The following is a 71,227-nucleotide window of genomic DNA, read 5'->3' as shown; positions in this document are numbered from 1 at the left end:
TGCCTTGGCCCCTGCCACTGCAGCTTTGTCCGGAAGGACGTCCAGAAGACATCCGGTCTAATTATAATATTACCCTTTTATTAGTATAGATGATTAGTATAGATAACTGTAGATTCATAGGCAGTTGTAAGAAATAATGCATACAAGTATCAGGTACCCTGTACTCAGTTTTCTGAGTAAGAATGGTAACATCTTTCAAAACTATAGTACAATATCACAACCAGGATGTTAACATTGATATGGTCAATGATATAGAACATTTTCATCACAAGGATTCCTCTTGTTTCTCTTTAATAGCCATACTCACTTTCCACCTGCCTGCATGCCTTTCTTAACTGCTGACACCCACTAGTCTGTTCTCCATTTCTACAATTTTATGATTTCAAGGATGTTACATAAATGGAATTGTAAAATATGTAACCTTTGGGATTGAGTTTTTAAATTCAACATAATTCTCTGAAGATTGATCCAGGTTTTGTAATGTATCAATAGTTGATTGATTATTTTTATTGCTGAGTAGTATTCCATTGTATGAACGTACAATAGTTTGTTTAGCCATTCTCTCACTGAAGGACACCTGGTCACTTTCCATCTTTGGCTATTACAAATAAAGCTGCCATACACAGGTTTTTGTGTAAACATAAGTCTTTGTTTCTCTGGGATAAGTGCCCAAAAGTATAATTGCTGGGTCATATGTTAGTTTCATGTTTTGTTTTTAAAGAAACTTCCAAACTGTTTTTCAGTGGCCGTTTCAAATATTGAACTTGTCTTATATTTCTAGATAAACCATACTTAATCAGAGTATATAATTTTTTAATATACTGCTATATTCTATTTGATAATATTTTTAAGGATTTCTTTGCATGTATATTCAAGAGAAATATTGGACCCAAAATTTTTGCATACTCTCTTTTTCTGGTTTGGGATCAGGGTTATACTAGTTCCATAAAATGAATTGGGATGTATTCCTGTCTTCTGTTTTCTGAAAGAGATTGAGTAGAATTGGTATTCTTTTTTAAATTCTCCAGTGAAACCATAAGGTCAGCAGAACTAGCATCATCGTCGCCAGGGTTGATACCAGGCTGCCACACACACAGTTGTGCTGGCTGCTAAGGTAACCAAGTGCTCTGTAAAAGCTGCTGCCTTCAACCTCCAAGGACTCCCTTCTCCCCCTGCCACCTGTCCCTCCATGTCCTAATGATCCTGCAGCTGAAAGTTTAACACGAGGCCAAGATGGGGCCTGGCTGGTGTCAGATCTAATGCCCAAGCCCTCCTGTCTGTCAAATGCCTTGACTGCCACCTTTTAATCTTCCTCATGAGACGCTGAGGCTCCAAGAGCAAGTGACCTGCTCACGGTCTCCAACCCAGGATTTCAGGGTCCAAACACACGGATCTTCCCTGAGCCAATAAGTAGGACACAGAAGTATGGGCAGTGGGGCTGACAGAGGGCCCTCTGAGGCCTCCCCACATACCCTGCTGGTCTCTTCTGCCCTTGTCTGTGCCTGGACACCTGCTATTGCTCCAAATCACTCAGACACCCACCTGCAGAGCTTCTCCAGGAACCTCTGGCCCAGCTGATCTTCCCTGTCTAAACTTCCCCGCAACACACCTCCCCAGCCCCTCACTCACACGAGCTTTTTCTTTGAGTGGAGGGCTCTGTCATAAAGCATGCCTGTATGGTTCATGTGGCGCCTCTAAGAGCACATGCTCCTTGAGATGAAGGGCCTTCATATACTCCCAAACCACTTGGACTGCCATGTTGTGCACACAACGGGTTCTCTGAAGCCCACAGTGGTCTTGGCGGGATTGGCAGGTCGCTAGAGACTGCACGAATGGCCTACACAGGAAGATAGTCTCTCTGGTCTCTGCTCCTCTCTCCTTCCTGCTGGCTCCCCACCCATTAAGGCTTCTTCCATGGACACATCCAAGAGACAAGAGATGTCTGCCTCCATATCCGCTTCTCAGGTGCCCACAAACATGGAAGGAAAGGTTTCTTCGGGAAAGGTGTGTGATTGGTGCATGCTCACTTCCCGGACCATTTCTTAGGACATGAGTACTTCACAGCAATTTAAAAAATGACATAACCTTTGATGAGCTAGTTGGAAAGTGGAACTAAGTGCTGCTCTTTGACTCTGACCCGCTGAGATCACCTGGGTTGGCGAGCTGCTGGGAGAGTAACCAGGCCGGCTGCACAGTGTGGAAGGCTCTGGCTGTGCGGCCTCACGGCCCACGATGGCCTGTCTCAGCCGCCACAGCCGCTTCCAGAAAGTACTTCATGGCATGCTCTGAGAACACGGCAGCTCACCCGGTGGATGAGCCTGAGGTCGGTGAGGCCTGCCCCGCTAGGAGAACACTGACCGGTGGCCCTGGCTGGGCAGGTGTGTGAGGGGACAGTGTGGGGTGAAGAATTCCCTGGACCTGACTTGGGGTGTTCAGTCTCCCTGCTCCCTGCCCCTCCCGGGCCTCCTCCTGCTCTGTCCCACCGGCTGCTCCTTCAAGGGGCTTTGAAGTAAAACGTGTTTCCCCCATGCTCAGAATTTAGACGTTTCCTGTGAGTGGCCAGCTACGCACGTCGACATACAGTGTGCTTCTTTCTCGAGAGAGACACTGTGAGAAGGTGGAGAGGAAAGGGAGAGGATTAAACACGACAAGGAAAGAGAAAGGGGGAAGAGACTGTGAGACAAGGACAGGCCACGAGGAGCCCGGGCCACCCGCCAGCTCAGGCCGTGCCCGCCAGCTGTCCGTCAGCACAGGAGGGCCCCGGCCTGAGGAGGCACCACCGTGGGGACGGCAGACACTCTCTGTGAGGACAGGACACCTCGTGGGCCCGGAACCTCCTTGTTTGCTTTCCTACGACTTCCACAAGAAAACGGCCCAAAGCATAAAACTCACTCTTTGCTGCCGTCAAAGTGGAGACGTTGAGGTGCCCAAGGACACGTGTTCTGGCACGAGGGGCTGAGGACACCTGAGGGCCCCAGAGCCCAGGGCCCACTGACAAAGCCTCTCTCTCTCTCTCTCTCTCTCTCTCTCTCTCTCTCTCTCTCTCTCTCTGGCCTTTTCTCAGACAAGGCCATCCCCTCGGGCAACATGGGGCCCTGGTGCAGCTGGAGGTGTCAGCAGGCTGGGTTTTGTGTCCCTGAGTCCCTCAGGCCTGGGCCGGGCCTGCCCCCGCCCCTCTCTGCACTCTCCTTTGCTCTTTTCGCAGGGACGACAGTTGGGAGAATTTTATGTAACCGTGATGGCGGCTGGCTACCACGTGGAGAATGAAAAACCAAACCAAACAAAATCTCTTTACTTTTTTCCTTTTGTAAACATTTCATCCCCCACGGGCTGGGGAGCTCTAAGGAGAGCAGTGTTTCCAACGGTAATTACATCTTCCAGAGAACGGCAGCGCTGTGTCTGAGTCTGCAAGGCCCAGGGAGCTGTTGATTTTGTGCGAGCCACACCCACTGTGCAGTTCCCCGGCCTGGAGGACCAGTGTCCAGGACACCCCCTCCCCCACGCACCGCCACGCTCCCCCCACCCCCACGCCAGGCCCGCGCCTCCCTGCCCTGAGCGGGAGGCATGACAGGGCGCTGCCTGGGAGGGCTCCTGGACGGGGCACCCGCTCTGCTACCCACCCAGCCGTGGGCGGCCCAGGTGGGAAACAATACCTTCTTTCACAGGAGGCAGGTGGTTCCATTGCAACACAGAGTGAGAGGAGGCAGGCCTCGCGGTGAGAGGCTGTTCTGGAAAGGGGAGGAAATGCGTTTCCAGAGGGACAGGCCACCAGGTGCTGTCGATGCGCCCAGCCCTCACACCACTCCGGGGCTGGCAGCAGCTGGGACACTGCGGCATTGCTTAAGCGGTCGTTAAAATGCCAATGTGTCCTGGTTCTGGGTGACAAATAGCGGCTGTCCCAGCCTCGCCATGTCCCAGCCTCCTGGGCCTCCCATGGCGAGGTCACCGTTCGTTCCCATGGCCCGACTCCTAAGGATTCCTATCAGGGCCTGCAGGAATGTGCTCGCCCCCACCTGTCGGTGCTGTCAGCCTGATTGTCAAACCTCACCCACCCCCACGCCAATCAGAATTAATTGCCTTCCCGAGGAGGCGCACTCGCCGGGCATTCTCCACATTCTTTAGCATTATTTCTATGTTGTGCACTTAGGTGCATTCAGGTCTGTTTTCCCCTTCCCAGGAACCTCTCACCCAGGGTCCCGCGGTGCCTAGGATGGACTGGCTGCCACCACCTGCATGGTTGTGAAGTCCATCTCCATTAGGGTTGGCTTGGCAGTGGGGAGACAGGGTGAGACGAGGCCCATGTCTGTGTGGGCACGGGCTGGTAGGGCCTGAGGGGGCACTTCTGCCACCTCTGCTGATCTGAATGCAGAGAATGAAGATGGGTTTGGGTGGAGGGAGGGAAGCCACATGGCAGGACAGCCTGGCATCACAGTAGCCAGACTGGAACGGCAACAGGCCTCACCCAGGGCTCGGCTCTCCCATCAGGCTATTTGGCTCTGCTCACAACCGAGGATGCCTGTCGGCTGAATTAGCTTCTGTTCATGGAGGAGACCTGAGGGAAAGCAGTTCTAAGCACATGGTCAGGAGGTACCCCAAGGAGTGCTCTAAGGCAGCCTCTCTCCCCACAAACAAACAGGGCAATCTGGTGTTGGCCTCTCTTTCCGGAGCCTCCAGCCTGGCGATGCTGCCCGTGGAAACAGGACAGTGAAGAAACCAAGAGGATGGCAGTCCTGCCCGGGCGGGCCACGCCTGGGTGGAGCGCACCCAGTGGGGTGGCTGTGGGCCAGCAGCAGGATTTGGGCTCATGGAGTCAGAATCTTACACAATCTGGGGGACACTCTGTTAGAGAAATAACCCTAAATTCCAAGCACAAAACGAGGTACAGGGCCCTGGAAGAAGCCCACCCAAGGAAGGGGCCTGAATGCTACGCCCCATCAGCTTGGCAATGAATGCACCTCCGGTGCAGCATCGTAATAGGCAGGAGGAGGCGTGCATTCGTTTCCTGGGGCTGCGGTGACAAAGTACCATGAGCTGAGTGAGTTCAAGCAACAGAAATGTATTGTCTCAGTTCCGGAGGCTAGGCGTCTGAATCAAGGTGTTGGCAGGGCATGCTCCCTCCGAGGCCTGTCGAGGAATCCTTCCCTGCCTCCTCCTGGCTCTGCTGGATTGCCAGCTCTTCGGTGTTCCTTGGCTTGCACCACGTCACTCCCGCCTGTGCCTTGGTCTTCACATGGCACTTCCCCGTGTGTCTCTGTCTTCACATGACCTTCTTCTAAGGACACCAGTTATGTTAGATTAGGGCCCACCTACTCCAGTATGACCTCATCGTACCTGATTACATCTGTAATGACTCTATTTCCTAACAAGGTCACATTCTGAGTTCCGGAGGAGTGGGACTTTGATATGTCTTTCTGGATGGACACAGTTCAATCCATACCAAGTCGGGGAAGCAGGGGCAGGAGCAGTGGAAGCTATTCTGGAGGCTGAGGGTTGGGAGATCTGAAGTTGCTGCTCCACTGGACTCTCTGAGTGGAAAGGACGTTCTGTCCCCTTCCCAAGCCACCTGGAGCGGATGGCATCTCCCCAGACACCATGCTGGCCCAAGGCCCTGCTGCTTACCTCCGCTCTTGGTATCTTCACTCCATGGACTCACAGCATCACTTTGCTTGTCCCAGAGGAACTTGGCGGGTGTGGGTGGAGCATGTGCCACAAGCTCTGACACTCTGGTCCCTGATCCCTGAGAGTTCACAGCCTGGTGAAGCACCAGGGATGAACATTGGCTCACAGAACATCATGCTAATATGTCCACAGCCACAGGGCTACAAAGGTAACTCCCAGTGCTTGCCAGGCTCAGTGAAAGGGGTGGATGTCCAGGTGGTTAAAGCAGCAGGTAATTCAGGCTGGAATGCATCGTTGTTTATGCTTTTCTTTCCTCTACAGTGGTCAGCAAACTCATTAGTCAACAGAGCCAAATATCAACAGTACAACAATTGAAATTTCTTTTGAAAGTAAATTTTTTTAAAAAAAACTTAAACTTCTTCTAATGCCACTTCTTCAAAATAGACTCGCACAGGCCGTGGTATTTTATGGAAGAGCCACACTCAAGGGGCCAAAGAGCCGCATGTGGCTTGCGAGCCCCAGTTTGCCAACCATGGCTCTAAGAAATTTGCCCTCTTAATTCAGTTTTGCTTAATCTCTAAAGTTAATGTATGATTGCTAAGCACACGGCAAGGGGTAAGGGGAACTCCTTGTTTTTTTTTTGTGTGTTTTTTTTTTGTTTTTTTTTTTGGGGGGGGGGGGCAGGAAGATATTGAAGAAGCCAGGCAGATCATCACAAAATTGGTTTTACATATATACTCTGTAACCCCAGGCTTGCCCAGCAAGGTCAACCATGGGCAGGCCTCAGTCACTTTAGCATTCTAATTAACCAGATGCCAAAGAGGCCAGGCATTTTCGAAGCCATGGTCCAATGAAATGCACCCAGCATGAAAAAGATGCTCAGCATGGCTCATCCGTGCTGATTCAGTCAGCCTTGGAATCCTGCCAGCCTTTGGGGGTATCGTTTTGAATGTGACTTGTCCATGTTGGAGCTGTGCTTGTGAGCCATGTGGGCACTGGCTAGCCCGCGATGAGTATAGATGCTGCTCCTGATCACACAAATCAAGGGAAGAGAAAGAGTCTGGTCATAAGAGCTTGTGGTTGTTTGGATTCTAGATTAAGAAACAATATCTTAATGGCCCTTTGTCTGCATCTGAATCTGAGGCCATGGAACAGTTTCATTGATTGACCCATTGTGGTTAGAGCACGTTTGATCTTGTTGAGCAAGGAAAGGCAGGATCTGTGCTGACCCTGCCCTACACACCCACAAGAGGAGGGTAGCCCTTCTGCCCCTCAAATGCTGCCACTGAGACCCTTCTGTGATTCTTTTAAAAAACTATTTATCTTAAAACATATTTTTATTGCTTTCAAAGAGGAAGGGAAAGGGAGAGAAATAGAAACAGCCATGATGAGAGAGAATCCTTCATCAGCTGCCTTCTGTATGCCCCACATTGGGGATCGAACCTGCAACCGGGCATGTGCCCTGACAAAGAATCCAACAGTGACCTCCTGGTTCATAGGTCGACTCTCAACCACTGAGCAACACCGGCTGGGCCTTCTGTGATTCTTTGACTGGCCTTTGAACCATGTTGCTCATGAGCTTTCACCAAAGGAATCAAAACATCCACCCCTCTGCCTTTTAGTCTCCCAGACTTTCAGTCTAGCCTTGCTGTGGGGTAACAGAGTTTATCCTTTCCTGCAGTTGAGCTCAGCTGCTCCTTATCAGAAAGCAGCTCCAGCCTCAGGGGGAACCCACAGGGCAGCAGGCCACAGCTGCCTACACACCATTCTGGAAAGGAGATGAGCACTTGGCTTACAGAGGTGGCTGAAAGCTGCTTTGCATCTGCTTTGTGTATGTCACCTCACTATGGGGCTTTGTAAAATCTTACTTATTGATCACCAAGGCACTGAAAGCAAGAAACATTTGTTCAATAATTACTATGTGATTAATGGGGACTGTGTCTATTTTTGCTCTCATTGTAACACAGGGACTAGCGTGATGCTCAGCTCAGAGGAGGTCCTAAGAATATTTAGGTTATGAACAAGTGAATACATAAATGAGCACCATGCCAAAATGCAAGTGGTGGTACTATGAACAGGAAGGACTCAGGGAAACCAAAGTGATCCAGGAAGTTTCCCTGAAGGACTGGGACCTGGGCCAGGCGGCTGACACTGAGTGGGATTTAACCAAGTCATGAGAAACCACAACTATTTCTGTCAAAGATCTTTTAGGGAGGAAAGGACCTGTGACGGTGGGGATTTTGGGGGCTCAGTCAGTCAACAAGGCTCAAGGGTATTTCCCCATGGGACTGGGACCAACTTGGATCCTGCCTTGGGCGTTTTAAGAATTTGCAACCACACAGTGCAGGACAGCAGCAGAGGCCATGCCACCGTAGATACAGCAGTGAATGTGAACCGAGGACCTGCTCAGGCAGTGGGAGAAGGATTAGGGAAAGTCAACATATTCCTCCCACTCTTACCCACTTGCACTGACAGGTTTTCTAACTGAGCTTCTTGGATTTTCCCTAAGGAAGGTTTTCAACAGTGCCACCTACTCCCGGTATATCATCTTGGTTCCCACACAGACTCATCTATTCCACGCATACTTATTGAGTACCTGCCATGTGCCAAGATTTCTCCTAGCGACAGCAGACAGCTAGACAGGCATGGTCCCTGCTATCATGCAGCTTACATTCTCCAGCAAGGAAAACAGAGAACAAAACAAGTAAAGAAAAAAATAGCATCTTTGCTGATGTGAAAGGCCCAATCAGGAACATCAGCCAGGGCAATATGATAGAGAGTGACAAGGTGGGGATGGCAACATGAGGTATGGTGGTCTGTCAGAGAAGGTAGCTCTGAAGAGGTGGCGTGTGGGCTGAGAGCTATAGGTAAAGTAAACTCATACCAAAAGTCAATAAGGAATAGGGAATAAAGTTTTGAAATAGTATCTGTTGGAATCTGAGGTGAACTGCTAATAACAAGTACCAACTAAAGTGGCTCAACTAAATCAGAGGTTTATTTCTCTTACATAAGGTGAGTACAGAGTAGGCAGCTCCAGATAGCACAATAGCTCACCATGGACCTAGCTCTTTCTATCCTTCTATTCCACCATTTCTGGTGCTTAACTTCTAGCCTTATAATCACATCATGGCTCAAGACCGCTGCTTGAGCTTCAGCCATCACATCTGTATTCCCAGCAGAAAGAAGAAAAAGGGAAAAGAGTAGTAAGGACACTGCCCAGCTATCTGTCTCCCTTTGAAGGAACTTTCCTGGAAATGGCCTCCGGTGAATATTTATTTGCAGATCTTTGACCAGAACTTAGTCTCATGGCCACACCAAGATGTAAGGGAGGCAGAGCCTTTTGGCTGGGGACTCTGCCACTAAGACACTTGCTAGTGAAACAGTCATCTCTGCCTCCAGAGGCCAAAAAATACTTCTATTCCAGACCAAAAGTGCATGAGCTTCTGTTGACATTACTGATGGGACAGAATTTAAAAAGGAGCAACTTCCCCACTGGTGATCTGCATCAGAATTCAGGGGCTGGCTGCTCCCCACCCCCTGTCAGAGCCCACACTCAGGTTTCCCTTGACTTTACCCCTCATATCAAAGTCATTTGGATACATTCTGTTCTCTTTCCTGAAGAATAAGGAGTGAGTTCTCTCTCCCCGCCTGCCCCTTGACAAGTACTTGTAGTATGTCTCTTGGTGGACACCCAAAGCTATCAAGTCCTTATTCCTGGAACTGGCAAATGTTACCTTATTTGGAGAAAGGGTTCTTGCAAATGAGATTAAATTAAGGCTTTTGAGCTGCCATGGCCCTGGATTGTCTAAATCAGCCCTAAATGTCATCACAAGTATAGTTCTGAGAGACAGAGAGAAAAGAAGAGGAAGCAGTGTGGCCAGGAGGTGGAGATTGGAGTGATACGGCCACAAGCCAAGGAACACCTGGAGCCACCAGAAGCTGGAAGAGGCCAGGATCAGATATGGAGCCTTCGGAGGAGATTGCCCTGCCAACACTTTGATTTTGGACTTCTGGCTTCCAGAACTGTGAGAGAATGAATTTCAAGCCACCCAATCTATGGTACTTTGTTACAACAACCCTAGCAAATGAATCTACGTAGCAGTGGACCAGCCTGAGGATGGGAGGCAGGGAATAGAGTTAGAGGCATATTTTAAAGCATATACAATATATTAATGGATTAAAAAGTTACATTTTTTAAAACTATTAAATTGTTGAAAAAATGGTAGAAAATGGAAAATGCATCATAATCCTGAGACTATAATAATGTTTTTAGTTAAAGAATTTTAAGAAATCTCAGTGGGAAAAAAATCTACCAATTAAGACATATAACATTGTTCAACCTCTAAAATGAAAATGACAGAGTAAAAAATATTTAGAACTTATATGACAAAAGACTAAAGCTAAAATATATAAAGAGTTCATTTGAATTTTTTAAAAAGAACAGCTAGACCCTAACATAAATGGAGAAAACTATGACCAACTCTCACAATGGAAAATTCATTGAATAAGCATGTGACATCATAATAAAAATAGTTGCTTTTTATTGCATCAGGCTCTGTGTTAGATTCTTCAGAAACATTATCTCAAATCCCGACATCAATCTACTACAAGGTAGGTGTTATTATCTCCATTTTATAGATAAATAAACTGAGGCCTGAAGATTATGGACAAAGCTTAGGGAATGAAATTCGAACCTAAGTCTGAGAAAATAATTATCATTGCAGGTAATGCTTTGCTTCTACTCTGTAGGACTAGGCATTGTGCTAGGATAGAAGATATAAAGAAGGACAAGATGCCTCACTTTTCTTTAGGGACCTGGAGACAGGGGAACAGGTAGTGAAATACCAACCAAAGGCTGTAATAAGTTCTGTGATCAGAGCATCTACAGAGAACCAAAGAAATACCTGTCAAAAGATGGAGGGATCTTCAGAGTGCCAGGCTAAGTGACATAAGCCACACAGGAAAAGACCAGACTGGGTTATTTCATTCAAATACGGGATATAAAACAAAAGCAACACATGAACAACCAACAAAAAACAAAACAAGCTCATAGATACAGACAACAGAATGGTGGTTACCAGAGGGGAAGGGGATGGGGAAGGATAAGGAAGGTCATGTATGGTAATGGAAGGAGACTAGACTTGCGGTGCTGTGGACAAGAGTGCACAGATGTTGTATTATGAAGATGTATACTTGGAATCTATATAATATTATTAACCAATGTTAGCTTAACAAATTAAAAAAAAAAAAAAAGAAAGAAAAATCCTTTCATAGATTCTAATTCAAATTTGGGCTGATTTTCAGCACTAACATCCAATAGCAGTGTAGTACCAACTTTGGAAAAAGCAATTTTGCAATTCATGTCCTTTGACCCAATAATTCACTCCTGGGCATTTATCTTAATAAAATCATTCAACAGAAGAAGAGAACTATGATACTGTAGGTTTAGCATAGCATTTTAAAAATAACAACAGGAATCGAAGAGAAAGCAAGAGGCATTTTGAAACATCCTGAGACAAAAGCTTGGGCATGCATGACTGATGGGTAAATAGGAGCTGAGATGCAAGTTCAGCAGGGCTAATCAAACAGATCGTGACTGAACCTCTTGAGGCCCTGGTGCCTTGGACATACCCATTGCTTCTGCCTCTGAGTCACAGATTTAGTCCCCACATGTATCTCTGTGGCCAGCTTGGTCCTGACCCTGTCTGTACACACAGCCAAGATGGGGAGTGTGTGTTCATAGAACGTGGTGGATAAACACCATGAAATATCATTTAGATGCTTAAAAAATTGAGGAAGTCTATGTCAAAATATGGAAAATTGTTTCATAGTAGAAACAGCCTAGATGGCCATAAGGGAAAAGATTTAATGGGCTGTGACAGATTAACACAATGGAACATTATAGTAGCTATTTTATTTTTTAAAAAAAGATAATTATGAAGACCATGTAGGAACATGGAAAAAATGTTGGATATGATGATAAGTAAAAATAGCTAATACAGAAAATTAAATATGTGAACAGACTATATAAAAGGTTTCTCTATTTCTTATTTCTATAATGTTATATAATTTTTTATCATGAGAAAAGGGGATTGTATACAAATAGAAAGTAATATGCAAAATTTTTTTTAGTTATGGTAAGGTGAATGATTAAAATTTCATTTTTCATTAGCATTACCTTAGTGTTTTTACAGCAAGATGAACAAAGCTTTTAAATGATACATTTCAAAATTAAGAGAACTAACTCTTCCAACCAGCAGAGGAAGAACTATTTCTTGACCATCTTCAAAAACATTGGTCTGGGTTCTGGTAGTGAAGGATGAAGGAGCCACACTGGGCACCTGCCTCAAGCTGTCCACACGATCTGTCTCCATCCTCATGGTAGATTGCCTGCAAAGATGACCCTCCCCAGTTCCTCCCCTCCTGTGCCCGCTCCCCGCCATCAAGACACAGAGACGACTTTACCTCCCCTTAAATCTGGGCTGGCCCTCTGACTTGCTTTGGCAATAGAATGTGGTCACACAATATGATTTCTGAACCTGGGCCTGAAGAGCCTTCCTGCCCCTGTATTTTTTTGCCTTAATGGAAGTGTGCTGCCATGTAAACAAAGCCAACTGTCCTGCTCGAGAGAGGCCATGTGAGGAGAGAGGAGCTGGAGGAGAGAGGGTCAGCTCAGCCCGCCCCTGGCTGTTCCAGCTGCCCCAGCTGAGGTGCCAGACATGTGAGAGAACTATCATGTAGCCTCCAGCTCTGACAGAGCCATCCAGCCAAGACTATGGGGAGCAGAGATGAACCCTCTACACTGAACCTGCTCAAATGGCAGAACTACACGCAAATGGATGCTTCTTCTTGTTTTCAATTATGTACTAAGTTTTGGGGGGTGTTGCTACGTAGTAGTAGCTAACAAAAAACAACTCTAATCTTGACTAGACCGAAGGACTCTAGGATCGGGACTGGGTCACTTTCCATCCCCCTCCCAGGATAGAGCCTGGCTCTTCAGAAACATTGGATGGGTGGATTCAAGTGCGAGAGAGGAGAGAAGCAGAACCTATAGTGAGTACATTGTTAATTCCATCTACACAATGACTCAGTTATCCCGCATCAACACAGTTAAGGAAATGTGGCACAGAGAAGATGGCTCTCAGCCAAGGTCACGCCCGGGGATACAGTTGGGTTTCCCATCCAGGCAGTCCAGAGCCCATGCACTCAACTGTTTTTACATGAACTCTCAGAATACTGTAATGATAAGGGGTCTAAATGCTGGCCCTCGACAAGCCCTTCCTGCGTAAGGATAGGGAGAACCAGGACAGGATCTTCACCAGGCGAGGGGCAGTGGCTGAGGGATTCCTGTGCCAGTGGAGCCTGTGACTTGCTTTCAGTGAGCCCGATTCCAAGGCAATTCTGCAGGCTGACTCCACCTGCACCTGCCGCCGCCCAAACACAGATTTCCCGCATTCCTAGAAATGGGGTTCTCAGAGGCTCACTCCTGTAGATGGACATAGAGAAAGTTACACAGAGAAACCAACTTCGCCTTGGTTTCAGTTTTTGTGGTCACTATGCTGGGAGATGGTGAATCTGGAGAAGCCAGAAGCACGTGGCTCAGGGCTTGGCCAAATACAGTTGGTGAGCCCTATGCAGCTTGTTATAACTTTGTATGACTTGCAAGCTAACGCTGTTTTTGAATGTATACATGGTTTTTTAAATGACTGTTTTCCAATATTTAACAGCTAAAACAAAAACCAAAATAATAATTCTATTTTGTGCCACACCGAGCTCCAAGGCTGAGTGGAAAGATCTGATCAACCTGGTTGTCTGGTGAACTGAATTGATTATAACACAGCCGGTTCCCCAGAATCCTCTCAGCATCTCCGGGCAACTCCAAGTTAATGCATCTTCCAGAATGTGCTTGCCTTCGCCACAAGGATTCCCATAGGAACAGGAGCAAAAAGAGAGGAAAGTGGTCTCATGAACACGGGGCATGGCCAGCTACAGCCTGCCAGACCTGGGCACATCCCCACCCCGAACCTGATCAACACATTCAACCAAGCAGAACTGGATACAGCCAGTGGATTCTCCCCTGCAAGTCAAAGCTGCTCAGAAAGGCGTCTTTATATTTGCCTCTCCTGGGGACTCAATTCCCATTTTGTTTGCATGCAAATAAGCCCCTTTCCTAGACAGGTGTCCTAGCAACGCGATGTTTTCAGGAAGTGAGATGAACCACTTCCACTGCTGTTGTAACTCTCCTGGGTGGAAGGGGCCACAAGCAGCCAGGATTCCTGGGTTCAAAACCAGCTTCTGACACTTCAGCTGGGTAACGTGCCCACCTGCTGAATAGGGTTAATGTTTATCTAGCAACCACACGGGCTTAAATGAAATAAAGCGAGTAAAAGGTCCTGCAAACATACAGCATTTGTCTTTCAGATCATCTCTCTTAGGTTGTTCATTTGGCTCCTTGGGAAGTGAGAGATGGTAAGGAAAAGTAGGAAGGGAAGATATGGCTACCCACCTCCCAATCCCTCCTAAATGACCCCAATTCAGAGCTCTGGTTAAGGTCAAGGAGCCCCTCACACCTCTCAGGGGCTTTAGGGGTGGGGGGCGGGGAGAGGAGGAGAGGCGGGGAATTGGTTGTTAGCCTGAGTTCTACACTTATCTCATTGCTGTAGTGGCTGCCAAATGCTGCCACCCACCCTCTCCTCCTCCGCTGGGCGTGCACTGTTATAATATAAATCGGTTTCACGACTGTGAGGTGAACTCAGGGGCCCCCCAGTAGAGTTGGGTGCTTTTGGAGGCGGGGTATGTGCAGCACAACAATTAGAGTCCCTCACCCCTCTGCCCTCCCATGTCCTGCTCCTCCCACTTATCTGCCAGACCCATCCTGAGGTAGGAATTAGGAAGTGACACTCCCTGGCTGTATGTATGTGTTATTTTTCAGCCACCATTTTCCATGTCGCCTGTCCCGGCCTTTTCCTCTAGCTCCCACTGGCCAAGGTCTCTGTCTGAAGCTGTGGACAGTGTAGATAATGGGGACCCCTACATGAAAAGGGAGCAGTTCTGGTGGCTAAGACACAGTGAAGGAAGCTGACCTCCCTCAGGACCCTGGGACTCCAGCTTCTGGAAACTCCTGTCTCAGGCTGTCCTCGAGGCCTCTCTGAAAGGGGTCTGGCTCACGCCGCTGTTATTGAAGTTAAGCCGGGCTGCTTCTCCTACCCCACCTCGTGTTCCAGGACCCCAGCTCCACCATTCCCTACACCCCAGCATCACTTACAGTGCTTGAAAACAGCACTGGAGGAACCCCCTGAGCCCTGAGGAGCACCTGGAGCACGCCAGGCCCCGGGCCAGGCTCCATGCAGACGCCTCCTCTGGCAGCACACGGATGGAAAGGGAGCCACAGAGAGAAGGTCAGGGATGTGGGTGCCAAGACCCAGGACCTAAATCTCAGGTGGTGGTTTTGAAACAATACCTTCTTTTTCTAATGTAGTAGGTTTGATGAATCCAGACCAGACTCATCATAACAAGGACTGTTTCCCAGAGTGTGTTTCTATAAACACCGTCCCCAGGTGCCCAATGGAAGAACACAAGATGTGTCCTAAGGCCAAATTCAGAAATTTAATATATTTAATTTATAAATTTAATTTACATTAAAGGCTCTGAGAAAATCTGAAGTAAAGAAAATGGTCTAACCCAGGTGCATTCTTTTGCTTCCAAGTATACAAACTGGGCGGCTTCTCCAGCAAAAACGGATTGTCTCGCTGTTCTGGAGGCCAGAAGTGGGAGAGCAGTGTCAGGGGTTGGCTCCTTCTGAGGGCCTGAGGGAGGATCTGGTCCAGGCCGCTCCCCTAGCAACTGGTGTTTGGAGGATTAGGACTTCCATGTGTGCATTGGGGAGGGATGTGTGCACAGTTCACCCCACACCACCAGGTTTCCCCACATTAACTCTGGCCTTGTTCGTTCTGGAAAGGAACAGGATGGATGGCATAGCTCAGAGAACCGGAACAGACCTCCCAGGAAAAATCAGCCCCTACCTTTGACCTTCCCCAAACTCAGTGTCACTGGAGAATCTGTCAACCTCCCACTTTGCACCTCTGCTGAGAACAGATTGAGGTTTCTGGGGCTCCATGAGGGCAGCCCAAGGCCCAGCCCAGAGGAGGAACAGAATCATTCTTCTCGGGCTTGTCTTTCATCCCATCACTGGGCGTTGGCAGGAGGACCTGCCCTCCACATTGAGGGAAGAAAGATCAGTTCTCTCTTGGCAATCAGCAGCCTCTGGGCAATCTCAGTTGCCAGTATTCAAGCTCTGAGGCATGAATAAATGTGCCATTTGTCAGGGGGCGGGAGGGGGGGATTTGACATGATTGAGGGGACTGAGGGGAAGTCACTGAGCAGTGACCCAGGCTGAGCATCTCAGCACAGCCTCCCTTCCTCTGCCCACGCACTCTGGGGGAAGGGTTCAAGGTTTTCTTGAGGAAGATCGGCCCATCAGAGATCTCCATGCTGATTATCCCAAGGAACAGAGGAGGAGTAGAAAGCTTTTTTAAAAAAAATTGTATGCCCAGAGGGCCCTCAACAAATCACCAAAGTTAACATGAGCATCTTATTAAATGTCACAGACACAAAATGTCACATTGAAGGACAGTAGACAGGTGGCATCTACATGAGCCCAGAGAATCAGCTAGGCCAGACAAAGAGAGAACCTCTGGTTTGGAAGACGAAAGTCTAAAAGCTTGAAACTTAAAGGATCATGGACATCTCAGAGGAGAACAGTTTAGAATACTTGAATGAGCAAACATGTTCTTGAAACCTAAAAAGCAGTTATAGGACAAATAAAAGAGATGACTGCTTTTAGAGTAAGTGCTAGACACAGGATTTATTAGCCCAAGATATAATAGAGGCCAAGGATATTATAAGTAGGTGTGAAGGGTTTGCATCGATACACTCAATCATGGACTATAAGTTTAGCTACCTGAGGAATCTCTCTCCAAGGTGACCATTTGAATAAAAGGGGGTGGAGGGTGGGGGGAGAAGAAGTGTCCAGAGCAGGCCACCTCACTCATCTCTTCCAAAGCAGCCCCTTGAGAGGGCCACCAGCCTTTTAGGGCCCTGATGGCAGTGGGTTCACATTTGCTCTTTTAAATGCCAGAAGGAACCATGTTTCCTTATCCTAGGGAGTGACTGACCCTGCTTAGGGCAAGTCCTCTGGTGTTCCCTCAAGATGAAAGCTGAAAGAGTGACCACCTGGTCCAGTTTGCTGGGGACCGTCCTGTTTTGAGCATCAAAAGTTACACAACCCAGGAACCTCTTCAGTCCTAGGTCATCCTAAAGCTACTTCAGGGCCCCTCCAGATTTGGGGTTTTCGTGGGCTCCCCTAGGCTCTGAGGGACACCTAGCTCTCACACTGGATCCACCTCCCAGGACTTATCCTGGCCCCCTCTCCATTTCAGAGAGCTCCTGGGGACAGCTGCAAACCCTCCCCCCCCCCCCCAGCCCTCCAGCCAGCCAGCTTTCTGTCATCCTGGCCTGGGGGCCTTCACTGCAGCTGTTATACACCCGACCTCATATTATCTCACCTGCTCCTCCGACAGGCCTGCAGAGGTCAGGCGATGAGGACAATGAGCAGCAAGCAGGTGGCTATCTGAATGAAACCCAGGTCTGCAAACTCCAGAGCCCATTCTGAAAAATAAGAAATAGTGTGGGTTTGGGGGGTAGTGGCAAGTCATTAGATAGTTGGAAATTCAGTCCCGAGAATCTGCCTCTGCTACTCCCCTCCACCCCCATGGAATTGGGAAGGTGGTGGAGGTGGCCCTGACAAGTCCCCAGTCCCATCGCCTCTGGAGGACCACAGGAAAGACCTGGCTCTTCAAACGGGAAGGGTGGGAAAAGATCATACTGAGTTTTTACAAATGCATTTAAACCTCAAGATCTACAAATCCCCCAGGAACATGGCACTAGCTCTTTTAAGGTTGCAACTCCTCATCTCATATCCTTCCTCCCCAGGGACAGCTGGCTGTGACCTTCTCAGAAGCATGATGCTGAGCTTTCCTTTAAGCACAGCTGGAAGGGGTAACCCTGAAAAACAAACCAAGTCAAGGCCCATAAGAAATCCCCATGAGCCTTTGAAAGTCGGAATAAAAGCCTTAGAATCCCCAACAAAGTGGTATTTTTCTCAGCCTCCTTGTGAAGGTATCAACGCTTGACAGACACAGAGATTTTCAGGGGAGTTTGGGACACATTTACTACCAGCAAAGGCTGAGGGCATTGCTAGATGGTTCAGGGTCTCAGGCCAAAGTTTCCCAAGAATATCTCAACCTCCTATAGCTACAAAACGAGCACCTCTCCAGTCCTTTCTAGAAATCCAGGAAATATTTCTTTAATGTTGAACTGTTTCTTTTAGTTGTCAAATGGAGAGAAGTTTCTAGTCATTTCTGTAATGCCAAGAAAGTACTTCCTCAGGCTATTGAGAAAAGAAAAAGGCAGTCTCTTGTTGGCTTGCTATAGTCCCTAAAACATGTCACTACAAACCTCACCAGCCATTAGTTCCCATGGGTCTCCGGGGTCAGCTTTGGCCTCCAGACCCCAGGCCTTTACCTGGGGTCTGGAGGCCAAAGTGAACATGGTTCTTTTTACCTGCCAGGGGACTTCCATTTAAGTGTGTTTCTTGAGATCCATTCTTTTATGTGATATTTGATTCTTCTGGAAAGAGCGCCTGTCATGTGGTCAGCATTCAATCATAGTGCTTTATTATTGTACTTAACATGATTTCACTTAACTTTCATCATAAGCCTGAGATGGGTGTCTCTCTACCTAACAGGCGAGGCTCTGGAAGGTTCATTGACTCTCCAGGGCCACGCCACCAGAAAGTGGCTCTGCAGGATCTGGCTCTCAGCCAGCACTTCTTCCACTATGACCCTTGTTTTCACAGGTGAGCAAATTTCTGCACACTGAGTGCCCATTGACCTAAGTACCAGGGACAACAGAGGCACAAGGGACCTATAAAGGGATCCTCTAATCTCTGAGTAACAGCGAGCATGGAGGTGTGTTCTGCCGCTGGGAGGGGCGGCACCAAAGGGCAAAGGAACCTTGAAATGGGTCCTAAAAGGTGACCTCTAAGCAACTGGGGAGATAGGGAGGCAGTTGGCTAGCCCCAGACCAGGGCGGCTGGTTTGCCTGAAGACGGGGCTGGTAGAGGTGGGAGTAGTTAATGATGGAAAGGAATGGTACTTTCTGCCCCAGTCACTCATTCTCCTGCAGGTATCTCTCCCTCACCAGCTTTAGGAAAAGGTTTTGCCAAATTTGCTACAAGTAGCACGAAGGTAAGACTGGGGTGCATGGGCAGAGCTTGAGGGCAGAATCAGGAGAGAACTGAATTTTCCAGCTTTTCATCATGTGTGACTTCGCCCTGCCATCCCAGGGCCCACCACCCACCCCTCTGGGATCCCTCCCACCTCTGGTCACAGGGTGAGTCTACAGACGGTTGAGGTATGTCCCTGGGACTACAGCCCTGAACAGCACCCACCATTCATCCTCCCACAGAAACTAGGAAAAGCCTGCAGGGGTGGCAGGAAGGAGGCCGGTGTGAGGAGGCCTGACCCTCTTGCCTGTCTCAGTCGAGCTCTGCGATGACAATCGCTTCTGTTGGTACCGCTCATCCTCTCTCCCTGCCATCGGATTAGCCAACAGCTCTGGCCGGAAAGCAGAGACAAAGAAATGCAGGCCCGCGTGCATACCTGGCGGCTGGGAAGGTTTGGCTGAGCATTTGGAGCTCTGCCATTGGTGGGCCAGACAAATTCCCAAGATTCCTGGCCTGGCGGGAACATTTCAGTGGTTTGGAGGTCACTGCTTTCCCTTTCCCCCTTTCCCCATCTGCCCCTCCTTAGAATAACACAGAACGGGAAGCGTCACCCACGGCTGCTGAGCCAGAGCCCAGCTCTTTGTGGGTAGATATCTCTGATCCGGAATGTTCCTCCAACGGCACGCCCCAAGTTCAGAGCCTGAAGGTGGTGCCGTCTGGCACTTTCGACCCCTTTGTCTGTGTCAGCCCACTCCCAAGCGGCCTCTGGGTTCTGGCCATTCCGGCTCCCGCAGAGGGAGAAGCCTCTCTCGCGTGAACTTGTGTGTCACGGGAGCAGGGATGTATGAGCCTGTTTGTCCGACTCACTTTCTTGCCCTGTGTGCCATTCCCGGTTCCTCAGCCTGCTGCACCATGAATGAGCATGAGTCAGAACGGAGAGATGTCCGGGGAGCCCTCCTGTATTCCCCTAAAAGCAAAGCCACCACCGAGGCTGTCTTCCCAGGTGTGTCCTTCCTGTCTGGCTGACATGGGAAAACCTGGGCATGGAAATCCTACCCTGTTGGAGTCCAAAAAGCCCAGGTCCCAGACCCCCAGGCACTGTGCACACTTTCTAAGTGACACGTGAACCTGTAAATGTAAAAAAAAAAATAAAAAAAAATGGTATGAGTCACTGCACTTTGAGGGAGGGAAGGGGAGAGATCCTCTCCACGCCTTCCTCCCACTCCTTCCTCCCACTCCTGGTTCTCAAGGGCTAACCTGGTCCTCTCTGCAGAGCAGGCTTTTCTTGGTGCCTGAACTCAGGTCCCCTCCTGGGCTGGTCCTGAGAGCACTCAGCAAACCAGTTGGCGATGGAGCCACGCCCTGGGGGACTTACTTGGTGGGGCTGGGATGTGACAAGTGGACTGGGAGCCTCTTCAGCCAGAGGGTGTGATCTCTGGTCCACTGGGGCCTCTAGCTCCCAAGGGCTGCCCTCCCCACGTGGCTCCGCTCTGCCCTGCCCCTGGTTTATGGCTGTGTGAACCCAGTGCTCTTCCACCCCCCTGGGCGCACAGCAGAGGCCCAGAGGGCACAGAGCCACGTTGAACTGGTACAGAACGTATTGGTTTCGGGGCTGGGTTCCTCTTCCTGCTGTTCCGTGTTCTCCAGAAATTTGGTCACTGTTTGATGAGGGATTTTTATCAATGATCTTCCCTCCTAGAGGCTGCAGCCACAGAAAAGGGACTCGGGGATTAGTCACAGAACATTATCTTGAGCCTTCTGTGTGCTTTCTGTGTGGCTAGAGGGGGACAGGGGCTGGCCCGTCCTGCTGTCCCTGTGCAATGGAGGAGAGCGAAGGCCATGCCTTGTCCCATGAGCTTCTAAAAAACATAGCTGAATGCATTTATTTTTAAATTTAAAAAATGAGCTCCCAGTCACACAGAAGCTCCTGGCTGGACCGGGGCTGCTCCAAGCCCTCTGTCACCTTTTGTCAAGGCTCCGTCAGCTCTCCCTCTGATATTTTCTGTATGACAATAGCTAGTGTCTAAAATACCTCCATATTTCCATGATGTCTCCTGTCTCTCCTCCACCTGCACACCCACCAGCTCATGAGTTCCTTGGAGCTCTGTTTCTCTTGTTTCTACCTCACCCCTGTGCCTGGACAGTGATGTGCAGTGGGACCTCGATGAACAGTTGTGGATGGACTGATGATCCCGGCGCGCAGGGCCCTTTCCATGCCTCTGATCTGCCTTTAGTAGCGTTTAAGGTGAAACCTCAACGGTGGGGGGGAAAATGACTTGTCCTTACTAGACCCTTCACTGAAGTGGACTGGGCTGGTCGCACACTGGACCAGGCAGGAGAACAGGGTTGTGAATCACTCCCTTGGCTCCTGCTTTGGCACCAGCGAGGTGACCTCACCCACCGCAAGGCAGGAAGAGCTCCTGGATGACTCACCTGGTGGAGCTCGGAACCAGCAGCAAGCCCCGCCTGAGTGTGCGTGCACCAGGCAGTGCCGCAGGGGCGGGGGGGTGGGAGGGGCAGAGGTGGAGGCAGGACAGTCTGCGGGGCAGAACCCCGTGCATGATGCACACCTGCTCAGTCTGCATGCATGTGAGGGGGAAAAGGGCCCGAAACGTACGTGTTCCCATGGGCACTGTGAACAGTGGGTGCTCCGAGGAGGAGTGGCTTAGGGGTTGGTCATCAGGGAGGGCAACTCTGACTTTGTACTGTATATGTTTATATAGCATTACGTGTTTCAATAACTGCTATGAATAATTAAAAATAAGCACAATCCTCCTGAGAATCCAAAATAGCCAGGCTGTCTGTCACTTCCTCCCTCGCTCGTTCTCTTCTACCTGGGCTGTAGGCAGAACGAGAAAAACCTGGCCGAACCAGAGCAAAATAGTTGAATGCAAAGACACAGAAGGAAGCCTAGGCTTTAAATGTTTAGACCCCCGAGAAATGAGGTCAAAGATTTCATTGACCAATAGGGTCACATAGCTCGCTGGGTTCCATGGACACAAATTGCCCCTCCAACCCCAGGCAACAGCCTCCTATTTTCCTACCTGCTTTCCCAGGCCCGGAGACACCGGCTGAGATTTAACATCGAAATGACCCGGGGCTCGCCTAGTGCAAACATCGCACTAAAAACATACGAAATGGCAGCGCTCTCCACATGTTGGGCTGCACCGGATGCCCAGGGAACTTTGCTAGGACTTGCACCCTACTGCCACTTCCTGAGGTCTCCTTAGGGGAGGAAGTGGGAGAGAGGAGACGGTGAGGAAAGCGGTGGGCCCAGCACAGCTGTTACAGGTTGAACTGCTTTTCTTTTAAAAAAACATACCTGAATCATTTATTTTTTAATTTAAAAAATTAGCTCCCTGGTGATTCGACATCTCCCTAGGACAGTGGTCAGCAAACTCATTAGTCAACGGAGCCAAATATCAACAGTACAACGATTGGAATTTCTTTTGAGAGCCAAATTTTTTAAACTTAAACTTCTTCTATCATCATTTCTCCCAGGCTGTGGTATTTTGTGGAAGAGCCCAAATCCAATTACCATAAGGAGTGACTCAAGGGGCCAAAGAGCTGCATGTGGCCCGCCAGCCAGTTTGTCGACCATGGCTCTAACCAAGCTGGGCTGGAGCCTGTCCCCAGGTCTTATTTTCACTGAGACTGAGAAAGCTGGGGCTTCCTTTGAGGCGGGAGTGCAGGTGCTGGAGGGCTGCAGGCGGGAGTGAGTGTCCCCAACATTGAAATGTCATCTGCGGCCAACTTGCAGCACCAGGTCTAAGCGTCGGGAGCTCACTTCTGCCAGGAAGCTGGAAACAGCCGCGGGTCTTCCTGGTGGGACAGGGCTGTGCCGACAGCCTTCGGGGGGCCTGGCCAGGCATTGGCTGTGGCTGCTGCTCCTGGCAGCTGGAGGGCCGAGGGGAAGTTGGACAGCGGAGGTTTTCAATGTGGTCACCTGGCACGGGATCTGAGGTCAGGGGACAAAGGAGAGATTCAAAAGGAAGAAACCCACTGGTCTGTTGTGGGGTGGGGGGAGGCTGGGAGGAGGAGAATAAAGACCTGACACTTTCTCAGAGAGCGACCGAGCCTGAAAGTCCAGTTGGGTAAATGGGTGGAGAGGAAAGGAAAGTTTCTCCTGGGCAGAGCCAGGCAGTAAGCAGAAAGATAATGATTTCTCCCTCAGGGAAGGAGGCTTCCTCCGCGTGGTGTGATCAGGATGGCCCTACGAACTCAAAGGCGGCTTTTTAGGTTTTTGTTTCGGGAGCAAGGAAAGGAAAGGTCCCCCCATCGTGGCCTTCTTTGCACCTGTGCTCGAAGGCTTTGCACCTGTGCCTGCGTCCCCTCCCTCCTGAGGAGGGGACAGCCTTTCCTAGGGTCTCAGTGGGACAAGTCCCTCGTCTTCCAGTCCACGTCCTTCATCTTCCGGTCCAGTGGTCTTTCTCGCTTCTGGAAAACACCTTTGCCTATGGTTGTTTGCTTTCCAAAGCTGGCGGGCCCCTATTTTATAGGACGGGTGTCTGTCTGGCCCCCTTTCCACTGACCCCAGTGAGACCCCACCCGCTGGTTTCCAGCGTCTCAGTATTTCTCTGGGTACCAGGGCCATGACTCTATACCCATTGGCACACACGCCCCATCCTGTGCAGGCAGGCTGCTCCTGTCCTGCTGGCAGTTCTTTAATAAGTTGCTGCCTCAGCCCATGTGGCCCCTCTGCGCTGTACGCCATTTGTACCCCTTTGGTCTCCCCTGCAGCCTCACCTCCCTGCTCCCCAGACACGTTACCTCCGCCCAGCCTCAGACCTCACACGCCAGGAGCACACTCGCAGACCACGCTGTGTTGTTCTGACTCAGGCCTTTGCACTGGCTGCCCTGCTCAAACGCCCTTCACCCATTGCTTTCTTGACAAAATTCAATCTGAGCCATCACCTCCTCCATGCTGCCAGGGCTAATCACCCACGCTTTTCTGCCTCCAGCGTCCTGGGTGACAGCTTCCTCCTCTTTCGTTCTTTAAACTCACCTCTGTGCAGTACAGAGGTCATTTCCATGTCCGCCTCCCCTACCGGACAGGGACGCTGAGAGTTTCTCGGGGCCAGGTCCTAACACAAGGCCCGGCCATGGTGCTGCTCAGGGAGAGGGGAAGGAAGGGAGGAAAGGACAGAGGGAGGTGCTAGGTTAGATGCTGAACTCGAGGTCAAAAGCTTTCTAAGGCAAATGTTCCTGAGATGAGAGCGGGGTCTCGGATAAGGCCAGAGACTCTGACCTCAGGTTGTGCTGTGCAAGGCAGCCCCTGAGAGCGAGGCCTCGTTAAATGCCGGGTCCCAGCACCTTCCCTTCTCCACCTTAGTGCTGGCCCTGCGGAGGCTTCGTCCTGCTCCTCTCAGCCCAGGCTCACTCACTGATGGGTGACTCCAATGGCTGATGGCCGGGCACCCACCGGATCAGCTCTGTCTCAGGCCTGCAGCATAACACACTATAGGGGAGAGATGCCCCGGGCCTGTCCTTGGAGAGAAGGTATCAGATAGTAAATCAAGTCACGTTTCATTAGAAACCATTGTGTATCCTGCAGGGAGGGGATACGTGTCTCTCAGAATCTGAGCTGATCAATGAAAGATGTGCCTTCCCCAAAGAAAAGAATCTACAGCCGGTGCCAGACAACCCAGCAAACAACGTTCCTGTTCAGCAGGCCCTTCTCCAGGCCACGCCTTCCCCGCTGCCTCCCCCACCCCCACCCCTCCTCTCCCTACAGCAATCTGGCTGTACCTGGTGACCACAGTGACTATGCATGCATTGGCTGTGGTGGCAGCTCCAGAGAAACTCTCTCTGCGGTCCTTAAGGGGGTGTGTGTGGGAATGTTCACTGTGGTGCCATGTTTGTGTCATGTATGACCAGCCTAGATGTCCATCAATAGGGGAATGGTTGTGAGCACTGTGGTAGCCACATACTAAGGAATGTTGTGCATCAGTGAGAATTCACAAGCTAGATGCACACAGAGAAACATGAGAGGATCATAAGATATAGTATAGAGTGAAGAAACCGAATGGGATTCATAGAATGCGGTCATTTATATAAATTAAAAAATACACTTTAAAACAAGGCTACATATCTTAAAAGGATATGTTTACATGTAGACACACACATACCTAGAATAGTTGTCAAATACGTTATGGTGAGTGCCTACTGAGGACAGGGGGAGTAGAAATGGAGATTAGAGATGGGGGGGAGGGGAGGGAATAAAATAATATCAGACCTGAAGGTGCTTCAGCCAGACTAATGATAATGCTGTGACAAAAACTGGGCACGGTCAGCTTTCTTCTCTGCTCCTGTGGTCCAACACAGACAAGACAGTAAAATCCAACCCACCAGTAAAAACCCTGACTGAGGATGCTTCCCATGGGCAGGGTGGTTTCATTCCGTTTTTTCAGGGGCCACCTACATGTAAACATATCCTTTTAAGATATGTAGCCTTGTTTTAAAGTTATTCCAACCCAACTCCCCACTTTACGGTCGAGAAGCCCAAGGCCCCGAGAGGGCATGTAAATGGCTCCAGTTGCACAGCTCCTTGGTGGCAAGGTGCAGGTTCTAGCCCCCAGCTGGCACTCTGTCATCCACTCTCTATCTGGCTCTATTTTTCGACGGCTCAACCCACCCACCTCCCGGTGTTAGCTTAAAGGGCTTGGCCATGTCTATGTTAGCACATGGGCGCCCGGTCTGAAACAATGCACTGACGTCAGCTGGCCTTTCCTCCATAGAGTTCAAGGCGAAAACCTCAGCACAAACCGGGAAGCTCAGGTACTACTTTCTTGTTGTTCGGTGTTTTTTCTCTTTCCAGGACAAGAGCCTCAAAGCTCCGATGAGCTCATCGACTCATGTGGGTAGGTAAGTGCCAGGCCTGGACCTGGCTTTAATGGGAGCGAATCACATTTTGAGGAAGGACAGGAGGAGTGTGGGTCCCATGTGTTGATGTCAACAGTTTTGCCAGATCCCACAGACCCATAAAACTACGGTACTAACAAGAAAGTTGAACAGGGTGTTAATGTGGGCGGTGGGTGGAGGTTTATGACAGCAATGCTGAGACAGGGATGAACAATAAGCGTGAACCTCTTACAGGAGCAGCCTTAGAGATGGACTCACTTCACTAGTGCCCCTTATATCCCAAGTGGCAAGCTTTTAGTAGTACAGGACAACACACATGCACAGGGCAAACTGCCTATACCATAAGGATTCCACCTACCCATGCAAGCAATACCCTGAGCAAATGACAGAACATTCCCAGACCCCAGAAACCTTTTTGGGTCACTGACCTCCCTCCAAGGGTCACCACTGTGCTGACTTCTGACAGCACAGATGAATCGTGTCCCCCCTGTTCTAACACCATAAGCTACTGGGTCCATAGTTGATAAAAACCTTTTTAAAATACGAGTTCCCTCGACCCCACTGTTTTTTAGTGGGACGGGCAGGTGACAGGCAGTACTCCCGTCCTGGGGCTGCTGACGAACAAGGAAACCTAAGTGACTTGCATAGTCTCAGGGTCTCCCAGGGCCAGCAGAGACCCAGCTGCTTGGCCAGTTTGCCCTGAGCCACCTGCCATCCGTGGGCCTTGTACCACCGGCTGCAGATGTCTGCTGGGCCACCTGAGTCTTGCTCGGAAGGCACAGGCTTGAGCCATGATATAGGCGCCCGGGACAAGCTCCTGGTATTTCCCTGCAAGAGGCCTCAATGGTGAGCAATCCCAGCACCTCAATGATGTATTGGCTTGTGGGAAACAGCCAAACATTGTAGCCACATGTGAGATGCAATGATCGGGCATGCCTACATCGCTCTAGAATTTCTCTTTTAGAAATTCCTTTGGAGCCATCTGATAAGCCATAGTTCTTTTATCGTGTGGCTTGTCACCTGATGATCGCATGGTGATGAAAGGCAGGTATAAACCTGTTTGACTGCCCATCATGTTTCTCAGGTGTGCTCATCAGAAACAGAGCCCCAACCGATTGTCACAGGGGACAGTCACAAAACAGACTTTCCTCACAAATCCAATTACCATTCGTTGAGCACCTTCTATGCCCCCACGTATATCTCCCATTTTAATAACAATCCCCAAAGGTAGGCATAATTTCCCCCACTTTACAGATGAGAAACTGAGACTCAGATAAGGAGTGACTTCCCAACGTGACCCAGTTAGCAGAGCTGGCGTTTGAAACAAGTCTGCCTGGCTCCAAAGCCCACCACTCCCCCACCAGTTGCTCAGAAAGACCCTGCAGGGCAGCCCTGAAGTCCAGTGACGGGCAGGCTCCTTGAGCCCCTTCTGAGGAAATAGGTGAGGCCACTGATGTATGATGTGTGCCAATGGAGCAGAAGGGGTGAACTATGATGTGGCCCTAATATCCCTAAGACTCTCACCAAGAACCCAAGAACTATACTATTAGAATCAAACAACCTCAACCACGACAGCAGCATGGAGGGCCTGAGCCCACCTCCTCTGGAGGAATGAGGAAGCAGACATTTAAAAGGATGTATAACTAGCCCAGGGCCAGCCGGCCAGATGAGACGGTCTCTCCTCTGTGTTCTCAACATCTGGTGGCCTCCTTTTTTTCTGTCTTGCCTTCCTTGCAGCCAGGGTGACAGGTTTTCTGTGGGCAGAAGACACCCCCCTCAGGTGACCACAGTGAAGCAGGTGGTTGGTGGTCTCATGGGAGTCTTCACTGTGGGGTGACCACAGTGAAGCAGGTGGTCGGTGGTCTCACTGGGTTGTGAAGACAGAGCCTCCCTCTCCTCTCCTCTTTCTTGTGCGAGGCTCTGTGGACCTTGAGGGAGACTCCAGGTACAGCGTGTTCCCCTGGCCTTTCCCTGAGCTAGCAGTCCGCTGTGTAGAGAACACCTTCCCCTCATATACATGCTGGGCAAACATATTCCCAGAGAAGGGAGGTCAGGAGTCAGGATGAGAGGGAAGCCTTTGCAGACTTTGACCCTGAGGGTGAGATCATGGGACTTGGGAGCAAACGCATTTTATAGACCCAATAAAATTAGACGCAACCTGGCCATGTAGGTGCTGTCAGTTGTCATGGAGCCCAGACTTGCTTATGCCACTGGAAGGGGAAGCAGAAACAAAGGCAAAGCTGGGTTCAGTGACTTTTCCAAGGTCACACAGCTAGAGAGGGACAGAGTCCAGGTGAAGATTCACTGCCCTGAGAAGATGTCAGGTGGAACTCTGACCCAGAAGAGTGATAAACGGCAAATACTTACTACACTGTCTTAACATAGCACCTAACCCTCAGGACTGCTCACTTGACACACAAGGCTATGATTCCCAAGCAGAGGCATGAAGCACCTTGCCCACAGATCACACAGCTAATAGGTGGCAAAGCAGGAAGTAGCTTAGCTGCCAGTGAGGTCAGGCACCCAGCCCATCCATTTCTCCAACACCCCCTGGGAATATACCCAGTTGTCCTTTCCCAGGTCCAGAGTCCTCCAAGGAGACAGACAAGCAGCTCCGGAGTGAAGTCCTCCTGTCCCCGGTGATTTATGTCCATTTGGTTTGGACCAGCACAGAGTGAGGAGTAATCTCATCACCAGGTTTTTATTGTCCTTTTACCGTTGAAACCACCCTGGCAGCCTCATCCGCACGCCTGGTGCGCAGGTCTTGGCTGTCCTGGCCGTTCTTCTCCATCATGCTCCAGCTCCTCAAGGTTCGTCCTGTAAGGTGTCCCAGGCAGAGGACTGGACAGAGGTGGACCGGCCAGCTGGCCTCACATTGGGTGCCGTGGCTCCATGACTATGGCCAAAATGGTGCTTTGGGCAGCCACGGGAGACCACCAGCTCACACGCTTCCCTTTCGCCTCTCCCAGAATGGATCCCCCCGGTTGAAAAGTGGGAATGACAAGTTCTGGGCCACTGGGGTGGTGGGTGTGTGCGGAGTAACTGTCTGCAAAGCTGTGAGTTTCTTTGGGAGAAAATAGCTAGCCCGAGTTCAACCCATTATGAGCTGGTTGAGAAAAGCAGGGGCTTGGGAAAGAGCTGAGAGCGCTGGGCATCTTGTCCAGGTGCTTATCTAGTGACTTACTTCCATTGAGTTGGAGTCAAACCCGAACTTGGGAGTAGGAGGCCCTATGGGGGTGGGGAGGCCACTCTGCCGTCTGTCTCTCATTGGTGGAAGAAGCCTGCCCTGGGGGCAGCCCTCCTCTTCCCTCTCCTCCCTGGGATGAGTCAGCTGGTGGGAACCACCGATGCCCTGGGAAAGAGGAAAATACCGCTGACCAGAGAGGCTGATGTCTCCGTTCAGCCTCAGCTGAATGGAGACACTGTTCTTCCTGCCGGGGTAACTTCCCGAGCTGAACCATCGTGTGAATCCAAGTTCAGCTCAAAACCCTCTGTGGCACCTGCCCAACCTGGCAAGATGGCTGTCCCTAAAAGTGGTAAGACTGGTCCAGATTCTCTCAGCAACTTTTCTCTGTCTGATGCAGAGAGCAGTTTGCGGCCCAAAGTGGTGAGAGGTAGGTTAATCCGTGCTGACAGCTTTGGAAAGCACCAGGGCCCAGTCTTCCTTCCTGGACACACTCCCACCACACTCTCAATGAGGGTGGGGGTAGGAGGGTCCTGCCAGCGTCCCTCCTTCTGCGCGTATTTTGAAGGCAGCACGTGAGCCTGCACGCTGCTCCCAGCCCGCACTGAGTCAGCACCCTGGAGAGCTGCGCCCCACCCCCTTCCTAACCGGTGAGGTCAGCACAGATGCTGGCCTGCCAGGCCCCAGGACACACAGGGAGAAGGAACCGCGCTGCCTCCAGGCAAGGCTCCTGAGAACCGAGCTGAAGTCATGCTGGTGGAGGCTGTGGAAACGCAGGGAGCAGGGCTCCTAAGAGCAGCTTTGCTGACATCTCACCGCCGACACGCAGATGGGTGTGACATTGTTCAGCACTTATTAGCACATTGCCTCATAGATACTGAGCTGCAATCTCCCGAAAGGGCAGCCGTGGCAAGTCTCATGAAGTGTCACTTCCTATGTCCGGCTGGTGCCATTGTTCTTAAGATCAGATGCTACATCATCCAGAACCGCAGGCTCGGGGGAGTGGCCAAGCGTATACACTGGAGGCACTCCTGTTTTCAGATGCAAGTTAGACCACCTGCTCAGGGTCCGAGGAGGCGGCTCTCCCCCTGACCCGGCGCTAAGGTCAGAGCCAGTCTCTGCCTCGCTTGTCCAGGAGACACTGGGTGGTCTGACAGGCTTGGAGGGGGGCTCAGGCCTGAGAACAGCTCACAGAATCCCACCTCAGAGCCCCAGCCTCTGGCCTTGCTCCAGCCCACTGGTTCTCAACAGCAGGGTGAAAAAGGAACCCCTGGGGAGTTACTTAAAATGCAAATTTGGGGGCCCTATCAGTTTCTGACTTGGTTTAGGTCTGGGATGGGGCTGGGAATCATCCACCTGAAATGTGGGTGATTCTGCTACACACTGGAGTCCACCCCACTGTGGGAAATTGGGGGCTATTAGATGCTCCCATGCTGTCAGAAGTCAGGGGCACCTCGGGGAGAGTTTCCCGTGGGCAGCCAACGTCCAGCTCCCATTGAAGTGGTCCACTGACCCAGCTCCCAGCTGTCCTTGGCTCATGAAGCCATGGCCCTGGCTCCACAGGCAGCCCCCCAACACACACACACACACACACACACACACACACACACACACCCCGGCACTCTTTCCCCTGATTATCTGGAAGCCAAGGGATTGTGGTTAGTCCCACCTCCCTCCTGGACAGTTGAAAGCAGAGGGGGCACGCCTTTCTGCTGGGTCGGTGGCTGCGCTCTGTGAGGAAGCACAGGCAGCAGGGAGTCTCTGGCAGAAACGTGGCCTGCATTCACTGGAGGTGGCCTAGGAGGTGGGAGCCGCTGTGCCTGACCTCCAGAGTGGCAAGGCCTTTTCTTATCTCACAGTGGACAGTGGACATTGCTGGTGCTCAGGCTACAGTGCTGTAGCCTCTACCTCATGTCCAGAAGGAGGAGAGGAATGCTCCTGGCACCCTGGTGTTTTCCTGAGGGACTCGGCTACCAGTGAGCTTCACTCCTATGGAAACGTCGGTGCCACAGTCCACCCACGGGCGGACAATAGGCTGTTGTGGAAACCTACCTGTAATGCATGACATCGTTGCTCTGGGAAAGTGACTGTGAGCTCATATCTGATTGCAAGCAAACTTGGGGAACATCATTTGCCTGTGAGTTAGGGAGTGCTTGGATGACTCAGCCCTTGAATGTCTCTGAGGAGTTTGGGGCAAAGCCCAGGCCCAGATTCCAAAGGCTGGGCATGAATGCACCCATAGGGACCTCAAGCAGCATCCTCATTAAGAGGCTTGGCCATCTCCGTACCTCAGCCCAACGAGGAGGGTGTGCCAGGCTCTTGGGGGGTTCTTAGTCAAGGGCCCATGAATGAGTAATTGTGAGGGCTGCTTGGCATCCTGACCTCTCTTGCAATGGGGCCCAATTTTCCTACCTACCAACTAGGAAGCTAAACGCCTCATCTCAGAGCTCTGGCCTGGAAGACAGAAAAGCCATTATCTTCCACAGCAGGCATTTTGCTTTTATCTTCACTGAGGGATCCAGGGAGCCTGGAGGACATTTTATTGGAAGATGTTTGCAGGTGAAAAACGCCTCAGGGGGAGGGTGTTCTGGGTTGTTTTCAACCCTGCCACAGAGTCATTCCCAGCTAGGCACTGCTAGCCCGTCGATGCGGAGTAGCATGACTTATAGATCCACAGTCTCCCACTCTGTTTGTGTTCAGGGCACAAATAAATGTTTGAAGTATTTATGAACCAAATGCAATGTTAAGTTTCACTAGAAAATTCTGTGAAATTGCAAAACATCATCATTGCCAGATGGGAGATGGGGGGATTCCGCACCCTTAGAGGCAAAAGTTGGTCATTTGCACACCTCGGAAGGTTGACTTAAGAATTCTACTAAACTGTCCAGGTGGTGTAACTCAGTGGTTGAGCGTCGACCTATGACCCAGGAGGACACGGTTCAATTCCTGGTAAGGGCCCATGCCCGGGCTGTGGGCTCGAACCCTGGTGTGGGATGTTCAAGGGGCAGCCAATCAATGATTCTCTCTCATCATTGATCTCTTTCCCTCTCTCTCTCTCTCTCTCTCTCTCTCTCTCCCACTTCCTCTCTGAAACAATAAAAATATCTTTTAGAAAAAAAGAGAGTTCTACCAAATTATTCCGGAGCACAATAAATAAACATTCCGAATCTGAAAAATAATTAGGAAACTGTGGTCCCTTTGAACTCAACACCTATCTTCAGGGGGAGGACTGCACCACAGCATCCTTGTGACAGCCTCTAATAAGAGGGTAAAAAGAAAACTGCTTGAGACCCACTGCGGAAATAAAAGGCTCTAACAGGCAAAACCAGGTTCTAAATGTCACAGGGCCAGCAGCAACTCACAAAGACGTCATCTACGCTCTCACCCATGGGTGCCTGACCCAGGCTACTCCTTAAACCATTTCCAGATATAGCAGGAGAGAAGCCAGGCCCAGCACTTGATATGAAACCCCATGGTATAAGGTGGGTCTCACACACACACCCCTCCCCCGCCTTTCCTTTCAAAGAAGCATCAACCTTGCATTTGAAATAAAACCCCCGCCTTCCTCCCTCTCTGCTCATTCCTGAGGCAGCTCAGAAGTGAGCTGTGATTTCCCAATAGTGTCCTGAGCCAAAACACACGAGGACACACAGCAGCAGATCCAGACTTGCCGGCCCCGTGGAGATTACACAAAACTTGGCCCCAAACATGGAATAATGTGAGCATGTACGAGGTGCTGAACATTCCACCGATGGCCTGCCTGTCAGCTGCATGCCTGCTTTCCCACAGGTCTGGTGCAAGGCCCTTGGTTAAATGCAGGTTCTGTGCTACTAAGGAAACACACCAACAGCCTAATTTTGGCTCTTGAACCGTTTGAGAACAAGACTTGTATTCCAACCCTCTCCTACCTCCTGCATCCTGCCTTCCTCTCCTGCCAGGATCTATCTCTCTCTCTCTCTCTCTCTCTCTCTCTCTCTCTCACACACACACACACACACACACACACACAAATTCATGCGCGCACGGATCAAGAAAAAACACAATCCCATAAACAGGAACTTTATTTAACTACTTGTTACATAAAAGAACATATAAATGGACCTTTAAATACATCTTAATTGTTCATCTTAAACAATTTCATATAGAAACCTATTTACACTTCTCCATTATATACTTAAATTATTTTGTCGAAGCGTACTACCAATAAAAGGTAATAGAATGATCACCTGCTCGTACAGATGCAAACACAGAAGTTGTCCACAGGGCTAAGTAAAACAAAACACCACTTCCCAGAAAAGTGGCTTAGTGGGTTTCAAAGCAACGACTCATTCTGGAGGTGTTTTGAGCAGGCCTTTGCGGGAGGCCTCTGCTGAAGAGATGCAGGGGGTTGGTTCTGAAAAGCTGGTCCCAGGGCAGAGCTGGGTCCCTGGTTGTTTATGACTCGAACTGCTGGAGCTAGAAGGACCTCTGGAGACTATGATGGAGGCCAAGCCCCCACTGCTGCAGACAGGGAAGCAGAGGCTTAGGGACAGGGAGTGGCCCAAGCTACGTAGAATCAGCGCTGGAACAGGGAGGGACTTGAACCCTGGTCCCTAGAGTCCCACCAGGAGTCCTGACCCCCTCTCTATTCACAAACTTTTGACCTCTTTCATCCATTTCCCATCCACCCATGGGCCCTATGTTTCGACCACTGTTGTCTGCATGCTTAATTAAATATATGAGTTCTCAGGTTTTTTGAGATGGTGAGAAACAGCTCAGGATTCCCATTAACCATCTCTGTGGAGCCCCGGAAATATCTACTCGGGGCTATTTCTGTAAGGTTTTGTGGTCAGGTGCCTAACTTCTTCTACCATAAAATTTACCCTTTTAACTTAGCAGACTCATCGAAGTCAAGTTTCCAATTAATTTGGTTGGGAGGCAAAATTGTATGGGAGGGAGACTGTAACACATCTTATTTGCCTAAATCTGTCTACCTCCGAATCTGAAATGAGGTTTCACTAATAAGTGACCAAAAATGTGGGGGGTAGGGGGGTGCAATTTTTAAAAAATAAAAGTTTCAAGAATTCCCCCATTTACCAAGTACTCTCAGAGGGAAATAGTGAAGTGGGAATCGGGTACAAAAAAGTGCCCCCTCGCACCCACCTTTCTTCTGAATGAAGGCCTTTATTCCAAATTCTCCCTGATGATCTAAATTCTTCTAACAGTTATTTTCTTTTTTTTCTAATTTTAGAATCTTGATTTGGTTTTTCTCAGGATTTCAAAACCACTATACCAAAGAATAGACGTTAACATTTAAAAATATCATTGTTGAGAGAGAGATAGAGATAGATATATAGAGAGACACTCCCGGCTCCAGGTCACACGAGCAAAGAAAGGCTGGGAGCAAAAAGAGGGATAAGAAAGACTGGAAGACAGAAAGGTTTGCCCTCACCTGTAACCAGAGCGAAACACAAGTCATAGCAGCCTTCACTCAGTTGTACAATAGAAACACAAACGCGAAAACATGGGATGGGAGAGGTGTGATCTGCTGAACAGCCCCCATGACTTCCCACGACAATATGGCACTTCTACATCCTGGAAGACCCAGCATTCTCCCAGGGGCTGCCTGCCACCCATCTGTAGGGGGGCAGCCACTGGCCCCCAAAACGCCCGTCCCACTGCCCAGGGCGCACAGAGCCACAGGAGCACCGGTCTCCGCCCACCAGCCTCCCGCTCCCTCCTGCTCACACGCAAACCCTCTTCCCAAGTCAGGCAGGGGGAGGGGAGCCAGGAAGAGTCTCAAGGACTCGGTGCAACCACAGGCCGCCCAGGGTTCATGGCGAAGCCCCGCTGCCAGCAACGGAGGGTGTGTGGGCAGGTGCAACCTGGGGCCATGGGACACAGGAAGATGAAAACATCTTCATACAAAGCAGTTCTTCTTCTTCTTCTTTTTTTTTTCCTTTTCCATTCACTCTGCAAAAGGAACCAACTCAAAACACTGAATTTTTATATTGAAAAATAAGCCTCTGATTTCTAAAAACTGGCCAAAATTCCTTGCTTACTTGTTGCATAAGAATGCCATCTCACACCCTTGAGTCTCTGTTTTTGGCGTAGAGGGTTTGCCTGTGCACTCTTTGGGCGGGGGGGAGGGGTGCGGGAGGAGCCGGTCCAGGACAGGGGTGCATGGGGACTCACAGGTGGCAGCCCACAGGCCTCCCAGTGTGTGCCTTCAGGGACGGGGGCGATAGCAGGTGGCCCCGGCGATTCCCTGGAGGCAGAAGAGCCCTTGGGTGTTGGCCTTTCACAGCAGTTAGTCCGCATAGGAGTCCAGGAGGCGAGGGGGACAGGCACCCATCACTTCCACAAGGGATTGAGGATCTTCCCCAGGGTGCTCCGGCCGGAGTCCTTCTGCCTGAAGGAGGTCCTTTCCCCCGTCCCCCTGCCCTTCAGGAAGGGCTCCGTGTTGGCACCGGGACTCTCTGGTGACTCGGGACACTTTTGGGGGGCCCGGGAGCTGTTGGCCCTCCGCAGAGTGCGGCTGTCCTTGGAGGCCGCATCCTCAGAGCCACCCTTCACCCGCAGCTGCCGGTGGGAGACTGTCCGCGTGAGGCCGGGGGCCTTGGTCACGGGGAGAGAATCCGTTTTCATGAACCGAGATGAGGAGGCTACTGTGTTTCGGGCAAAGCCTGGGACCTGGGATGGGGCACGGGGGGCGGTAGGGGCTGGCGGAGGGGGCTTGGGCTCTTCTCCCGGGCTCTGCGGGTCCTGGGAGCTGGAGCGGCAGATCTTATTCTCCTCGGGTTTCTGTCTGGGCACGTTGCGGAGGGGCTTGGCGCTGGGCTTCTTGAAGGAGCCCCTGGGCTGCAGGGCGGGCTCCTTGGCCGGCCGGGTGCCGCAGGAGCCGAGCCTCCCTCGCGGCGGCCTCTGCTCCTCGGGCACCTCGGCGACCGGCACGGGCCCCTTCGAGGACCTCTTGGGCGACGTGTCCGAGGTGCCCTTCACCGAGTTCCGGCGTGACCACGACTCCTGGGTGCCGCCGGGGGGCTCCCGGGGAGGGGGCTGCTTCCAGCCGGCGGAGCCCCTGCTGGCCCTGGAGATGGGCACCACCTTGCGCATGCTCTCGCTCTCCGAGGAGGTCAAGGTCCGCACGGGCTTGGCCGCCGTGCCCTGGCCTCGCGGGGCGGTCCCAGGCTTGGGGGCCCCCGGGGACGCCTCTTTGAGGGAGTTTCTCTTTGGTGTGGTCGCGTCCTTCCCTTTGTAGGATCTGTCTCTGGAGAGGCCACCCCTGGAGCTAGGCCCGCTCCTCGCAGAAGCAGGAACAGGGGTCTCCTCCGGGGGTCTGGAGAGAGGGTTGGGGGACACTTGGCTGCCACCCGCCTCCCCTGCCCCAGAGGACAGAGAGCCATCCCCTTGGCCGGCCTCCGCCAGCTCCCCACCGCCAGGCCTGGAGTTGGCTTCCTCCGAGCAGTCCAAGGTCAGCGAGCAGTCGGTGGTATCAGAGAAGTAGAACAGAGGCCCGGCGTCTTTGCTCTCAGGGTTGGGGCTGGGCTCATCGGGGGCCGCCCCATCATCCTGCAAGGCTGCGCTGAGACTCCCCTGGGCATCTGTGCCCTCAGGCGTCAGGCTGTCGCTGCCAGCACCAATGCCAGCACCAGTGCCAGCACCAGTGCCGGCTCCGGCTCCGAGGGGCTGCGGGCTCCCATCCCCCGGAGACGCCGGCTCCACTGGGCTGAAGTTGGTTGGGCTCCGCTGGGGCATCTCCTCTGGGTCCTTGGAACCCTGGACGTCGAACTGGGCCAGCCCAGTCACCAGCTCGTGCTCCTGAATGCCCAGAGCCAGTGGCGAGAGCGGAGGGGACCAGGGAGACGCCAGGCCCACAGGCTCGCTGTTCCTCTTTTGGAGCGTGCTGAGCCCGCTACGCCGAGTTCGGAGCATAACGGGAGGTGAGTCTTCCATCTGGGGGGCGAGGAGCTGGCCGCAGGAAGCCAAGGGTGGGTCGGGGGCTCCCTCCTGGCCTGCGGAGGCCTGAGGTCTGTGTGTGTGGCCAGAGCCCTGGTCCCTCGGCTCCCCCGACTCCCTCCAAGCCGCCGAGGGCCGGGCCTGCCGAGGGCTGCTCCGGGGCAAGCTGTTGAACTTGTTGGCCTCCTCGGGGCTGCCCACGGAGTTCTCCAGGAAGGTCAGCAGCTCCCGGTCCGCGGTGGCGCCCAGGGACAGGCGGGAGCGGCGGGTGCTGGGGCGTCGGCAGGAGGGGCTGTTGGGCCTGCGGTGCAGGAAGGGGGGCAGGTCCTCCGCACCCTTCCTGCCCAACTGCTGCACGTCGTTCTCACTGCTGCTCCGGCCGAATCCCACCAGCTCCCCGGTGGCCCAGGAACGCCGCTTCTGCTCCAGCTCCTGCAGCCGCCGCAGCTGCCTCAGCTCCTGTACCTCCCGGTTGTGGTTGTCCTGAATGAGGGGTGGAGAGAAGCCCAAAAATGCATCAGACGCGTGGGACCCGTGCCATTCCAGGGCCACCTACCCTGAGACCCCAGTGAGACACACATGGTGGAGGAGAGACTGGGCATCGGGGGGAAAGGGGGAGACTGTGCGTTTGCCCTTGTGTGTGGGGACTAGGTTCTTTAGAGCTATGTGGGGGTGACCAGAGAAGACATACTTCTGGCCCCAAAAGTCCGTCTAAGGATCCCTGGGCCCAAATTCCAGCTTTCAGGTCAAGGCACTGTCCCCGAAATGTGGGCTATGACTCCACTTACACCTGTGACCTAAACTCCAAGGAAACCCAATTTGGTCCTTGCATGGGTGCGCACATGCACATGCGCACACACACACACACACACACACACACACACTCCTGTGCAGCACATTCTACCCAGTGGGGTATGGATACATAAATGATGGACACCCAAGATATTAAGAGTGGCTTTTCAAATCTCTGTTCTCGGACTGCTCCTTGGTAGGACAAAAAAAAACCCCACACAAAAACAAACAAACAAACCACCAGAAATGCCAGGGTGGCTCGGTCCCTTATGCCCCATGCCCTTCCCACCACCAGAGAGAAGGATTTGCTTTACAAATCCTCCACCTTCCACCCTGCTCTGAGTGGCAGTCTTCTGGAACCAGAACAGCTGCACACAACCGAGCACACTTCACTGGCTGGCTGTGCACTTTGAATGTACTCCTGTCATGGAAATATGTTTAAATCACCACCCAAATCTGTTATCGGAGCACATTTTACTTGAAAGTCCATTTCCGCAAATTGTGGACGTTCCTGTCCAAGTTTCTGTGCGGCTCTGGCTCCGGCTGGCTGCCGGGGCCGGGGGAGGGGCCAGCTCCTGGCTCTCAGGAGTGGCTGGGCTGAGAGCATCACACAGGTGGTGTTCTATAGGATTCCAACTGGGAGTGAGGGCCTCAGCAAGAGCCTATTTGGCACCTATCACCCACCACTGCTTCCTCTGCTGAGCTCATTGCTTGGACAAGGGAAAGTAAACGTGGCCAGAGGCTGACCCTCATCGTTTAGTTGGACAGAGGAAGGAGGGACCGAGAAATCAAGAAACTCTTACGGCTGGAGAGAAATGGGACCAGACCCTCAAAGAAACTCAGCTACGGGCAAATCTGCTTTTGAAATACAGAGAAGAGATGGTATACACGTATTAGGCTTCTCATCACCACCAGACAGGAAGGGAGGAGATGTGTCTTGTTTTTCACTGAAATGAAAGATTTATTTGCAAAGCCAGGCAACCCAGAGAGTTTTCTGGCTTCTGCAATGAGTTAGGAGATGATTGGAATTGATGGCCGCAGGGCAAGGTGGTCTCAGGCAGCAGAGCATGCTCCCTAGATGTCTGAGCATTCCCACGTCGGCTCTGGCCAAGGGCAGCCTGGCTGCCATGGCTTTTAGGGCATTAAAGTGGGTCATGGTCTGAGCCTCAGAGTAGCAGATGCTGGCATCTACCACCCACCACCGCTGTCCCCACACGCTGGACACCCCGATGGTACGGAAGCGTTCAGGCCTGGGGTGGCAGAACCACTTCCCACTTATCCTGACCGAGAGCCTGGCGACACTGCCTGCGCCCGACCTTCCTCAACCCCCAGAAATGCTCAACCGTCTCCCTGCCGTGGGCAGAGGGGCTGGCTGGCTCTGGAAGGAGAAAAATAAAAGTCTGAACCACTCAGAAAATACAGAGATGCCATCTGCCGTACCTTAACCGCTTTGCTGAATTTGGTGCAAAAGTCTCGAAAGATCTGAAGGCATTCGTCCAGCTTCATCGTTTCTTTGTCTTCGCAGAAAAAATCTATGAGGGTGTGGGCCTCGTCCTGCAGCTCCCGTTTCCAATGTTCTAGTTCGCTCAGCTTTTCTACAGCAAACTGCGGGCAGACAGACAGGCACACGCTGAGGCAAGCAGACGGCAGGCAGGCCGGTGCCCAGGGGAGGGGTGCTCCTGGGTTCAGTGTCAGGTCTCAGAAAAGGGAAGGCTTATGGGAGTCCAATGTGCTCAGAGCCAAAAGGACAACAATTCAACCCAAACAAAACCTTTGGGGAAGCAAGGTGAGCTCCTGGGGGAGGCACCAAATTCACTTTAGGGTCCTAGAAGTCACTGTTCTATTGAGGAGTTGTCCTGTTGGCAGGGAGTTTAAACTTAATTCCAAATGAGCCACGTCAGGGTCAGGGTCACCCTTCGGGACTGAAGAACCTCGTGCCTGGACCAAGGTTCCAGCAGGGGCTTCCTAGCCAGGGTTGCTCATCTACATCAGCTGGAGTGCTGGGTCTACAGTCCATGCCTCTGTGTAGGTGTGGGGTGGACCCAGCCTGCGTATCTTATGAAAACTTCCCCCAGGAAATTGGGATAGGTAGCCACAGTTAGGAATTTCTGCCTGTACACATCCATCCTCTTTACTTCTTCATGGTCTCCAAATTCTTCTAAGACAAAATCTCCAGGGCCCCTACAGGTCCGGGTTACTGCCTCAACCAAGAAGTTGGGAGTGAAAGAAGCTTGCTTTCCTCCAATGAACTCCAACCAAGTCTTTCAGGAAGGGACCCTCTGGGGCCAAGGGGCACAACCGCACTCCCTGACGCAGCTCAGGGACAGGCAAAGGTTGAGCTGAAATAAGGAAGCATCGTGGTCCAAGGAGCCAGCCCCCTGGACACTGAGTACCGGGACCACCCTTAAGTTTCATACTGTTTCTTTCCCATTGGGTTACAAGGCTTATATGAAGAAGGGACGTACGGAGTTATTACTTTATAAAATCACGCGTATCATGTTTCCATGAAGACATCTTTGGAGACTTCTTTGCGGGGGGGACAGGCCTGGGAAATGGCAAAGACACAGGCTCCCCTCCCTTGAGGAGTGGGAGAGCTGAGTGGACCTGCTTGGAGCTACAGAACCTGGAGACAAGTTCTGAGAAGACGCATCCCCTCCCACTCACTCCCACACACTCTCCCCTTGAAAGCCCTCTTCCTACACCAAACACACTCAAGAGGATGCCATTTACTCAAAACTATTTAGGAGACCAAATACCAGAGAAAGTAACCATCTGAGCCAATAGCCCAAGGCAGGGTGTGCATGCACGGGGTTATTTTTCTCTACGGAGAGAAGGGTATTAACGAAAGGACCTATCCCTGCCTGTCATTCTTCCACTGAAGGCAAGATGGATTCCAGCCAAGAACAGCTCAACTGCAGCAAAACAGGACTCTTGACAAGAATCTACACAGGCATGTACTCCACCTCCTAGGCCTCATCCTTGGAGTCTGAGGGGACTGAGAGGACACGGGGAAGGAGCGACGTCAGTGCACAGCAGTCACCCTCAGGACCTGGGAAAGTGAAATAGTCCAAATATGGGTCTGACGAGTCACCACGCTCAGAGTCATTATTTCCTGAACCCTGCCCACAGGATCGGGGCCAGGAACAAAAGGAGTCCAAAGCTACAGTGGCAAAGCGTGAATGACAACAGGTTAGCAGTGTAGCAAATCCAACTTTCCATCTCTAACTTGTCTGCTACGGATCCCAGTTCCAAACCAGTTCACTTGGTGTTTCACACCCAAAAGGTCAAGAGTCCTAAAGAGATGGTCCTGTCATTTTTTTTTGCTCCAAAATCTCCAGCGACTCCCCACGGCTTAGAGCACAAAAGGCCATGGTTTTCAGACCGGCATTCCAAGCCCTTACTGGCCTGAGCCTAACCTACCCTCAAAAAATTGTACCCCCCTATTTAAAGAAATTGAATTAAATAAAAATAAATAGCTGGGTGGAACATTTTAATCTACAGAGCTAAAAATGACTACCAGGAAGAAGCGTTTAGGGTTAAAACCAGTTTGCCTTAAGACAGGTGCAGTTAAGAAAGAGCTGCTTCTCATGGAAGACCTTTGTGTCGGCTATCTGGCATCCGACACTCATGTTTACTCTAAGAACTGAGGAGTGAGGCAGCCGGAATTCTCCTGCATCATGGGCCTTCTCCCTGACCTCTGGATCGGCTTCCGTTGTCTGAATGTGCTTACTGCCGAGTGTTTTCCTACCCACTGGTAGGTGTCTCTGTGCTGGTGTTTGCCGTGTTCTTACGCTTTGAGGAAAATCTGTGTACTTTCAAGGGGAAAATCAGAGCCTGGTTGTATTTCAAAGGAAACATGGAACCCATGTTTAATAATAAAGAATAAAATCCCAACCGAGCCCAACAAAATGAACTGTTTGCAGACGGAAGAAGCTGAGGCGCACCATAGTTGGGGCTTAATTACGAGTACGCGGGCGCAGGCTTCGTTTGGAACAAGCCTCTGGAGCACGGTGTTCCTTCCCGGTGCCAAGGGCAGCCCTGGCACCTGGATTCCACCCCGCGGATCTCAAAGCACTGACATTTAAGGCAGCACACCACTTCCCTGAAGATTGAGAGCGTGAAAAGGTGCCACTCTTCCCTTTTAATGAGGAGAATAAAAGAAGTATGTCAGACTGTGTGATTAGTGAGTCACAGTGAGCTGTCACAAACAGGTCCACTCTGCTGTTTTCTTGTTGTTATTCTGGGCAGCTCCTGACACACCCTGCTGGGCTGATGAATTTCGGGTGGTGATAGGCACGGCGACCGTGTTCTCATCATAAAACATGCCAAAACGCAGCCTGGGTCTTTAGCAAACACAAGCGAAGGAACAACAGTCCAGGTTCTCAGGGATCTTTACGATTTCTGTGGAACCTCGGTTCTGTCGCTCGCCGGTTTCATTGGGAGTCGAGAACCCCGAAACCAGGATTTTGGAACCACAACTTGAGTTGCCAGGGTAAGTAAACACCCTAACCGGATACCATCTCACATCGAACAGTGTGATCCCTAACAATTACCTGAGGAAGTTTAGGCCGCATTCAGTATGTTCTGCTCAAAAACAATCCATCCAAGAATGGGCACTGAACTAAGATGCTCCCTTTACTGACTGGGTTGTGTGTATGTGTGGCAGAGGGGTTGGGGGCGGGGGGTGGGGGGCGGGAAGAATATGAATGGGAACCTGCTGCTCCCCTGAACACACCCAGGCACATGCAACCCGCCTCGGGGAGCTGCTGGACGATGAAACTAGAGGCACTGACTTGCTTCACTCACAGACCTGAAGGAACTCTTCCATCTGCTGACGGAGCTCATCATCCCGCCGGATGTTTTCCTTCAGCGACCGCGTCCTGACGGACAGCGAGTGCAGTTCTGCCTCCGTGTTATCCAGAGACAATCTGGAAGAAGAAGGGGGACAGCGTGCAGTTGGCAACGGGGAATCATGTGCCACGTGGGCACATCAAACCAGTCTAACGGCTGGTCAATCTTAAAAGCAGAAGGGCAGACACACCGGAAACTAATACAAAACACGGAAGGTAAAGAAGAAAACACACACAAACTGACGATCACATATCTGTTTGAACGCAGAAACAATTATAAGGGCCCAACTATGTTCTATTAAGTGAAGATATTAAAGAAAGTTGTAAAAAACACACAAACCAAATAGAAGGGGAGGGAGCCATTGCGAATACATTAAACCAGTGGTCAGCAAACTGCGGCTCTTTGGTCCCTTGAGTGTGGCTCTTCCACAAAATACCTCGTGCGGGCATGCATGTACAGTGCGATTGAAACTTCCTGGCCCATGCGCAGAAGTCGGTTTTTGGCTCTCAAAAGAAATTTCAATCGTTGTACTGTTGATATTTGGCTCTGTTGACTAATGAGTTTGCTGACCACTGCATTAACCTATTCCTGTATTTAGACTTTCCTCCTATGTTTTGTTTTTTTTTTACTGATTTATTACTTAATTTTTATTGTTGACACTCTTAGAGATGTCCCTATCTCCCCCTCCCTAAACCCCCTGGTTTGCCTACCTCCACCCAGTCCCCCCGTCTGGCCATCATCACACTGTTGTCTGTGTCTATGGGGTGTGCGTATATGTTCTTTGGCTAACCCCTTCACCTTTCATCCAGGCCCCCCACTCCCCTGCCCTCTGACAGCTGTCAGTTTGCTTATGTTGTTGCTTATGTTGTTTTTAGAGAGGAGATTCTTTTCTAAAGACACACACTGGTTCAAAGAGAACAGACTGTAATGTACACAACTGTGTTCTTGCCGGTGAGCTAATCAAAACCATGGGACTTGTCTGAACACCTTTAGGCAATAAGCATTGAAAAACTAAAAGCTAGCAGGACTCAGATGCACTTTCCTCTGGCCACTAAACACAAATACAGAAGTTCTAACTCATGAAAAGCAGGGAAGCGTGTGCTGATAACCCTGACATGAAGGGAAATATGGAGATACTGAGCGGACATCACGTGGCTGGCCACTGACAGCCAGAGAAAGCGCTCTGTTTTGCTGAAAACTAACCATCATTCAAATGCTTTTGCTATTTATATCAAATCCAGGTTGGTCAAGCATAAATGATGTTTTTGTCACCCAGTAAAGTGAACACAGATGACCCTTAAAATCCTGGGGTAGTTCAATTAGCAAATCCATATATTTGGATGCTTTCATGCTGCTATTGTCAGTTCTAACTCTCCCCCCCGCCCCCCCGCAATAAAGTCCTTTGCCTTTAATGGTCATTGATACCCATCTATGATCTGTTTGTACTTCATCTTCCACTTCAAATAAACAGACCTCACTGAATAGGTTTTTCCTAAGACAATATCTAGCTAAACTTCCCCCTCTAACTCTGACCAGAAATATCAGTTTAAAACTGTACTGGTTGCCCTTGCTGGGTAGCTCAATTGGTTGGCATGTCATCCCATACACCAAAAGGCTGTGGGTTCAATTCCTGGTCAGGGAACATCCCTAGGTTGTAGGTTCAATCCCTAGTCAGGGCACATATGGGAGGCAACCGATCGGTGTTTCTCTCGCCCAATCCCTTCCTCTCTCAAAAATCAATTAAAAAAACAACAACATATACTTGGGTGAAGATTTAAAAAAAAGTAATGGTTATTTCTCTGTTTCCCTCTCTTAGTAACACTGCTATACTAGTTGGAGGAATAAATATTCCCAATTCCTTTTAGTAATTCAAAACGAAAACAGTTTATATCTTATAAGAAAGATGCTCATTCTTTTGGGGGAATAATCTGTCTATCTGTAAACATGAACTACGAACTGCTCACACCTTTGGACTGACTGACCATCCCACTTTGGGAAAGATGTCATCTGTGGTTAGATGTTCACAGTCATCACAGAGACACTGGCCAACGACAGGGCTTGGCCTGCAGAGCTATGGTTCATGTGCTTATGCATGTGGTTTGCATCCTAACTGGATATAGTCACTCGGATAATGAGTAGATGCAATACCCTGGATGAGGCAGATGAAGAGGTGGGCTAAAGCCAGATCACAAGGGGTGACATGGGAACAAGCATCTCTTCCCAACTGTGCTTTAGTAACGACATTGGTAGCTTGGGAATCAGCTATGATAGTAGTGCTTACACCATGGAAATAAAAAAATAGTACAAATCAGACCCTTTTCCTCCCCTGAAAAGCTAGTTTTTGAACACTTACTGCTGGGATGCAGGGATGTGTATTATAAATTTGAAAACATAGAACTTGAGCTAGCGTGTAGACACAGATTGGAGCTACATTAAAACACACAGCTCTATTAGGACCAGAAGCAAGTTAAAGTGTTAGAAATGGAGCTCCATGGTAGGTACTTTCTCTGTAAAGCCGACTGACTAATTTAAGACAAAATCCTTCCACAGCCCTTGGTATGGTTCCAACTTCTAATGTAATAGAAAATAAGTGTACCATGTTAGATCCTACAGGGGAAACTGATGGATGGCCCTGCCAGTGTGACTGACAATATACCAGCTCCCAGGGTAATAGGCTGTGTTGTTTGAGCTCTATCTTTTGGGTGTGGAGGGAGTTGAAGTTCTTAATCCCTGTTTTTTTTACCCTGATGATATTCATTAGAATAGATGGCAACAGGTCTTTTTTAGATTAAAAAACTAAGGATTAATTTTTCAAAACCCCCAAATTCCAAAGGTGTACACACGCACACACCTCAGTAAGCAAATGAAAAGAAGGTCTGAAAGTTCAACAAGACAAAACTTTTAAAAGTTCACACCTGAATCGAGAAGTTATAAAACAGTCATCAATTTTCATAAGAAGGGCTGTGTGTGTTTTTTCATAGTTGAAAAAACACAAACTCTTAAATCTTCACAATTCTCTTTCAGTCTTTCTTGCTTACCTAGCAGCCTCCTGAACATGATGTAACTTTTCAGAAAAGTTTAGAAGAATGGCATCGTTCTTTTGGGCTTCCTGAAATAAAACCAGAATTTTTTTCTCACTATATAGATGGCATTGGAAGGAAATCATTTGCTCAGGCTTTAAGGAACCTTAAAATCACTGTTCCCATTTTTACCCTTGATGCATTCAAAGCCCTTCACTGAGGCAGAAGCTCCAATGTTCTTAGTAAGATCTACAGAATGCCAGGACTCTCACTGTACATGTAACCTCCCAGAGCAACTGATGCTGGCATGAACCATAGCTAACGTGCCTGAAAACTCAGGGGAAGGAGGTGGCGGCTTAGCAGGGCCCATTGTCTCCCAGAGAATCCAATATGTCCCACTTAAATACCACCCATACCGGTGAGTGTGCCTTTGGATGACCGAGATACCTTCAGCGGTTAAACCAGTTTGCAACTTGAGTTTAATCAGAAGGTGCCCAAGCCATGGAGACTCTGGATTCTTCATCTGTTCACAGAGTACGAGGAAGGCAGGTATAAAGGCACCAATTAACAACTTGGGAAACTTCCCCGCATGGGCAGGGACACAGGACACACCTGGGTACACGGATCTAAAAGGGCTGCCAGAGAGTCCCTCCCAGCAAGACATGTGGGAGGAGGAACCCATTTTCTGGTTTTAATGTCCTTTGAATTAGCTTTTATATTAGTCCTAAGGTCAACATGGCCTCCAGCTGCAAGACTATAGTCATAATTGCGAGCTTACTATACGGAATTACCTCTGTGAGCCTCTCGGTTACCTGGTTTTGAGGTATCTCTATCCCTGTCATTGGATGAAGAGATCCAGGGTCTCAGGTTTAAATAACTAAGTGGTTCTAAGTGGTTGGGCATCCATCTGTGAACCAGGAGGTCAAGGTTTGATTCCCGGTCACATGTCTGCGTTGCAGGCTCAATCCCCAGTGTGGTGTGTTTCTCTCTCAACATTGATGTTTCTCTCTCTCTCAATCTTCCTCTCTCTCTCTCAATCTCTCTCTCTCTCTCTCTCTCTCTCTCTCTCTCTCCCTTCCTCTCTGAAATCAATAAAAATATACATTTTTTTATAAATAACTTGTCTGAGGGATTACAGCTCATAAATGACAATTCAACCTCTCTCAGTTCTGCCAACTCTCTCAGTTCTGCCTTGTCTGAAGCTCACTCTTGAAATAATCACATGCCAGGGCTTCCTCCCCAGGCTAAAGCTACGTCGCTGTATTTGCTGTCAAAACAACAAGGCCTTGCAAGAAGGAAAGGCAAACCAAGACAAACCGGAACAATTCGTTACTTGAGATAATTTAACAACAAAGAGATAATTGTGCTGGGCTGATTTTTCACTTTGGAACTAGCTCCTTTGGCATCACATAGACACAGTCAAAAATGGAAGTGATGGCTCAGTTGGTTGGAGCGTCCTCCCATGCACCCGGGGGTTCGATTCCCCGCCAGGGCACATACCCAGGTTGCAGGTTCAATCTCCGGTCAGGGTGTGTGCAGGAGGCAACCGATCCATGTTTCTCCCTGACATCCAGTGTCTCTCCTTCTTTGTCCCTTCCTCTCTCTAAGCCAATATTTTTAAAAATGGAAGTGATGGGCAGGGTTCTGAGTCTAATCCCTGGGCTCACGGCAAGGCATGCTAGCCCATGCTTCACAAAGGAAAAGGATGGAAGTGATCTTTGTAATTGCTCTGACTCTCTCACAGTTTACACATAACTGGTCAAAAATCTAGTCCACTCAACATCAGCAATGTTTCCACACCCATCCCTGTGGCCATCACTCTGACTCTCAACTCCTCCAAACAATCATTAGTGCCAACTGCTACCAAGAGGTACCCCTCGTTCTAGCTCTCTCTCCACTCCAACCCATCCTCCACAATTTCCCTAAAACAAAACAAAAGGCCATGCTGCACACTCACCTCAATCGACTCCCCACTGCTAAAGCAAGGAATCCACATTCCTCAGCTTTAGGATCCAATCCTTCATTATCTGCCTTCATCCATCCTTCGCCCCACTCCCTAGACCCCTGCTCTCCCCTCCAGTCCGAGGACTGTGGGCGCAGCTCACTTCACGCACTTGCAGACAGTGCTTCTGCACAGAGAATCTTCTTGGGACCCACCATGCCCTTTCCTGAATCTGATGCCACCTTAGACCTGGGAAAAACGTCACAGCCAGCACGGGGATCCACCGCGTCCTCGCTCCATATCAACCACTTCCATACCTGCGCAACAAAGTGCAGAAGGTTCATCCCAGGTTTGTTTGCTTTTGTGTCTGCCAATTTGAGCAATGAAGACAGCTTAAATCCTACTGCATTGCCGGCATACCCTCCCTAAAGAAGACAGATCAAAAGAAAAAAACAAATATTTAGACCATTCAATACAGTTGGAATACAACATTTTAATTTTTTTTAAATTTTACTTACTGCATTCATGATATTTCCTGCCTGTAGCACCAAGTGTAATATGGAATGCAGCTCCTCACATGACATCAGCTCTGTCAAGGAGAACACACACAGTGACTTAGAGAAGCCTCCAGCGTAAATGTAGAAGAGACAGCTACTAGCTACCATATTCAAGTTCAAGGGTACTTGGAGCAAGCTCTGACCCTGAAATGCATACAAGACTGTGAAATTAAAGCAAGCTGCACATCCTATGGTGCATCTAATGCGGCATTTGCTACTGGCAACCCACAGCCTGGTGTTGAACTGGAAATCAAATGTAAGCAATTCTTAAACATCATAAAAACAGTTCAATGGCTTCTTTTTTTCATTTATATCCACTAGCCTTTGAGGATATATTGATGAAATATAGTGAGACCTAATAGCAAGCAATGTTTTGCTTAGTCCATGAGCTATGAGGAGATAAAAAAGTAAACAAGCCGGTGTGACACGTAAATAAGGTGCAAAGCACCAACTCTTAGGGGCCAGCCACCCAGAAAATCTTCCTATTTTATTCAAAGCTAAACATTTCATGTGGCTTGGCTTGAGGTCTTAAAAAGAAATTTATCGTTGGAATATATTGGTAAACTAGATCTTAAACCACAGACTCTATTGTACACACACCTACACACACACACACACACACACACAAAACAAACAAACAAACAAAAAAAACACCATTCAAAATCGTTGATGTATTGGGAGGCTAAAAAAGTTTGATGATTGAAATGACAGAATACATGGAGAATAAAATGTCACCTATGATATTTTTAGGTTAATATTCTTCATTAAGTCTGGTATTACTTCCCCAAAATTACAGTTGGATCACTGCCTACACTGTGTTATCTAAGGAGGCCAGTTTCTGAAGGAGAACCAGATAAGAAATGTTTGCGCCGTGCCCACAAATTTGCCTGCTCAATACGAAAACACGTGCTCCCATCTCCCTTGGAACAGGAGCAACAACCCTGTTGGAGTTGCTGCAATAGCCTTGGGATAGGAAGAAAATTTAAAAGGACTCTAGGCTGAAAGAAGGAAAAAAAAAAAAATCTTCGTTCTTAATCTCCTCTCTAAAACGAAGAAACTGGGATAGGCTGAAGAGCAAACGTTATCTCAAACCCAGGGCGAAGCAACTAAACGGGAAAACCAAACAGGAATAAACAGTTCTGCACGATAATGAAGTCCAGAAAATGAGCGAGAGGGAGCGGGGAAGGGGGGCGCTGATGGTGCTGGGAAATGTGAGGGTCAGGGAGGGCCGGGGACTGCCCGGAGATGAGAAGGAGGCAAACGCCAAGGGGCTGGGCCTGCGCTCCCAGGGCCAGCCAAGGCCAACGCCACGCTCCCAGGCTCCCACCCGCATGGAACAGACACCAGAGCAGCTCCGAGGAGGAGTCTAGCCACGCTGGGTAAGCAAGAATGTAGCAAGTTGTTCAAAGACATGGAAATGGCCCACTGGCCCCTCTCAAACTAGTTAGCCAACCAACCAGTTGTTGGGTCTGGAAGGAGTGGAGGCAGTGGGGGCAGTGACACCAGGAACCCTGACAAAAGAGCCCTGTGGCCATGTCTGGGAGGAGTCAGGAGGAAAGGGGGACTGCTTCCGGAAAGCAGGGTCCTAGGCACCAACAGAGAGGGCAGAGAATGGGAGGAGAGATGGGCTGGGCTGGCCCAGGGCTTGCACCTTCTGATTAAACTCAGTTTGCAAACTGGTTTAACAACTGAAGGTATCTCAGTCACTTAAAGGCACACACACACCACTGACACACAGAAAGCAAACCTACAAGAGGAACAAGAGTGAGCTGCAAGCAGCAAGGTTGACTCCAAAGCGGGGAGATGAAAGAAAGCTTCTCTTACGGAGGATAATGTGCTAATTAAGTAATCAATTGATTAGTCATTTCATTAATTAATTAGGGGAGAAAGTAACTGTGGATAAACCTTCAGTGCCATTCCTGGTAACACTGATTCCCCTGTTTAAGGTGTATCAGAAATGGGACTTTGCATTTCTAATTTCAGTTGAATCATTTTTTTTTAAAACAAACTGCTACCCACATAAATAAAAACTCATTACACAAAGCATCCTGCATTCACTCACCTGTTATAGCCATTCTTAGAATTCTTATATCCGTGTACAGAGAAGAGCAAGAAGGCAAAAACTCCTTCTTTAGCACCATGGCTTCAATCCGAAGCGAATAGCTGGAAAGCAAAAAAGTCAAACGGTAGTTCTGAGGCCACGGGTTTAAAAACCTTCCTCTGTAAAGAACAAAGATCGGAGGTCCTTACTTTGGCACCTGAATTAAGCAGTGCAGAAAGGAGTCTGCCAGGGACAGCTTGGACACATCGTCACTAAATGTTTTTAATCTCTTTACCTAAAAGACAAACGGGGCGGGGAGGGGGGATAGAGAAAAACACAACTTGTGATTAAAATGCAACATGATTTTAAATTGCATCTTAAAAAAACCTGCAAGCAAATAGAAATTTCGGCGCTGCCTTCTCACTAGTAAAAGCGGGGAGCTGAGAAAAGACAGAAAGGGAAATCACCACATCTACGACTTTGTCCTTTTGAAATCAGAAGCACTAAGCAAACAGCACACGTTAGAAAGAGAAGAGCTGGGTCATTTCTGTGGGTGTAAACAATCCCATTCAAGCCAGGGAGCCGGAATCCTCAGGAAGGCGACCAAAAGGAGCTGACAAGGGGCCGTTCTGAGGGTGACGTTTTCCTGTAAGTTATAGCCTGGGAGGGAGATCATTGCTTGGGAGAAGAAAAAAAGAGACGGAGTATTCCTTATAATTCAGTCCTTAAGTCGCAAGTGAAAATCACCTTATTACTTTTGAGTCTTTTGGATATAACATAGTTAGACTGGGTAAGGTCTAAGGCAGAACTTTCTGTGCTCAAGTCCCCTTCACATATATGTTAGGTGAGTGCACTCTTACTCTCTGGCAGAAAGAAATAAAGGAAAGTGACTTAACAGAAAGATCAATGTCAAGACATCACTCTATGAAAGAATCAGGTAATAAAAGCATATGCACAATGGGATCCCTTTCCTATAATTTTTTTTAAAGCACTGACTAACCCCTGACTTTCCATGCACAGACTACAATATACAGGAAAAGGACTAAAGGTTCCTCTACACTAGGTGACAGGATGCCAGTGATTATATTTTCTCCTGGTGCTTATTTTCATTTTCTAAATTGTCTACAATGAACATGCATTTCCTTATAAAAAATTAAACTGCGCCCGGCCGGCAGGGCTCAGTGGTTGAGCATCAACCAATCTATGAATCAGGAGGTCACGGTTCAATTCCTGGTCAGGGCACATGCTTCCCAGTTTGTGGGCTCAATCCCCAGTGTGGGGCATGCCAATCCATGATTCTCTCTCATCACTGATGTTTTCTATCTCACTCTCTCTCTCTCCTTTTCTCTCTTGGAAATCAATAAAAATATATTTTTTAATTAAGCTGGAAGTTATTAAACACACAATTATTCTTTCAAACGTCAGTTTGGACGCAGGAATGTAGCCAAACAGCTTGGCAAGTGGGGATGGAGGGAAAAGAAAGTTCTCCTGTACACCAGCGCGCATCGTGCCTTCACCACACAGAAAACTGGATCGACCCAGTGGCAATAGCTCTTCTCCATCTACCGAGTCTTCCAACAAAAACACCTTCCGGTAAGCAGGGCCTTCAGACACAGTCAGCCTGTCCGTGCCACTAATGGTAGTCAGGGAGCACTCCCCGCTTTTTATTAGTCTTCATAAAGCTTTCTCTCTTCCACCTCCTGGGTTACGTTGGCTGCCCATAAAAATAACATGTCCCTTAAGCCTCTTTAAAAATTAGGGAATGATGTGCAAAAACACAGAGGGAGTATTTGCAAAGATCCACACATTGAAATACCTACACCAATTCCCCGAAGATAACAAAATGTGAAAGTATAGACGCACATCCTAGAATTGAGTCTGGTCCTTAAGACCACATCTTTTTCTTCCAATGGACAGAGAAATCGCCATGTTTAGAAGTGCACTATTTCCCCTGCCTTTCAGGCCCCAATGGTGATTTTTGCCTTTTTTTTTTTTTTTTTTTTTTTTTTGCCTTATTAAATGAAAAGGCAGATGGAATCTCTGGCTTAGCTAAGCCCAAATCAGAGGCTTGTTTCTGACCTGAGAAAGCTATGGGATGAATTCTGATCCCTTCCAAACTGGTCTCACAACTCACTATATATGGGCAGGGCAGAGTGAGACTCATGGCAGCACGTGCAAAACGGCTGGAAATAACAGCAGTTTTCTGTCTAAAGCCTCCGAACAGGTCATGCTAAGTAATCTTGGTCGATATTTCTATGAGACATGTGCTAAACTGTAACTGAACAAAGGCTAATCTCCCTCACTTATGTAACGAGCTAGCAATGTTTAGATTTCAGAGAATGGTGATGAAAAGATAGTATTTGATTTAAATGCCCTGTATACAGTTCTTAACTCCATTCCAAAACGGGATTTATGTTCATTAAGAAGGATTACGGTACCTTCACAGTGGTAGGGAGGTGAAAAAAAAAAAAGAGAGAGAGAGAGAGAGAGAGAGAGAGAGAGAGAGAGGTGAACCAACCCTATAATTATTATGCATTCTCATCATCATCAAAAAGCATTTATCAAACATTGTTAGGCATGATGCTGTTGGCTGAGCCAAATGACTCTCATTTTGACCCGGTTACTCAGTGCTATCCTCCTAGCAAACAGAATGCTCCTTAAGGCTCACACATTCCCGGGGGCAGACCTCCTTCATCCCATCTAATTCCACTCATATGGCCTTCAAAGAGCAGGATTTCCCACCCACGGATCAACAGAAGGTTCTGGAGCTCCCCCACTGGCATGTCCCTCCCAGGGGCAGAGCCAACAAAAAAGGTAGAAATGAGGTGATCAAGTGTCAGAGGAGTCTGCACCCAGAGAGGACAGAACATTTCTATCACATTCCCAACCCTGAGGGGATGATGAGGACCCAGCCCCATCAGAGGGAGGGGCTTGCCAGCTGGGTAGGGTCCTTCCTCCGCCCACCTGGCTCCGACTCCAGCCTCCTCTCAGGAGGAGGGACACCTCACAGAGCACAGCCCTCCAGTTCTTTCACTTCTCCGTCTACCTCTTCCTCTGCAAGTTTTAACCACGAGTCTCAGGCCAGATGAACAAACATGCCAGACAAAAGATTTGTGGCAAAGGGCAGAGGAATCCTGTACACGGATTAACCTTGGGCTGGCTTGTCAGCTGAGAATGCAGAGGAGAAAAGGAGCTCTTCCCGTCCCTATTTTTCCGCCTGCTGATAAGATCGCGGTATTATCTGGGTGACACTCACGCCAGGGCTGTGTGACAGCGGCGGTGATGAAAAGGCTGGGAGGCTTCTGAGAACCTTCTGAGTGTGTTGAGAACTTCTGCCCTTCCTTCCTTCCTCCAAGTGCAGCCCAAGGAACTGCTCTGGGGTCAGACCCATCAGGGGTTCAAGTCCACCTTCCTCTGGGGCCTGTCCATCATGTGGCACTGGACACGTTCTACCCAGGCTACGGGAGCCCCCGTTTCTCAACGTGTAACATGAGGACTAGCTTACATCGCTGTGAGGATTAAGTGAAAAAGATACACCAAATCATTACAGCCATGATTTATTGACTATCTATGTGCTGGACATGGGGCCACGCACTTGACGTGCAGGATCTTGCTTGGTTGAATTCTGCCCTGTCCAGTGCCTGGAACACAGTGGCCCTCAACAAACATGTAATCCCTTCTTGTGCTAAAAATGAGCACAGAACGTTATGCCACGGGCTCGGCAACATGCGGTTACTCGTGCACTTACGCACTTATTAGCATATTTCTGCCACATTCCTAAACCTCTCTCACTTGGCCCCGTCTCCTCCTTGGCCTCATCTCCATCCTCCACCCTCCTCCAAAGACTATAGTGTCGGCCCTGGGTCTGGGTGGTGCCAGAGGCCACACAGCACTCACAACTAAAGCTGATCTGACCTTGCAGCGGGCATGGGTCACGGGGTGGCTCTGGCTTTCGCCGGGCCTCCCTCTGCCAGCACAGATCCCCCGGAGTGTGTTGGGGAGGGATGCCAAGGGCCCTGGGGACTGTCAGGGTGTTCCTGCCGAAGGAAGCTCCCGGTTGAGTTTGCAGGGTGTGGTGAGCTGAAGCCAAGAGCCGGTAATGTAAACAAGGAGGAGGGTGACCAAGCTTGTCAGATATTCAGAGGGAGGATGACCCTGGCGCAGGACGGTGGTGGGAGAAACAGCTGGGCCCGGCTCAGGGGCTGGGGAGGCAGGATCTCACCGCCAGGCCAGAGGTTAGCTAACAGTCTGAGGGTGAGAGAGTGCCTGGGGGCTCAGGGGAGCTTTGGGTGGGTTTTATTCATCTTGCCCTTGACTTTCCTCCCTTTCAATTATATCCCACACACAACTCAAAAAAACCAGAGCTTTTTAAAACATGAGCAGTTTGACAGCTAAGTTGCTTCTTTGAAAAATCCCTTAGTCTTCCATAGCCTTTGCATTCCCGAATCACCTTTGATTTTTGAATTAGAAGTAAAGATATTAAGGAAGCCATTTAATCTCCCATATCTTCGTGGCAAGAAGCCAGCAGCCTCCCTCGTGCGTGACTTCTGTTTCGTGAAAAATTTAGAGCTTTTCTGAGCACTTTCACTTGTGCCATCAAATCTGACCCTCACTTAAAAGCGGAAAAGGTTAGGAGTGGGTACCACAGCAGTGCTGAGGAGGCATGGGAAAAGCCCTCGCAGGATTAAGATATTGAGAAAAACAAAATCTTCTTTAAAACCCAGATTAATTCAACCATATTCATCCTAATTTTAAAAATTGAGAACTCCCATTTTCCACATAAAAGAAAAACTAGAGTGTTCAGTAAATAAGATTTAATCTTCCTTTTTCTCAATGCTTTAAGACCCTTTTATTAACACTGATAAATCCTATCAATTAATCTTGGCTAAGATAAGTTACACTTAACTTTAAAACAGAAAACCCAAGATAGAGAGGGGCTGAGATGATTAGATGTATCTAGAATGCCTAGGTACTCAGTAAGACTCTCGACTTGGCATTGTGAGCTTATCACTAATGTGAAAAGTATGAATACATTTATCTTACTGTTATTAATGGTTCTAAAGTCAAGTTCCACTTATCCTATGTGGGAAGAGGAGTGGGTTGGGAGAGGGAGGAACTGCAGTATGTGGAAAAGGGTAACATACCTTTTACTTTATAAGACTATGATTATTCAAACGTTTACAAGCACAGATATTCAGGTATTTCTATTATTGATAGAATTTTTTTTCCCCCAAAGGTCACTTCTTCAGAAATAAAAGACAATATTAAAATTTTGGGAGGTTTTACAAAATTATTTTTCTGTTTTCTTTTCTATAAAGCTCCTAACCATTCAAAATGTCACTTAAATCAGTCCAAAAAAAATAAAAAAAATCAATAACTATATTGCGATACTGCATTGCTATCACACCAATCTCCAACTTTCAGTCAGTTATATAGACAACATTCATTAACAATTTACTTACCTTCCCAAATTTTAGAGCATCTTTATCCTGAAGCGGTTTACTTTTTTTAAAAAGTATATACATTATAAAACAATCCACATACACCATAGGCAAAGATCATCCACCCGATGGAAAATGCAATTAAAATGCATTGAGCCTCCATGGGCCAAGTACCATGTCAGATGCATAACTACAGTTTAATTATCTTGACTATCCATTGAGGTAAGCATCACAGCCTCACTTTACAGGTGAGAGAACTAAAGTTCAGGAGAGTTAAGAAGCTTGCCCAAGTTTCTCAATTAAGGGTAGAGCTCAAATTCAAACCTAGGTTCTCTAATCCCATAACCCATGTACTTTCTACTGGGTCACGTCTTAATTTTACGTGAGAAAACTGGCTCTGAGTAGGAGAGTCCCCTTCCCATGTGATTTCTGACATTCCTACAAATATTAAGCTTTTATCATCACTCCTCTAAAACTCACACGCCAAATTCCTTACCTCCTCTGACTCTGGCAAAAGTTTAAGAAATTCTCGCAATGTCTCTGATCCATAATGCTCACTCTTCCCTTGATGAATATCTTCTACAATGGACTGAGGAGACCTTGAAAAGACAATCGATCAGGTTCCATCTCAGGTTTGCTTGCGTGCCAGAGACACACAAGCCCGTGGACATCAAAGCTAATCGTCTCCACCCTCCTTTCCATCCCGCCTTCTTCCCAGTCTCACCGGCAGTGGTATGTCAGTGATCACCACAGACCCACTGTCAGGTAAAGTGGAGATCCTGAAACACCACTCAGCGGCCATTTCACCTGGGAAATCATCCCCCTTTCCTCCCAACCCCAGGCACCCCTGAAAAAGTCAAAGTGGCAACGGCCACTGGAGCCTTCTTCTGGGAGAAGGAAAACCATCCCCTTCAGTCTCATGAAACTCCAGTAGAGCCCTCGCCTTTGCACCCTGGAATGCCTGAACGTCACCCGTTTGGCTCCCCAGCCCAACCTGCACTCAAGGGGCCACACTGCAGATGAATTTATAAACCCCCTGACATCCCGGGCTTGAACGGACATCCTGGGGTCATTCTCCCTATTTCAAGCCACTAGGTTGGGTTTTCATGAGGAAAACAGCAGGAAGTGCTGGACTCATCAAAGCCATGTGCCTGAGAAGGATGTGGAGGTCTGAGGAATGATTTTCCCTCATATTAGAATCTGAATTTCAGCTCACACCCACACACTCTGATGCTCAAGTTTCAAGTATGCGCAAAAATCTTACTTCTTAAATTGCTTAAGAAATATCCCAATGTTCATGCTCCGTTTTGCATCCAAGATAGTAATCTGAAGAAAAAAAAGAGAGACACATAAGATCATTCAAGTACAAATAATAATAGTTGGAGGAATGAAGAGGATGAAAACCTATCAAAATTTAATTCCAATTTATAAGAGAATAATTCCAAGTGTGTAAATCTGGTGATTAATTGATATACCTAATATAGTTTTACAAATAGTAAAATATCATGTCCCCAAACTTTCTGCAAATGATCTATTTCTTTAATTGTAATAATTACACATGATATTATATAATTCTTGATAAATTATATATTTTTAAATTTAGCAGCTTCCTTTTAAAATAATATAGTCCACATTTAAAAGTCTTAACTTGGAAAAAAAAAAATGTCTTAGTATGAGCTTTGAACTGGGAAAGTAAAAAATAACTCTGAAGTGATTTCAAAGTGAGTCCCAATGCTGATTTAGGGATAGAAAAAAATATTTAGTAAAATTCCTAATTTTTTTCTAAAAGAGAAATTTCTTTTCACTGAAAAATAATATATATGTCCAACAGCCCTTTTAGGAGGAGGTAAGAAAGTGCCCTACATTTTATTTACTCATAATTTTAAAAGGATAACTCTTGTGATGTATTTCATCAAGTCGAAGACATTTTTTTTTTTTTTTTTTTTTTGGCATTTTAACATCTCTAGAATCATCTTTAATTTAATGAAATATGTTGGCTATTCCAATGTACCTTCAAAACCCAGATTTTGGCTGCAATAGGTTTTAGTTGTTCAAATGAATGATTTGCAAGAGTTTTATTAGATTACAAATTAAACTTTTTTTGGCAGGGGATAAAATAACAAAGCCATTTCTTTCTCTGGAAGTGAACGTCCAGGATGTGTGGTGGAACGAGAACCTTAAAACTGCTGCACTTTTCCCCACTTGTTTCTTGGTAGAGGGAGACTCGCTAAAACAGGAATGTTGTTGTAATGCTGTTCCTTTCCAAATGTATGTGATTCATTGCGAACAAAAGAGAATCGGGTTTCAAATTAAATTCCTGATCCCTGGGCCTGCTTCTAAGTGAATAGGAAACAGCAAGACTAACAAGACTGTTAACCAAAGTCAATGGCTCTTCCTGGCTACAAGGTTAAATTTTTACAAGAGTATGGTTACCTTCATTTGAACACTAATCTTCAACAATCACATTATTTACTATCCTAGGGGTTTATTTCATGTTAACACTATCACCTGCCAACCATAAAATAAACTCCCAAGTTAAAAGGGCCTGCTCCTTATTGGAATCCTATCCCAGGGTTGCAGTTCAAGTTCAGGGTGAAGGGAGGGAAGGGGGTGAAGAAAGAGTGGTGAGAGAAAAAAACACACACACAACAACTGTCAAAGTTATCACCCTTTAAGGAGGAAAGCTTATACCAAAAAGTTATTACGACAGACAACTATGCATTTATTATAAATCCTAAATTAACAAGTAAGAACATGTATATTGATTGATATCCAAAAAACTTTCTCTGTACTCACTTCCACCCAGAATGGGGAAATACCTTTTTTTTTTTTTTTTTTTTTTTAAATTTCTCTCATTAAATTACCCACTCCTGCTGTATTTAACCCATGATGGTGGCAGCCTCCTGGGTCCCCAATACCCCAAATCCACCTCATCATCTTCACCCTTCAGCGCTCTGGGACTCTGCACACTTGGCTGAGATCCACAGCTATTGTTGCTGAAAAAGTGATGGAGACATTAGTCTTATTACTCCTATTTACCATATAAGGAAGCAGAGCCTCGGAGCTGTCATTTTTTATAACTTCCCCAAAGCAATACTAGAACTGAAATGTTCGTCTGGGTGTATGGGGTTCCTTTTCACTCTAGTTCTGGCGAGTTTTAATATCACTGAGATACAGGAGTGAAGAGAATTGGCAAATATCCCCCCTCCAGTCTGGTTTTCACATTGGAATATTTCTCCAGAAGTGGGGTCAGATCTGAAGAAGGCCATCCAAGGGGCTGGCCAAGTCCCCCGATGACCCCAGTTGTATGTGTGGGATGATGGGTAGAAATGTCACCAGCTACAACAGCCTGCAGGAACAAAGAGGCTTCCTTAGGCTCAATGCAGGGGCAGCCCGCCTGGAACAGCAGCTCTCTCTGCAGTCTGAAGCCAGGCTTCAGAAACTGGCCCCTAAGAGAATGCAGCAGTATTCCTAAGGAAAAACCTGGGTTGGTTCTGACTGACTGCACCCACCAGGGAAAACAGCCCAGCGCCTCATCAAAAAAACAGGAAAACAAGACAACTGATAACGCTCCACGGCCCGCCCTCGGTATCCTCAGATTTGCTGGATGCACAAGCAGTCTCTTTACCGCTGGTTATCTCCCTGGATCCTTCCAAAGCAGTGTTATAAAAGTGTTTGTTCAAGTCCTTCAATGAGGGTTATCACTCTACATGTAAATTAGCTTATCTTACTTCCCAAATGCTTGCCAGCTCAAAAAGCTGGGCCATTCAGAAATGAATGTGTGTGGGACTGCTGGGGTGTTGGAATCATTCAGAGCCGTGGACTCTACCCAGGGGGCCCCCGTGAGACTCTCAGGCTCCACAGGTCAGACCAGCTGCTCCAAGAAAAGGGAAGAACTCACGGGTCCCTCCCTCGCCCCACCAGTTCCAGTCAATCGGATCTACTTTTCTGGACGCCGCAGCGCGTGGAGGCAGGACTCCGCTCAAGTCAACAGCAGGTACAGCCAGTGAGCTTCCTTAAGGAGTTACGCCAATCCTGGCCATAAGCTAATGTGCTCGGCTCATTTCCTCCGGAGGATGACCCACCAGGATGTGGGGGGATTTACTATAATCTCCCCACATTTGACCAAGGTGGCTGGGTTTGTTCGAACACCCTCAGAGACACTGAAACCAGGGTACATACTGGGTACTCCACAAATGATGTGCATGGCCACGACCACCCCCCTCCCCCCCTTGTTAACACCTCTGGGTAAGCTCTCCTATTCTTCTACTACAATGCATGAACTTTCACCTAGGGTCACATCACTACAAAATCTGCCTCCCATATTCTCAAAAGGAAGAGGAAACGCTTGCTTTCTAGTGGCAGTGAAATACACATAGCATCTTAACCACTTTCACGTGTACAGTTCAGTGGCATGCAGTACATTCACATTCACACTGTTGTGCAACCATCATCACCCATCCATCTATCCATCTATCCATCCATAGAACTCCTCAACTTGCAGAAATGAAACTCTGGACCCATTAAACCCTAACTCCCCATATACCCTCCCCTCCCCTTCTCCTAGCAAGCACTCTTCATGGTAAATGTCCCTAGGATGTTGACCATTCTGGATACCCCATGTAAATGGAATCATATCCTATTTGTCCCTGTGTGATTGGCTTATTTCACTTACTATAAATGTCTTCAGGCTGAAGAAGAAAATTTCAAGTCATTTTTGGTTATTTCAACCCTATGTGAAATTCTGAAAAGAAAATTTAAAAATCTTCCCGAATGCTCCGATATGTACTTAGCTTTGGGTTTTAATGTTGTTGGTTTTTTTTTTCATTTTTGGTTGGCTGTCAAATGGGAAATGTTCTGCCCAAACTTTTCGGGGGAGGGAAATGAAATCGCAGTTGAAGCTTTGCTTTTGGTCCCTTTCAATATAGTTCTGGACTGAGCATGTCCCAGAATCCTACAATATACTGGGATCGCAACAAAAGTTGAGAAAGAATGACTAAAACCTGAATTAGAGTGTGGGAGACTAAAACATGACTTCTCATGAATTTGAAACACCAATCTTCCATCTCATTTTCTCCCTTGCCATTCTTCTTTTCCCAATTCGAGATTTTAGTAGGATTCCCCAACCTAGCAAATGAACACACCCACCACCTCACATATTTATCTTTTTCTCTTTGTTTGGTGAGAACATTTAGCAAATTTCAGTTTTTACAATACAATGTTCTCAATTGTAGTCACCATGTTTTACATGAGATCCTCAGACTTTATTAATCTTATGTGGTTTCTTTGTGACTCCCAGTTTTGATCAACATACTGTTGAGGGTGCTCTCCAGTCCACACAGACAGACAGTGAGAACTATGACTGTCAACCCTGGGCTTCACCTACTACAGAGTGAACTGGAAATCTTATTCCTGGTCCTGGTTAGACTACCACTCTGTTGAGTTGTAGCTGCTTTAGAAGAAAATCTAATGAGGGAAGAAAATCACATGTCCTGTGTTTTTTACTGGAGGGGAAAAAAAGGTACATATGACATACCTAGCCATGTTGGAGACAGCATGGAAAATTGAAAATAATTCTGGATAACCCTGTTCTGTGACCATATTACACAATATGCACTTATCCATCCATCTACTAAACTACTCACCCTACCTGAGTACTGAAGAACTGAAGAATTAGGCTGTTTGCTTACGCATTTATGGTGATTTAACTTTTCTTTCTAGAATGCTGTCTCTCAGATTAGGACCCATAAGTGTTAAAAGTAAAGCTATTTCATAACAGCATTATTCACAATAGCCAAAAGGTGGAAGCAACCCAGTGTCCCTGGACGGATAACTGGGTAAACAATGGAATATTATCCAGCCTTACAACGCTGAAATGCTACCACGTGGAGGAACTTCGAGGACATTATGCAAAGTGAAATGATCCAGTCACGAGAAGACTGTGCAATTACACTTATATAAAGTACCCACAGCAGTCAAATTCATAGAGAAATGAGAAGGGTGGTTGCCAGGGACTGGGAGTTTCAGTTTGCAAGATGAGGTTTCTGTGGATGGATGGTGAGGGTGGTTACACAACCGTGTGGATGTCCCAGTGCCACTGCGCTGTACACCTGCAAATCGTTAAGATGGTCGATGTATATTTCACCACAATTAAAAAGTTGATTATTCACAGACAGACAATAGTATGGTGATTACCAGAGGAAAGGGGGAGGGGAGATAGGAGAAGGTAAAGGGAGGATAAATGGTGATGGAAGGAGACTTGACTTAGGGTAACGAACACACAATACAATGTACAGATGGAGTATTATAGAATTGTACACCTGAAACCTGTATCATTTTATTAACCGATAAATTCAATAAAATATAAATAAACATAACTAACTAGCTAGCTAAATAATTATTCACTTTCAGGTTTGTTTGTTTTTTAAGTTAAAGGAAAAGGAGTAAAGATGTAACTCAGATACAGAGGTGAAGGGGGTGAGGAGAAAGATTCCCCCCCGCCCCGAATTTTAGATCTGGCCTAGAAATGGACATTTCTGCTTCTGCCACAGTTGGGAAAAGACCCCACACTTCCTGCCTCTCTTCGGTTCACAAACATAAAGCAGCAAGGACCTCATAGCAATTGGCAAAATAAATGTCCCCAATTTACAAGGGTCAGCCGCCTCCCCAGAAACATGCGGAGCCAGACCTCCTTCTGTTTCCAAAGGTGCTTTTTGGAGACATCACCTTTTCTCCACATGCACCCACCCAGTCTTTCCTTTAAAATTCTTGAAATTCAGTAAGTGGAGCTCAGAAGCAGTGATGAGAAATGACCTGCTGTACATTCAGAACCTCTGCTGGCCGAGGGAGGCGAAGACCAGGGTACGTAGGAATGACTTCCTGCTTCTTCCGGGATTGAAAGGGTCTGCTCCGGAGGGAAAGGACTGTGCATAGAGCAAAGAGCGGGGGAAACCCGTGCTTCCCACTCAGGGTTTTCCCAAAGACTGCCTCTCAAATGTATGTCACGGATTAAACTCAAATCCCCGCGTTCTCCACATTTCATAATAAATAGACTCCTGGCCGTTTCAACAGGGCACCATGCCACCAGCCTCAAGGGCCCCCAAGGGAATTCGTGGACAGAAGTTAACATGCTCCTGAGCCAGAGAGAAAAGAGGTCAATATTGTCGGCTTGAGAATTCAATAATGCAGGGAGCTGCTACTTTATTCCAGAGCCCTGCCTACCCTTATCGCACACCTCCATCTCTGACCTATTTTCTCAGCTCCCTTACAGCAGATTAAAAAATGATGCATTTCTGTTTCCTTTTTTTTTTTTTTTTTTTGGTGGACAGCATTCTTTCCTTTTAATCCCTGGTTTTCTAATTATATCCTCTTGAAAGTAGAAGCTTTTACATGTTTATTCGTGTTTCTACAGAGTATGCACAAACACTACTCTGGACTCAGTTTCTATAATGTATAGTGGCCTGTACCCTGAAGGCCACATGCTTCCAGTGAACTTCTTATAACTTGCTAGCTTTATTTTCTTCTCAAAGTTAACACACAGAGTGTAAACTGGAAATATGCCTCCTAGAAAGTCTATCTGAAAACAGCTTGACGCTTTGGCTCTCTGGAAATCTCTGGTCCACAATGGCCATTATTCAATTCAGACCGGAGGAGTGAAGGCCTTCACTAAACACTGTGCGAGGAAAATGGGAGGAAACACTAAGGATAAAACCCTCAGGAGGTGCATTACTTAATGATGCTATTTAACAAAAGGCATGTTGTCTCAGAAAGCTCCACCTGATCACAGATGCCTGGGCTCAGGAACTTGGGTTCTGTGTTTGTCTCACTGGAGAGGAGTAATCCTGGGCTCCAGCAGGAGTGCTCCACCAGCGGAAGCCACAGATGTGCAGAGTCAGGGCAGCGCTGAGAAGCCAAGGACGATGGCCCCATAGAGCATGTTCTCGGCATGAGGTCATAATCCACCGAGATGCCTGGGAGGGTCCGGCACGCACGCTCCCTCCACTTTGTCACTACTCAGCTCGAGCTCAGCATGTAAGGAAGGCCCTTCCTGTCATTCCCAGAGCGCAACATTCCCTTGCCTTTTTAAAAAAAGTATATATTTTTGTTAATTTCAGAGAGGAAGAGAGGAGACAGAAACGTCAATGATGACAGAGAACCATTGATTGGCTGCCTCCTGCTCACCCCACACTGGGGATCGAGCCCACAACCCAGGCATGTGCCCTGACCAGGAATCGAACCATGACCTCCTGGTTCATAGGTCGATGCTCAACCACAGAGTGATTCTATCTAGTAAGTTTTCAAAAGTTATTCAGAGCAATAAAAGGGACTAATACTTTTCTAAAACGTGAGCCAAATTTTACTACCCGGAAATGTTGCCAAAACAGCACTCAAAACAACGCCCCCTTCCTACCTCCTCTCTGGCTTCCTTGAAGGACGAATTTAAAGACCCTCCTCTCCTGGAGAGGGAAGGCTTGGTGGCCTCCTCCTGCTGCCCGAAGAGCTCCTCGATGGTCTTCGTGTCGATCTGGTACTGATGCTGCTGCCTGGCTGCCAAGGTCCAGATGTTGGTTTTGCCTCGGACTTGCTCCTCCGGAATGGTTTTCCAAAAAAAGCTCCTCATCCGCTTTTTCTTACCCAGGTGGCTGTAGCCATTCCAGTGAGATGCTGGGGGCAGTTCCGGAGGGGGAGGAGGGACCGGAGGCCCCCCGGGGAGTGCATGTGGTGGGGGAGGGGGGGGAGAGGAAGCGAACCCTTCCTCTGGATATGGACATGGTGGAGGCGGAGGGGGTGGAGGAGGAGGAGGCGGCGGGGGCTGCGTTTCCTCAATCATGAATCCAGCTGCTGTGGCGATAGTCCCATTTTCTTTATCGCTGGCCAAGGAGACACAATTCATAACATGCATAGTATGGTTGCCTTCCAAGGAGATGATTTCTTGACCTTGGCGAAGCAGACACAAACCTCAGACGTGTGTCATACTTTTTCACGCGCCGGTCTGCCACCAGGGAAAAAGGCACCTGCGCTGTGTGTCATCTTCCAAAACCTACAAAGATAAAACGAGTTTAACGTCGGTGCAGGGAAACATTCCAATCCAAGCTACTCCCGTCCGAGGCTTGTGCCAGCCCTCCTGGAGAAACGGGATATGAAAATAATGAGGGGCAATACATCCCCGAGAGCAATAAAAGGGACTAACACTTGTCTAAAACGTGAGCCAAATTTTACTACCCGGAAATGTTGCCAAAACAGCAACAATAAATCCAACTTGGAAAACTTCTGTTCATCAGTAAAACACATTTGCCGAGGACCCACTATATAGGTTCGGCAAGCATTGCTCACTTTATGAATAAACTGCTTTTGTTCATGACCTGGCCCTGGCCCTGGGACAATGGATACCCAACCCCTAGGGAAATCACGCACATAACAGAAGCGTTAGGCACTGGTGACCTGCCTTTCTCCGGTGTGGCTAGGTCCCCTACCAAGCACATAACAGGCAGGAATGTGCAGATGATAAAATAATGGCTGAACTCATACCCCTGGAGTCAGGGCCACCACGTTCCTGCTCCATCTATGTCACTGGGTGACATGGCTTCCCAGAAAATACAGCAAACACTAGACACGCCGATTAAAGGGTCCAGCTCTAAATCAAGCTTTGTTGCTTACCGTTTTTAGACAAGTCACTTCACCTCACTAGACTTTAGTTTCTCGTCTGTAAAATTAGGAGGTTGGGATACATTACATGACCCCTGCTATCGCTTCCGATGCTATCACTGTGGATTCCAGTTAAGCCGCTCTCTGGAAGCCACCAGAACGTCTCCCCTGTATCTCTGATTCTTCCGTGACACTACCAGCAAAGACACAGACACACAAGGAAATGCTGCCGTGTCACACCTGCCACACATGGATGCCTTATTTTATTTAGTGCCTTGTATTTTTACCGATCTTCACATGTTTGTTTTGGGGTTGGGTTATGGACCTGATGTGAAAACAGGGGTCAAAACAACTACCTTTCTTCAGATATAAGAGAGGTAAGAAGGAATGTGGAAGAAGGGAGCCCATGCAGGATACGGAGTGAGCACCTGACGGGTGGATAGAGGAGGGAAGGGGGGGTGTCAAACTCCACCCCCTCACCTCCAAGGTCCCAGGCTTCAGAGTGAGTGTATGAAAGGGGGCTGCTTCCTCCAGGTCATAAAGGGCCAAATGGAGGGGCTTTTTAGACTGGACTTCTGAGTGAAATTGTCCTCGAATAGCATCACTGTCAAAGCTCACACTCTTACACATTGGTCAAACCATGCTGGGCTACACAGGAGTAAATTGTCTGATTGGACTAATTCAAATATTGTTAATTTTTTTACTCAGAACCACATACAAGCCAAAACCGGTTTGGCTCAGTGGATAGAGCATAGGCCTGCAGACTGAAAGGTCCCAGGTTTGATTCCGGTCAAGGGCACCTGCCTTGGTTGAGGGCACATCCCCAATGGGGAGTGTGCAGGAGGCAGCTGATCAATGTTTCTCTCTCATTGATGTTTCTAATGCTCTATCCCTCTCCCTTCCTCTCTGTAAAAAATCAATAAAATATATATATTTTTAAAAAGAACCACATACAAGAGGCAGGATTGCCGCCTGGCCTGTGTGGCTCCGTTGGTTGGGCATCGTCCCATGTGCTGAAGGGTTGTCAGTTTGATTCTTGGTCAGAGCACATGCCTGGGTTATGAGCTCCCTCTCACATCAATGTTTCTCTTTCCCTCTCCCTCTCCCTTCCTCTCTTTCTTCCCTTCTCTCTAGCTTATCACCATTCAATTTTAAAATCTTAAAGTCTTGGAAATAAGAGTGGAGATTCCAGAAACAGGCTGCTTTTCCTCAGATCCTTAGATGTGCAAACTAGAGAGAGGCAGGTTATTTATCCTATGTTTCAACAGCCTCTTCTATAATATAAGAATATACCGTTTTACTGGCTTGTATAAGAATATATGAACTAATACATGTACAGTCCTTACCAAGATGCCTGTATATAATTAACTATTATTAACAACTGGTGTCACACGTACATATGATTTCTCTTTACTTCCCCAGGCATTACATTTGCTTTAAAATATGTATTGAGTTCATACATAAAATGCTCCGGCTGCTAGAAACCTTAAATATGTCCATTCTCTGCTTTCTTAGTTACTAGGTTTCTGAGATTTGTTTTTTTTTTTTTGTTTTTTTTTTAATAGTAATTGTATATTAAATTATCTCTACCAAGAATGGAAGTTTTCCTGAAATGTTTGAATGTTTAGTTTCTGGAAATTACATATGGCTAGAAAATAGCACTTACAACTAGTAACTGGATGATTCCTTTTAAGCACTTCTACCATTTTTATATTAAGTTCATCCACAGTGTTGTGTAATCATCACCCCTGGATAACATTTTAGAAAGTAAAACTGAAAATATTTATCCAAGCCAACTTGCAGCTCCCTTGAGAGGCAACTGGCTTTTAAAAGGAGTTTTCATAATTATCATTAGGGGCATAACCAGGCTGTTTTCATAGTTGGCACCCCTAAAGCAAATGACTCATTGTCAATTACAGTTTATAGTTATATTTGAACTCTTCTTTTTTCAAGACTGCACAGGTAATCTTGGCAGTTTATCCTTACATGTTTTAAAATACTTCTGTACATGAAATATCTCATGTATAGAAGAGCTCTAATCCTCCAATTCACTAATTACGTATAGAAGAATGGCTAACCCTTCAATCCCAGATCTGCTGACTTGTTGATAGATTATCCCTGCTAAGAATGATGATAAGCTAAAAAAGTCTCTATCCTAGAAAGCAATAACTCATCCAGTGCTGAGTAAATATATGCACAGATGTGCCATTAAACCTCACAGAGCAAATGTAAAGATACAATAAAGAGTGAGAAAGACTATCTACCGGCAGTTATGCAACAGCACTATCTTCCAATACCAAAGCTCCAGAGAACGCATGTATTTTTGAGTATTACGAGCTACACAGGGGAAGTACCGGATAAAAGCTCGTCAAAGTAATACATAAGTTAGCGATGCACTGGCCTGATTCTAACCACTGCCCCATCTTGAGAAAGTTAATGCCGCCTGAAAAAAGCTAAAAGAACAAAAGAAAACTTACCCACATTGTTCCTGGTACATTGTCTGGCTAATTTTTCCCCAAGGTAACATACAAGAATCTTAGGCCCCCCCCCAACGGCTTCTAATGAATACGTTGTCCAGCAATGATTAGCCAAGATGCTAAGGCTTTTACAACTGGCATCAATAGGGCTTCCTCCCTGGCCCGGATTTCACATGTCAGACAGAGGAAGGGAAAAGAGAGTGCAGACAGACATTCTAACCCTTCCCACAGTCTCAGGGGACATGAGACCGGGAGGACACACGAAGAACATTTAACTCACTAGGTACTACCACCTACAGTAAAGATGCAAACATACCCTCTCTAAGTCAGCCAGGAGAACACAGGTGAGCTAAAGACGCTGGCTGTTTATCACGGCTATGAATGGCCAAGTAGGGGCAATAGAAATAAATGGTGTCGGCTCTGTCTGGGAAATGTCAAGTATCCATCCATCTCCCCTGGGCAGACGGACGGCTTGCATTTAACATCTCATCTCCAGGCTGGAGACTGCAGCAGCAGCGAGGGTGGCTGCTCAGGCTGAAGATGCCCCTCTCAGTCCCCGGAGTGCTAGTCATGACCCAGCACAGGTGTGTCTGAGTGATAGGCGCTCCTGGGGAGGCTGTGTCTTTTTTTACCATGTGTATTTTTAATGAGGGGACACTGTCACCATGGTCTTGGCCTTTGGTTGATCAGCAAGCCAAAAGTCTTAGAACAAGGATGTTCATGGGGTCTCCAAAGGAGCCCTCTGGCCCCTTCCTAACCACTCCTGTCCAAACAGCCGCATTCCTATGCTCTTGGTGCCAAAGCTCCATTCCCTTGATGGGAGTGGGTGAGAGGGACGAAGACAGGGTAGGTATGCTTCATTTCGGCATATTTCGTGGGAAAACAGGCTCCTGAAAGTCCGTTCAGAGCTCCGAGCTTTCCTGAGAAAGGGGTTAGGGGGGCTTGTTGCTCCATTGGTCATTCACCCCCCAGGGCAACCATCATCACAAGGAAAGCCCACACCAGAAAGCCTTCCCGCCAGATTCCAGACATGTGTCACTGACGAGGTGGGAGCAGGAAGGGCATACCCTTCTGATGACAAATGGGGGGCAGAACATGCCAGGCTTGGCCAGGAGAGGCACAGAAACTCACAGCCCTATTTTATCTGGGGGAAAAGAAAGGCCAGGCCTGGGAGAGCACAGTCAATTCTAAAAGACATGGAATTTCTGCTCCCCACGAACTCCTCGGGAAAAGGCTCCTCCCCCACGCCCGTCTTCCAATACCTTGACTAAACACAGAATGTCAGCCACACAGTCCAACCGGGGCTGGCCGGGAAGCCCGTTTCCAGCCAGCCTGTTTAATCTGCAGCACAACATAAACATCTCACCGATGCCTGGGAGCACAGCGCCCTGGGCGCGGGGAGAGAACGCCTGGTTTTGAATCTGCATTTCCAGTTTCTCTGAATGCCCCCAAACCAAGGGAAAAAAGAAAAATATTTTTTAAAAAAATTTAAAAAGCAAACGTGCGCCAAAGGATGGAGAGAAGTGAAGTGCGGGCTAGTCATTGGGGCAGACAACTGGAGGGAGAGAAGAGAGGGTGTCCCAGACGACCCAGCAGTGTCTGCGCAAACAGCTGCTGGAAACTGACTCGGTCCTGAAGAAACTCCACGCGGGGGACCCCGGGGGCCTGTTTTCCTCCCCAGAATCTGGATACAGAGTAGTTTCCTAAGTCTTTGCATGGGCGAGCGGTCTACCGCTTCCTTCCGCCCCCAAACGCCCCCGCCCCCCCCCCGCCCCCGCCACTCACCAAAACGCCCGGGCTGCGCCGCACCAAAGGCTCCGCGGGCCCCGAGCCCCCGGCCCGCACGGCCACCCGCCGCGTCCGCCGGGATCCCCAGGAGCCCCGGGAGTGGGAGGGCCCCGCGATCGGCACGCGAGCCCCGGCGGTGTCCTTATCTGGACGCGGCGGCCGGAGGGCGGGGCGGGGCGGGGAGGGGGCGCGGGCGGCCGCCTCCACGCGCCGCGCGGCTCTGCGGGTCGCGGGGACGGGCGAGGGCGCACGCTGCCGGGGGCCGCCGCCTGCGGTGCGGGGACAGCCGGGGGACCCTGCGGGCGCCCGGGGAGGGCCGGGTCTCCCTCTGCCTCCGGGAGCGCGGGCCTTATCCCGGGCAGAACCCCCTGGAGCAGCCACGCACCGCCTCGCCCCTCCCGGCGTCCCTACCGCGGGCGGGTCTAGGTGGGAACGGGGGTCGTCCGCCCCCGCCGACCCTCCCCGGCCCACCCCCTCCGCTGTACCAAGCTCCCAGCAGCGGAGGAGGGGGCCACCGAAGGAGGTGTCTGCTTGAACCAAAGTGGAGGTCTCCCGGCCGGTGCACTGGGGTCTCCTCGCACCCCCGCGGCGGCACCCCCTCCCCACGTCCGCGGCCAGGGTCCCGGGCGCAGGGGGGAAGCCTCCGCGCCGCACTGCGGCTCAGCCCGAGGCCGCGGGGACAGCCGGCGAGCAGGCGGGGAGGGAGACTCCTGGTGTTCGCTGGGAGGATTGAACCCGGAGTCTGCGGTCCCGGGCTGGGGCGCCGCAGCCGCTCTGGAGGTGACCCGCCAGCCCCCCAGCGCCCTCCCCGGACTTACACCAGCGCTGGGCGCACCTTCCAACCCCAACTTGGCGAGGCCAGAGCAAGTGTGCGCGGGCGAGAGCCCCCTCGTCCTCGGTCCCCGTCAGCCCCGCGCCCACTGTCAGGAGGGGCGCGGCCAGGGTCCCGGTGGCCAGGAGCCCGGCGCGGCGCCCCCAGATGCGCGCTCCTGGACGGGCGGGCATCTAGCGGGGGCGCAGTGTATCCACGAGTCTCAGAGTTAAATCAGCCGACCCGGCCCAACACGGCGGTGGCCCGCGACCTAGCCCGTTCTCCGGACAGGGGTCCCGACCCCCGTCCTCCGCGGCCAGGGCAGTGCAGCCGCCAAAGTCAGCCGGGTGGGTGCGGAGGGCGCCCAAACGTCCCAGCCTTCCTAGGGAGGCTCCAAGGCAGCCAAGACCCAGCACCCCAGCCCGGGGTCCTGGCCGATCGCGCCCCCCGACCCTTCCGAGCCGGGAGTCGCCGCCGGTCCCGGTGAACCCCGAAGCAGGGACCGCCCGGACCTCGGCCGGACGGCTCACACTCACCCGCGGCCGGCTCGCCCTCCAGCTCCTGGCGCCGCCGCCTCTCCTCGGGCCAGTGCGCCCGGCAGCCCCGGGCCGCGAGGGGGAGGCAGGACGACGCGGGGCGGGGCGCAGCCTCCGCCGCCGCCGCCGCCGCAGGTAACAATGCTGCGGCCCAGGCTGCTCCCGGCGCCCGCCCGCCGCGAGGCCAGCACGCCCCTTCCTGCTCGGCCCCTTCCCCTCCCTTCTCCTCCTCTCCCCTCCCCCTGCCCCCTCCCCCCTCCCCCTGCCCACGCCGCCGTCCCTTCGCCGCCGCGCGCACCTCCACCTGCGCGGGGCCCCGGGGGCCTGGGCGCCGCCGCCCAGCAGGCTGCTCCCGCCCCCGGAGGCTGTCCCGGAGCCGGGCGGACGGGCTCCGAGGGAAGCAGGGCGGCGGCGGGGGACGGGGATGTGGGGGACAGGG

The 71,227-nt window shown here is 49.2% G+C and overlaps 1 protein-coding gene across 4 annotated transcripts; it reads right to left on the bottom strand.

Moving 5' to 3' along the window:
• Positions 1-34,861: 34,861 nt before the first annotated feature.
• Positions 34,862-70,911, bottom strand: FHDC1 (FH2 domain containing 1). Of its 4 annotated transcripts, none has more exons than XM_084884911.1 (12): positions 70,789-70,911; positions 63,942-64,571; positions 56,796-56,857; positions 56,028-56,130; positions 50,300-50,385; positions 50,112-50,212; positions 48,011-48,081; positions 47,810-47,917; positions 45,569-45,639; positions 42,490-42,607; positions 39,120-39,284; positions 34,862-37,370 (listed from the first exon to the last, which is right to left on the bottom strand). In XM_084884911.1, exons 2-12 carry the CDS (start codon positions 64,431-64,433, stop codon positions 35,283-35,285), a joined length of 3,465 nt encoding a protein of 1,154 aa, XP_084741037.1. In that variant the 5' UTR covers positions 64,434-64,571; positions 70,789-70,911; the 3' UTR covers positions 34,862-35,282. The 4 variants fall into 4 exon arrangements, with proteins under 4 accessions (XP_084741037.1, XP_084741039.1, XP_084741036.1 ...); XM_084884913.1 differs by lacking the exon at positions 70,789-70,911 and adding an exon at positions 69,927-70,100; XM_084884910.1 differs by lacking the exon at positions 70,789-70,911 and adding an exon at positions 69,439-69,581.
• Between the last annotated feature and the right edge of the window lie 316 nt (positions 70,912-71,227).

This window comes from Pipistrellus hanaki (genome assembly GCF_964339955.1).
Source record: "Pipistrellus hanaki genome assembly, chromosome: 5".
In the NCBI taxonomy this organism is placed as follows: Eukaryota; Metazoa; Chordata; class Mammalia; order Chiroptera; family Vespertilionidae; genus Pipistrellus; species Pipistrellus hanaki.
The sequence above is the reverse complement of the archived record's forward strand: the minus strand, read 5'-3'. Positions and strand labels throughout refer to the sequence as shown.

Coding starts and splice junctions, on each gene's coding strand:
- FHDC1 (XM_084884911.1), bottom strand. CDS start 64,433: ATGCATGTTATGAATTGTGTCTCCTTGGCCAGCGATAAAGAAAATGGG. Junction 56,131..56,795: donor TTTCTTAAGCAATTTAAGAA/GTAAGATTTTTG, acceptor TGTCTTTTCAAG/GTCTCCTCAGTCCATTGTAG. Junction 50,386..56,027: donor TTTTGCCAGAGTCAGAGGAG/GTAAGGAATTTG, acceptor TTTGTCTTTTAG/GTAAAGAGATTAAAAACATT.